We start from the raw sequence: 72,089 nt of genomic DNA, 5'->3' as shown, positions 1-72,089 counted from the left end.
GGTTAGACCCTGGATCAGAAAAAAATATTTTCTTCACTGTAAAGGACATTAATGTGGCAATTGGCAACATTTAAATAGGCTTTCAGGTTGGCTAATAGTGTTGTGTCATTTTAACTTCCTGATTTTGTCCATTGTATATGGCTATGTTTTTTAGGAATCACACAATTAAGTATTTGGGGAATGGGGCATCATATCTACAACTTACTCTCAAACAATTCAAGAAGAAAATAATACATACATATATAATATATAAACACATATACTATATATACACACATAGAGAATGAAATTATAGATAGAATATTTATTATATATATGATAAAACAAATGTGTTAAAATGTTTACATTTAGAAGACCAATGTGAACTCTTTGCACTATTTTTGTAACTTTTCTAAAAGTCTGAAATTAACCCAAAATTAAAGGTTTTAAAAATTAACAAAAGAGATGTAATAACAACACCTTGAGTCTGTGGCCTCCCCTACGTCCACCTTCTGTCTATGCCAGAAGAAAACTGACTCTATGCCTATCATTCATAAGACCATCTCAGCCACTGTTCCATTTTCTGTGGTTGATATAACATATTACCACAAAGTTAGTGGCTTAAAACAACACAAATTTATTATATTATAGTTCTGCAGGTCAGAAGTCCAAAAGGACTCATACTGGGCTACAACCAAGGTGTCAGCAGAGCTGTAGTCTTCCTTTCTGGAGGCTCTAGAAGATAATCTGCTTCCTTGACTTTTCCAGCTTCTAGAGGCTGCCTTCATTCCTTGGTTCATAGCTCTTACCTCCATCTTCAAAACCAGCAGCATAGCATCTTCAAATCTTTCTCTGACTCCCTCTTCTGTCTTCTTCTTCCACTTCAAAGTACCCTTATGATTTAAAATGAGGCTTACCAGGATAATCCAGAATAATTTCCCTACATTAAAGTCAGCTGATTAACAACCTTAAATTCATCTACAATCTAAATTCTTCCTTGCCATGCAACAATATACTCACTGGTTCCAAAAATTAGGATGTAGACATTTTTTTAGGGGCCATTTTTATCTGCCTATCACAGCTATCCTCTACCAGAAATGCCTGGAAATTATGCCCTATCCTAAAACCCAGATCCCTAAATCGTAACTCCTTTAGAAACAGGTCCCTAGGTAATTGACATTGTTGTGGTGATCGCTCCAGATGTAACTTCCTCAACTCCCCCATCCCCAATAAACTTTACAGATTTTAGTTATTTCTGTTTTTGTTTGTTTGCTTGTCAGTTGTACAGTCTTCCTTTCTTTGACTGTTACCATTGTCTGACTGAGCCTATAACTTGGAAGGCTGATGCAGACAAAACAAATCTCGCCGATAAGAAAACACTTCCTAATGTCTAACTTAAATCACCTTTGTTGAAATGTAACCATAGTTCTTCCTGTCCTTGCTTTGGAAGTAACAGTAAGCAACAAGTCAATATCAACCTAATAAAAACCTTTTAATTTAGAGTCTATCTTTCTAAGGCAACACACACACACACACACACACACAGATAATATGTCAACCAACCAGCCAATCCAGGATAAAGGCCAGTCAAGTTACTTCTTGAAGTGATGGAGTGATACAGTCAAGCCCTAAGATAAATAGCCATCCACAAACATGACCTATATGATACCTCCAGCTTTTCTCCCTTAGCCAACATAACCCTACTCAGTCCTTGCCTATTTCCTAAAGTGCTGAGAGTTTAGGTTACCCTCTCTTAGTTCTGATTCCTTCCTAAATCTCCTATGTAAGTTCAGCTTGGACCTGGAGCTTTTTCCTTCTCCAACTGGCAACATCTTTTTCATCTTTCAAGACTTCTCACATGATCCTTTCTCCCCCAAGAACAATTAGCCATGCTCTTCTTTGTGCTCCCACTGGAGGCGCTGGGGGTTCATACCTCCAATATAACACTTAACTTGTGGAACTGAAATTCTCTACATTACCATCAGTTTTGAACTCAAGTCTTGTTTCTGGACTATGGATTCCAAGGAAGCTGCTATTGTTACATTTTATTGCTCATTAAATGAGTCCAGGATTTCTTCCTACCTTTCTGGCTATTCCTTCTTCTATTTTCAGGTTAATTCTCCTTTATCTAGAAGAATTCCAACTCAATGCTAGAATCCTTCAATACTTGGTCTTTCGTCCTCTTCTCTTCTCAGTGTATATTCCTCCCCCTAGTTGACGGTTATCCACTTCCTTAGTTTCAATGACTACTTTTATGCAAATTACTCCCAAGGTGTATCCAGCCCAGAACTCTGCTCTGAGATTAAGTCCATGCATCCATCATCTCTTGAATGCCTTAAAAGCACCTCACACACATGCTCAAAACAGAAGTCAGGAACTTTCTCCCCGGTAATGAGCACTTTTGGTTACCTTCCCAGTACTCATTTCCCCCTCCTTACAGCAGTAATATCCTAATTTCCTTTAAGGACTTCACTGCTCCCACTGTTGACCAATCTGGTCTCCATGAGGCTGACCACACCCTCATCCCCAGTTCTAGGGATAGACAGTAATTAACCTAAACCAATCCACATATCCCATCCCTCCCATCATCCTGGGCGGCATGTCTCTTGGACTGTAGGCATATAATCCAATCAGAGCAACGGAGTCACAGTGATGCCTTAGCTGGGGCTCCTCAAGAGCAAATCCCTCTTCCTGTATGGTGGTATGAGTATGTGGTCATCTTGCTTCTCTAAGTGGCCAAAGGTACCCAAGACACTGATCCCTGTCACACTGTTTGGCCCCTAGACAAGCCATTCCTAAAGCCAGTTTACCCTTTTTTTTTTTAATATGAGTCAACTAATTCTTTCTGTTTAAGCAAGTCTGTATTGAGTTTTCTATCACTCGGATCACATAGACTGCTATGATGAGACTTCTCTGGGAAGCCCCAGGGCAGACATTGTTCTGTTTTTGTTTTTTAATATGTAATACCTGTAGACAGCAACTGAATTCCCCTAGAGAATAGTTGAGAAAGAGAGAGAAGTCATTAATGTACATAAGAAAGCTACATGGTGCACTAAGACAAGGATGCTATCTAAAACAAATGGGTAGAGGTTATTGACCACAAGAAGAATAAAATTCACTGGTATTTGAAAACAAACTCCCAGAATCACTCTGAGCTCTCCCTTTTAGCCAGCACCATCAGTTATGATTATTAAGTGCCTGCTCGGCTTCTGTGCAGTAGAAGAGGCAGGGAGGTTTGGTAGCTAGGCAACAGCCCGGAAACTCAAAGGGTAGGAATTGTGATTCTGGCTCCTCCATAAAAGTGATAAGTGGCCTTGGGTAAACTTCCCCTGCCTTGTCTCCTCCATCTGAAAAGTAGCGTCACCAGAAAGTCTGCACCAGCAATGCAAAAAGTCTGCCTTTCTGCACTGAGGGAAGAAAAACAGAGTGAACAGTACACTGCAATCGTAGAAAAGTGAGCTTATGGGGCCTAAGAAGTGAGGAACTCATCACGGGACCAACCTCTCAACTGAAATCACCACTTTATTACAATCACACTTTATTACATTTGAGCCTGAGTAATCTGTGCCTCAGTTTATCCATCTGGAATGATTCACAGATAACGGTCAGGTCCTGAGTTAAAATACTAATTAAAATATGTGATCTTTATTTTTACAGGATCTAGGGGAAAACTTGGGTGGAAGAATCTCTCCCCACTAAGTACCTTTGGAATTCCTCAAGTACCTCTAACCTGTAAGCACCTCAAAAGAAAGGTCACAGCTGCCTGATTCACCACACAAACTCCAGTACCTGGCCCAGTGTCTAGTACACAGTTAGTGCTCATTGTGTTTAATGAATGAGTACATTAATTATTTAAATAATATCACCTCTTTAAATGGGGAAAAGACAATATATAACCTCAAGTGAAGCATAACTAGTCTTGAAGGAAAAATGTCCACTGAACAACTCTGGAGGAAGTAACCTTGATCTATACTCTAGGGCAAAGTTAAGTCCATGCCAGGTCATGAATAGCCATGAAACAAGATTACACTTTGACTAATTCTCTTTTATTTATTTTTACTATTATTTAGAGTAGACCCAAATAATACAGTTACAGCTCAACAGCACTCCTCTTTCCAAATATAACTGTCATTTCTGTAGAGCAAGTTTCAGAAATGTTTATATATTATCAAAATTAAGTTTCAAAATGAGCTACAGCATCTGAAAAAAGGGGATAATAATACTTCACAGAAACTAATTGGAAACTTGTTTTGAAATAAAGTAGTTATTATTTCCATCATGGAGAGATGAAAGTACAGAGATTTCCTTTTATCTCACCAGCCTAGTATCTTACATTATTTATTCACACTAAAATTAAAACCTGGCCAAATCCTACTGAGGCACTGCATATCAGTTAGAGATTATTCTTCTGGAAATGAACTTTTGTTCACAAATTTCATTATGCAGTTACAAATGACTATTATTAAAATGTAACATATAAAACTAAATTGTGTTTTTTTCCTGGCCATGCACAAGGTTCAATTTCCTATGCAGTATTATTCTTTTCTTCTGGACTTAGTGGCATCCTGTCCCTCTGCCCATTGCTTCAGCATCCAGAGAATCTCACAACACCCACTCCACTCGCCTGGAGCCCCCACCAATGCCACTTTTTATTCCTCTATCCCTTGCATCCCAACGAACAGACACCAAAGGACATTCTCCACCTGGAGACCTTGCCAAGGCCCATTTTTATTTTTTCTGCAGACTCAAACCTCAGGCAAAGTGACCACCTACAAAAAGTACCTGGAGCATGATATTGACCCACTTGCAGCTTTCTGAGTGCCTAACTCTGAAGCTCTTTCTTGCCCATCCCCCAGGCCTTGCCACTTCCTACTCATTTTGCCTGGAATGCTCTTCCTTGATCACCTAATTCTGACTTGCCTTTTGGTCTCAGCTTAGAAGGAACTTTCTCCAGAAAGATTTTCCTGACCTACCTCCCAGCTACTGGATCAGGTACAGCCTCTGTGTTGCCATGGCACCCTGTACCACGTGGCACTTGCAACTTCTTAATTGACCCTACCTCTCACCAGATTGTAAGCTCCAAGACAGCAATAGTTAGGTCATGTTGTCTCACCATGTTTTTACCAGTTTCCGGCACGGTGATGGGCATATAGCAATTGATCAATAAATAGTGCGTGAATTTGGGATTTAGATTCAACTCTGGTATCTGGCCTCTAGGAAAACCAATCTCCCATTTGAATTCCAAAGAATGCTCACTATCTTTGGGCTTTCCTGCAATTAACTTTGTGGTTCACTGGAGTTCTCCTTGGTTCTCCACCTTGAGAACTCTAATTTTTCCTCTGCTCGTTTCCTTCCACTCCTGGAAGGTCCTGTATAGCACTTCTAGGGTTTGCTCTTCTGGTCAATCTGTTTGAAATGTGCTCATCAACTAGTTTTCAAAACTGGTCCTACTTCTTGGGTTCTTCACATCCATCCTATTTCCTGTACATCCAGGCTATCTTTTGCCTTATTTCCACTCTCTAGTCTACTCTTTAACTCTCTCTAGCTCAATAAGGATGAAGCTTGGTATGAACTTGTTAAGAGAGATTAAAAATGCATCTAGGCACTGCATGGATCTTTGTACAGACAACAATTTTAAGAAACTTCCAATCTTAGTTTTTGTGCATCTACACGACCTAGGTCCTTCATTCTGGTCAAACTTTACCTTTCCCCTGGGACACTGACACTCCACTACCTCCTATTCTAAAAAAAAAGCCTCCCACCCCAGCTCTGAAAGTCATTTTCCAATCAGCTCAATATAGCTTTTCCCTCTGCCTAGGTGCTGCCAATAGCTCCTTATTCATCACAGGTTTCTAGGTTTACTTGTTTGTCTGTCTGACCCTGATGAAAGGTAGAAATAAGGGCAGGTTTTCCCAGGGAAAAGTCAATCAGGTTATTTTTGCACAAGCTGCTTAAAGACAGTCTTGGTTCATATCTTGGTTACATTTGAAGAAAGGAGAGAATGAATATTGCTTATCTTCAGTCTTATTGTTTGCATCATTGGAGGTAAGAGAGGATCAATAAATAATATCAAGTTCTCAAGTTAAGAATATATTGAGACTTTCTGTTTGAATAAAAAAAAAGAACATATTGAGAAACAAGACAAGGAAGACAGACAAATAGAGATCAAAACATCAGCTTTATTATTATTACTGATAAAACTGATTTGAGAATTTGGCTTGATGTTTGGGCACAAATGGACTTGCTAACACTACTTCTCAACTAGGCAGATTTACCCACCAATCACAGGCATCGCTACACTACTGTAGAACCCTCCCCACCCAGGCAGAAGCTGCTTCTGTTAAGTTTCTAACATGTGTCAGTACCCTGTAGAATGGAGACCTCCAAGAAAGAAAGGTCTGAGTTAAGTAAGTTTAGTTCTTTCTCCTATCACAAAATGCCAGGAATGTTATGATTGTTATGACAAAGGAAATCCATCCGTCATGAAAACATAAAGGCAGAGGAATGGAGAGTCCCTTGCATACAGCAACCACTCAAATCTATCAAAGCTTCCACCAAAGTCCCTAGTATTGTCCCAAGATCTGATAGCTCTGGATTCCCTTGGTGATTGCAAGTTTACCTTTTCATATTGTTATGAAACAATATTTTAGGATTCCCATGAGGTGTTGTGGATCTGTTTGGCTTCATATGAGACTAAGATAAGTTTTCCTTTAGCATTCAAACTAAGCCAGAAGGCTTGGAAATGGGTGTACTGGTTACTTGAATTCCCTGATGAGGAAGAAAGTCCTTTTTTAAAAATTTCAAACCAGATTCAAATGACAGTCTTTAAAAAAATTCATCCATTTATTTTGCTGCTGCCATAAGCACACTAAATGTAATTTAATCTTTCTTTGATGATTCATGGTCTTTGAGAGCCTCACATCATCATTAATCCTATGAATTCTCACTGTTTGGTACTGGATACACAGAAACACAAGATACACAAATTGGATTGAATGGGCAAACTGTGGCTGACCAGAAAGCTCTCGGATGAGGTCAGACTCTTTAAATATATTTGAAAGATCACAAGAATGCATTAGAAATGATTATGGTGGTGCTGGTTGTGATAAGCACTTACTATGTACCAAACACTATTCTAAGCACTTTATGTGTATTAAATCATTGACTCTGAAGTCCTAGGAGGTAAGCATTATTACCTCCATTTTACAGGAGTGGTAAATCAGGTTCGGAGAGGTTAACTAACCTGCCCACGGTCTCACTGCTACAGGAAGTGGAACAGTCAGGATCTGCCCTTGGACTGTGTGGTTCCAGAGCCTTCCCTCATAACTAAATGCTAAAACAAGAGAAAATGTGCATAGGAGTGTTGAACTGAAAGAACAAGGTAGGAGAGTTAATCCCTCAATGCATTGTAGTGAATATGTTTATGTGAAATATGCTTAAGCCTTTCATCCACAAACTCAGAAACACACACACACCCCTTATCAGCTACAATCAAAGTAAAAAGGATGAATCTAAAAATCACACTCACTGCTTGGGGCACATGATACAACATTAACAAACAACAAAGAGAAAGTCATATATCTCAACTTCTGTTGTATTTCCATCTTCTTTATCAAGGAGAATGATCTTTAAACTCAGGAGGGTTGAATAAATGTAGTTTAGAAGGAATTGAAGTATGAGATAAGTAAGGTGATAGCAAGAGACCATCTTGCTGTTTTAAATGAGTTCAAGCCTCCGGGCCTAAACAAATTACATCCCAGAGTATGGAGAGACTTTGCAGATGTAATCTAAGCGTCACTGTCAGTAATCTTTACGGGATCATAGAGACTAGAAAAGGTACCAGGGCAATGGAGCTAGAAAAACAGTATTCCAATTTTTCAACATGAGAAGAACGGTGTATTCCGTGATGTACAGATCCACAAGCTTGACTTGGAAACTCGGTAATACTCTAAAATGTTTATATAGACAATTTGTGAGCCTTTAGAAAAGGAAGTGGTAATCACTAGGACTCAGGACGAATTCACTGGGGAAAAGTAATAAAGATCCTGCATTCCTCTTCTTTATAGGTTTAAGGACTGGTGAAAGTGGGGATGCCATCTACACCATAAGAGATGTGAGAGCTACCTGGCTGAGGCTCCTATAACTCTTTGGGTTACCAGGGTTGACTCAGATGATCTGGCTGGCTGATGGGGTCCCCTTTGCTTTACATTCCATGAAGTCGTACATCTTCTCAGAGAGAAACACCAGAGAGAGAAAAACCTTCATATGAACAAGGGAATACAAATCCTGTGCCTTCCCAAAACCCCCAAACAAGCTCAGATCCATCTGTGGTTTATATCAATTAGGGCAAGCATATTTACAAAGTCTCTTAATACTCTTGGCATCTGATGGGTAAGTAAGACACTGTTTTTAAGAAAATAAATGTCTGGTTGACCATTCATACCAAAAATGCTTGAATTTATAAATCAGTGTCCTTCTGACTAGAGCCTTTCTCTACAGAGAGTTGCATAGCTCTCATCCTCCCTCCAACAGGACTCTCCCCAATGTCTCCTCCTTAGAGAGGTCTTCTCTAATCATCTAAGATGATTGCCCCCTATCATACTCTGAGTACCTTGTTTTATTTGTCTACATAGTTCTTGCAATTAGCTAATGTCACGTTATGCATTCTAGCTCTTACTACCATCTGACATTGTATTATGTACACTGAGATGTGTGTGTGTGTATGTATGTATATATTTATGTATGTATGTATGTATGTCTCCTCCTTTTGCAGAGCCAACAAATTCTATGTGAATGATGTCCCTACGTTATATGGTAGCCCTGCCCTTTTGAATGTCAGCTCCATGAAGGCTGGGATTTTGCTGTCTTTTTTTTTTTTACCACTATACCCCTAATCACTAGAATAGTACTGAAGTATAGCTGTGCTCAATAAATATTTATTTCTCAATAATATTTGTCTAATTAACGGATATCAACCTAGAGAATGGTTTCTAGAGGCTCTACGGCTCTGTTCTTAGCCCTATCCAACATATTAAATTTGACTCAGATAAGGAGAAAGAAAATAAGAGAATTGATTCTGAGTCTATGTCACAAAAACATTTATTATTATTATTATTATTATTATTATTATTACCAAAACCATCACCTACTCAGCAACAGGTACTTATATTATTGTGAATGCTCACAACAAACCTAAAAGGTAGAAATTGTTATCACCTTCATTTTGATATGAGGAAACTGGGCTTGGGGAGTTTCAATAACATGTCAACATTAGACAGCAGGTACAGGAAGCTAGGATTAAAAACCAAGATTGTCTCACTGCAAAGTGCATGCTTTTTTTTACAATACTATGATAACACTTACAAAAACATGGAAAAACCTACTTAAATGTGCAGCTGACAGGAAAGCCAGTACATTAGATGAAGAATCAAGATTTTACAAGAGTTTGACAGATTTGAATGGCAGGTCAGAATTCCAAAAACATATATATTAGGTATAAAGGTAAAGACCCATATGCCAATTTTAAGAGTCAAATGCAGGTACATGGTGCGGGAAGGAAGAGATGGGGGAAATACTCATTTATTTGAAACAGACCAAGAGGCATCAATCGACCACAAGCTTAATATAAAACAACATTAAGATGTGGCTGTCAAATGAACTAAAATGATATTAAACTGTATTATTCAAGACTTTTTAAAGGGAGGGGGGATGCAGTTCTATTCTGCAGAAACTAGACTAGGAAAACCACATCCAAAGTAGAGTGTTAAGGCCACTAGAATGGTGAAAATATTGTTATGAACATAAGGCTTGGTGAAGCTTGGCCTGGAAGAGAAAAGACTCACAGGGATAAAATAACCATCTGCCTATCTGAAAAGGACCATCATGACAAACAAAAGGACATCCTCTGTTGATCCAGATGAAACAGGTTTGACTAAAGATACAAAGCTTACTAATAATTAGATGCCTTCTCCCCAGTCTATCAGGGAAGATATTCAAGCAGAGGCTACACGACAACCTGGCCCAGATACTTTAGTATCTCCCCAACGAGGTATGAAATTTAGTTGATTTTGTGTATTTTTGTTCAATCACCTCCTTCTACATACAGTGACATAATTTTCTGAACCCCAAACCAAGACCTGTGGTTCTAAACAGACTTTTGTGTTGCTTCTAGGTTCAAAAGACAGTCCAGCAGATACAGTGCTATGCTACCAGAATACTGAGTTTCTGGGAGATGTCAATGATTGAAATAATGGGGAAAATATTTGAAATTAGGACTTTCCTGGAAAAGGGAATTTGTAAAATCATTCTAGGGTAGGCATTTTTCTCTCCTTGAGTACTCATCTTTTACCCAAATAGGCAGAAACTTTTGGTTGGTGTTCACTCGGTTCTTTCCTAGTACAGCAAGTTTTCTTGAACTATGGCCCCTTCTTACAAAAGCTTAGAACGAAAATATAACTACTTCAATTCATTCATATTTAGAAAATCAAGCAGCCCTCAGAAAAGCTTCTTGGAGCATAGTAAAACTCCAAGGCCCTCCTACAGAAGCTATGCCAACAATTCCCTCATGATATCACTTCCACCTTTGTGGGGATACTCTAGCCTGTGCAGCTAATCAAGCTCCCAAACTATCCTGGTTCCTCCAGCCTCCAGACCAGAGTGCCTCCCAACCAACTCCCCACCTTGGGATTCTTGCTTCAGAGTCGGGTGGGGCAAAAGAACCCCCACCCCCACCCTTGGCCAAATCTGGGCTCTCTCTCCTTCTGGAATTACAGTTCCAGAACTGTTCCCTACTAGACACAATGTTCTTTTCAATAGACTACTTTGTTTCACACTGACAGTCATTTTTCACCCTGCATGGCAGAATTTCAAAGCCAAGAATCCTGTATTACACAGTAAACAATCAAAATTAGACTCAAAATTGCCTTTTTTTTTGACATCTTTATTGGAGTATAATTGCTTCACCATGTTGTGTTGGTTTCTGCTTTATAACAAAGTGAATCAACTATATGTATACATATACCCCCATATCTCCTCCCTCTTGCAGCTTCCTCCCACCCTCCCTATCCCAACCCTCTAGGTGGTCACAAAGCACCGAGCTGATCTCCTTGTGCTATGCGGCTGCTTCCCACTAGCTATCTGTTTTACATTTGGTAGTGTATATATGTCCATGCCACTCTCACATTTCGCCCCAGCTTACCCTGCCCCCTCCCCGTGTCCTCAAGTCCATTCTCTACATCTGCATCTTTAGTCCGGTCCTGCCCCTAGTTTCTTGAGAACTTTTTTTAAGATTCCATATATATGGATTTTTTTAATAAGATTCCATACAGTATTTGTTTTTCTCTTTCTGACTTATTTCACTCTATATGACAGTCTCTAGGTCCATCCACCTCACTACAGATAACTCAATTTCATTTCTTTTTATGGCTGAGTAATATTCCATTGTATATATGTGCCACATCTTTATCCATTCATCTGTCGATGGACACTTAGGTTGCTTCCATGTCCTGGCTATTGTAAATAGAGCTGCAATGAACACTGTGGTACATGACTCTTTTCGAATTATGGTTTTCTCAGGGTATATACCCAGTAGTGGGTTTGCTGGGTTATATGGTAGTTCTATTTTTCGTTTTTTAAGGAACCTCCATACTGTTCTCCATAGTGGCTGTATCAATTTACATTCCCACCAACAGTGAAAACGGCCTTTTCTGATTTTGATATATTAATCAACTCTTCATGAAAGCTTCTAAACATTTTCAATTACATCAAAAACAGGGTGGCAACATTTTCCAACTTCAAAAAAAAACAGGCTTAGTTAAAGGTTTGTTTTCTATTCCACGGATACTCTATATTACATATTTGCAACTGTTTCTGTTTTAGGACAGATGGATTAATAGCATCAGTTCTAAAATCCCAGCATGTCAGCAGGGGGAAAAGAAGTATTTCCATCTGTGATCTTTATTAACCAAGGCAGATACATCTATTCTGGTGTGTTTGTTTCTTCCTTCAGCTGTAGCTTTGGGTACCTGCATCTCTCTGAGACTATAGGCTTCATTGTTGCCATTAAATGCCAATTGTTGGTCAGTTGTGCACTCTCACAGATAGTAGGCAAATAATGGGTCAAATGAGCCCAGGGGAAAGAGCAGTCTTGATCCCCCAAAGACCCAGCCTCCCTCCTGTACTTTACGTCTTACTTGACTGGGCAAGAAAACTGGCATTTGAACTAACAATGAAAAGATCCTGAAAAACAAAACAGGAAGTAAGGTATAGTCAACAGGGATGTATAAAAGAAAATGTATATAGGACAATTATATACTTAATAGATTAGCAGCTAAAGTGCTTAAATTATATAAGTCTATTACTTTAAGAAGTGGAAATCACAGGCAGAATGCTACTAAGACTACTGAAATGTTTACACATCCTTCCCTAAATGTATTCCTTTAAAAAAGAGCTTAAGGCTGCTCCTGCTGTTAATTGCTAAAGTTTTTTGGTAACCTCTAAAGGACTATCTTATCTACTAGTTAAAACTGGCAAGTTATAAGGATTTACTGAATCCCTGCAGTTTGCAGTGTATCATGTGCAAGATACAAAAGAATTAGAATACAGAAGATTTGTTCACAAAAAGGCTTACATTATAGGATAGAAACTGGACAAAAACACTTGCAAAACATGTAAGAATACTCTGAAATGTGGAAATGAATGTGATCTATTATATAATTAGATGGGGCTTTATGTGACCCTACATTGGAATTTCACCTCCCTTAATTGAAATGAAACACAGAACTTAAAAGCTTTCAGCATTTGAAAAAGTTTCTCCCAGAGGACAGAGCGGCTAACAAGTGATCACTCCTCTGCCCTGTGATTTTTCACAGACACACACACACACACACACACACACACACACACAGAGTTTTCTTGGCACTCCTTAATACAAATGAGACACACTAAAATTTTCAAAAAGACTTTACTAATTCACTTTGTGTAAGATGCATAAAAAGCAGTCAAGCTTATGGAGTCCATCATAATAGCTACATAAACCCCTTGGTCCCAACAAATATTCACATTCTTATTCCCCAAAGGAGCTAGTGATTCAACACTAATCTGAGGCTGTGGGCCTCATGGACACCATTAAAGACAGAATTTTTACGGCCTGTCCTAATATTCTCCCAGATTATGGAAACCTCTCATCTCCAGCATAAACTGTACTTTAATTCTTTATATCAAGATGGGGTGGAAATTTCAGGATGCCAGAAGATTGAGACTCACATGATTTTTATTTCCTATCACATGAAATGCCAAATAATATCTCAATATTACTCATAGTACTTCCAGAAGTCTGCCTGAAAGTGAAAGAATTTTAATCATCCAAAGCTGGTATTGCTCAATTAGGGAGTGAAGCAGAAAATGAAAAGACATTTCACCCCTACAGGTGAGCTTCTATAGGGACTGAATTGGAGGAAGTTTTCCCAGAAAGTAGACAGAATCCTGAAAAAGGTTTTGACTTGTCTATGGACAGAAATCGAAAACCCACAGTGACATCCTTCACACCTTTGTTTTGACTTATATGGAACAGGAAAGAACAGTTTCTTCCCAGTCTCTCTCTACAGACATACCTACTAAAAGTGCTGGCAAGCAGGTGTTCTCAATTAACAGGATTTAAGCAGGTATTTCTTAAGCTTTATGCAGATATTTCTTTTCTTCCTCCTCATTCTAAATATACAGCAGCCTTTCTACCAGAAAGGGGAATAGCGCTGTTGTTCTTTGATTAAGAACAGTGATCATAATCTATTACTCTACTGAACACCAAGAAAAGAAGAAATCACTATATTGCAATGCCAAGGGCGTGGGTCCCACGTGAGTACTTTCCTAAGGGTCTCTCTGAACAGGCCCCATCTGTGCAGCTCACTCACAGTTTTCTTTGCCTAGATGACTGATAAAATACCTAAGGGTACACTGTCACCCTTAACTGAGACCCCCATCCTCTAAATTCGTGGTCTGGTTGCTAATGACAAATCTCTTCATGGAACCTCCTTAAAAGAAAGGTTACTCCCCCTTTACTATGAAACGGGGATACTACTCGGTCAGTAACTATACACAGTAAGAATGTGTAAAGAGATAGTAGCCAAAACGGAGTGTCTTATTCAGGAGTCAAATTAATTAAGGAAGATTTCCTAAAGGTGGTAAGGCCTCCTTATAGAGTTGATCATTATCCAACTGTATTTATTTTATAAGGCTCCTATAAATTGTAACCCTGGTGATTTACATGAATGAATTAACACCTATGTCTAGTAATCATCCAACAGAAAAATTAAATATATCTGAAATATATGTCAAGTTAATTTTTTGTTTCATTTGTCACAACATGAATCCCAATTCACATATGTCAGTCTTCTTAATCTACAGCTGCTAGTGCATGATTCTGTCCTCATGACTTTAAAAAAAAAGGAGGAAAGCTAATTTTAAGACACCTAAGACACATTTTTAAGACCTAAGACACATTTTAAGGCACATTTCCGTTAGGAAAACACTATGTCAATTCAAAGGCGATGGCTGTGCTAATGTAACAAAAGATCTCTAGCATTCCTTATACTGTCTGAAGTAATCCCCCATTCAGGTTGGCCCCAGAATGATGGTATCCAAAGAACTTAAGAGAGGAAACGAAATTGCAGCAAAATGGGACCCTATGAGATTAATAATTTTATAATTTAATATTTACATAATTGTACCTAAAACATTAACTCAAGGTATAAGGAAAGATAACTGGTTAATATAAGTTTAAATACTTACAGTTATCAAGACAGTGGTCATTGGCAAGTGAAACCACAAGAGAAGAGGCCCATGCTATGCCTGGTCCTGCTGAGCAATTTTCAGACTTCAGCTCATTCTGGCAACTACGATTAAAGAATACACAGAAACCAGAATTATAATTACATGACTTTACATTGTATCAATTAGCATGTTTCCATTGAAAATAGTAAAAGGCTGAGTAAAACTGGCTTAAACAATGACTTTTACTATATCACAAAACAGGACGTCCAGAGGTAGAATAGCTCCAGTGAGTTTACTGAGTAATTCAACAACATCAAGAAGGACCCAGGAGGGCGGAGCTTCAAGATGGCAGAAGAGTGAGACGTGGAGATCACCTTCCTCCCCACAAATACATCAGAAAAACATATACATGTGGAACAACTCCTACAGAATACCTACTGAACACTGGCAGAAGACCTCAGACCTCCCAAAAGGCAAGAAACTCCCCACGTACCTGGGTAGGGCAAAAGAAAAAACAGAGACAAAAGAATAGGAACAGTACCTACACCAGTGGGAGGGAGTTGTGAAGGAGGAAAGGTTTCCACACACTAGGAAGCCCCTTCGCGGGCAGAGACTGTGGGTGGCGGAGGGGGGAGCGTCGGAACCACGGAGGAGAGCGCAGCAACAGGGTACGGAGAGCAAAGCGCAGAGATCCCCGCACAGAGGATCGGTGCCGACCAGCACTCACCAGCCCGAGAGGCTTGTCTGCTCACCCGCCGGGGCGGGAGGGGACTGGGAGCTGAGGCTCGGGCTTCAGAGGTCAGATCCCAGGCTGAGGACGGGGGTTGGCTGCGTGAACACAGCCTGAAGGAGATAGAGGTCACAGCTACTGGGAGGGAGTCTGGGAAAAAGTCTGGAGCTGCCGAAGAGGCAAGAGACTCTTTCTTTCTTGCCTCTTTGTTTCCTAGTGCTCGAGGAGATGGGAGTTTAAGAGCGCCACTTAAAGGAGCTCCAGAGATGGGCACTACCCGAGGCTATCAGCGAGGACACCAGAGACGGGCATGAGATGCTAAGGCTGCTGCTGCCGCCACCAAGAAGCCTGTCTGCAAGCACAGGTCACTCTCCACACCTCCCCTCCCGGGACCCTGTGCAGCCCGCCACTGCCAGGGTCCCGTGATCCAGGGACAACTTCCCCGGGAGAACACACGGCACGCCTCAGGCTGGTGCAAAGTCACGCCGGCCTCTGCCGCTGCAGGCTCGCCCCAAACTCCGTACCCCTCCCTCCCCCCAGCCTGAGTGAGCCGGAGTCCCCTAATCAGCTGCTCCTTTAACCCCATCCTGTCTGAGCGAAGAACAGACACCCTTAGGTGACCTACATGCACAGGCAGGGCCAAATCCAAAGCTGAACCCCAGCATCTGTGCGAACAAAGAAGAGAAAGGGAAATCTCTCCCAGCAGCCGCAGAAGCAGCGGATTAAATCTCCACAGTCAACGTGATGTACCCTGCATCTGTGGAATACCTGAATAGAAAACGAATCATCCCAAATTGAGGAGGTGGACTTTGGGGAAAATAAGTTTTTTTTTCCCTTTTTCTCCTTTTGTGAGTGTGTATGTGTATGCTTCTGTGTGTGATTTTCTCTGTATAGCTTTGCTTTTACCATTTGTCCTAGGGTTCTGTCAGGGTTTTTTGTTTGTTTTTTTTTAGTATAGTTTTTAGCACTTGTTATCATTGGTGGATTTGTTTTTTGGTTTGGTTGCTCTCTTCTTTCTCTCCTTTTTTTTTTTTTTTTACTTTAAAAAGTTTTTTTAATAATTATTTTTTACTTTAATAACTTTATTTTATTTTACTTTATTTTATCTTCTTTCGTTCTTTCTTTTTTTTCTCCCTTTTATTCTGAGCCGTGTGGATGACAGGCTCTTGGTGCTCCAGCCAGGCGTCAGGGCTGTGCCTCTGAGGTAGGAGAGCCAAGTTCAGAACCCTGGTCCACAAGAGACCTCCCAGCTCCACATAATATCACATGGCAAAACTCTCCCAGAGATCTCCATCTCAACGCCAAGACCCAGCTCTGTTCAACAACGAGCAAGCTACAGTGCTGGACACCCTATGACAAACAACTAGCAAGACAGGAACACAACCCCATCCATTAGCAGAGAGGCTGCCTAAAATCTTAATTAGGCCACAAACACTGCAAAACACACCACCAGACATGTACCTGCCCACCAGAAAGACAAGATCCAGCCTCATCCACCAGAACACAGGCACTAGTCCCCTCCACCAGGAAGCCTACACGACCCACTGAACAAACCTTAGCCACTGGGGACAGACACCAAAAACAACGGGAACTACGAACCTGCACCTGCGAAAAGAAGACCCCAAACACAGTTAGTTAAGCAAAATGAGAAGACAGAGAAACACACAGCAGATGAAGGAGCAAGGCAAAAACCCACCAGACCTAACAAATGAAGAGGAAATAGGCAGTCTACCTGAAAAAGAATTCAGAATAATGATAGTAAACATGATCAAAAATCTTGGAAATAGAACGAAGAAACGACAAAAAACGTTTAAAAAGGACCTAGAAGAACTAAAGAGCAAACAAAAAGTGATGAACAACACAATAAATGAAACTAAAAATTCTCTAGAGTGGATCAATAGCAGAATAACTGAGGCAGAAGAACGGATAAGTGACCTGGAAGATAAAATAGTGGAAATAACTACTGCAGAGCAAAATAAAGAAAAAAGAATGAAAAGAATTGAGGACAGTGTCAGAGACCTCTGGGACAACATTAAACACACCAACATTCGAATTATAGGGGACCAGAGGAAGAAGAGGAAAAGAAAGGGACTGAGAAAATATTTCAAGAGATTATAGTTGAAAAATTCCCTAATATGGAAAAGGAAATAGTTAATCAAGTCTAGGAAGCACAGAGAGTGCCATACAGTATAAATCCAAGGACAAACACGCCAAGACACATATTAATCAAAATATCAAAAATTAAATACAAAGAAAAAATATTAAAAGCAGCAAGGGAAAAACAACAAATAGCACACAAGGGAATCCCCATAAGATTAACAGCTGATCTTTCAACAGAAACTCTGCAAGCCAGAAGGGAGTGGCAGGACATATTTAAAGTGATGAAACAGAAGAAGCTACAACCAAGATTACTCTACCCAGCAAGGATCTCATTCAGATTCTATGGAGAAATTAAAACACTTAGAGACAAGCTAAGAGAATTCAGCACCACCAAACCAGCTTTACAACAAATGCGAAAGGAACTTCTCTAGGCAGGAAACACAAGAGAAGGAAAAGACCTACAATGACAAACCCCAAACAATTAAGAAAATGGTAATAGAAACATACATATCGATAATTACCTTAAATGTAAATGGACTAAATGCTCCAACCAAAAGACATAGACTGCCTGAATGGATACAAAAACAAGACCCGTATATATGCTGTCTACAAGAGACCCACTTCAGACCTAGGGACACATACACACTGAAAGTGAGGGGATGGAAAAACATATTCCATGTGAATGGAAATCAAAAGAAAGCTGGAGTAGCCATTCTCATATCAGACAAAATAGACATTAAAATAAAGACTATTACAAAAGACAAAGAAGGACACTACATAATGATCAAGGGATCAATCCAAGAAGAAGATAAAACAATTGTAAATATTTATGCACCCAACATAGGAGCACCTCAATACATAAGGCAAATGCTAACAGCCATAAAAGGGGAAATGGACAGTAACACAATCATAGGAGGGGACTTTAACATCCCACTTTCACCAGTGGACAAATCATCCAAAATGAAAATAAATAAGGAAACACAAGCTTTAAATGAAACATTAAACAAGATGGACTTAATTGATATTTATAGGACATTCCATCCAAAAACAACAGAATACACATTCTTCTCAAGTGCTCATGGAACATTCTCCAGGATAGATCACACCTTGGGTCACAAATCAAGCCTTGGTAAATTTAAGAAAATTGAAATCTTATCAAGTATCTCTTAAAAACACAATGCTATGAGACTAGGTATCAATTACAGGAAAAGAATCTGTAAAAAATACAAACACATGGAGGCTAAACAATACATTACTTAATAACCAAGAGATCACTGAAGAAATCACACAGGAAATCAAAAAATACCTAGAAACAAATGACAATGAAAACACGATGACCCAAAACCTATGGGATGCAGCAAAAGCAATTCTAAGAGGGAAGTTTACAGCAATAAAATCCTACCTTAAGAAACAAGAAACATCTCAAACAAACAACCTAACCTTACACTTAAAGCAGTTAGAGAAAGAAGAACAAAAAACCCCCAAAGTTAGCGAAGGAAAAAAATCATAAAGATCAGATCACAAATAAATGAAAAAGAAATGAAGGAAACAATAGCAAAGATCAATAAAACTAAAAGCTGGTTCTTTGACAAGATAAACAAAATTGATAAACCATTAGCCAGACTCATCAAGAAAAAAAGGGAGAACACTCAAATCAATAGAATTGGAAATGAAAAAGGAGAAGTAACAACTGACACTGCAGAAATGCAAAGGATCATGAGAGATTACTAAAAGCAACTCTATGCCAATAAAATGGACAACCTGGAAGAAATGGACAAATTCTTAGAAATGCACAACCTTCCGAGACTGAACCAGGAAGAAATAGAAAATATGAACAGTCCAATCACAAGCACTGAAGTTGAAACTGTGATTAAAATCTTCCAACAAACAAAAGCCCAGGACCAGATGGATTCACAGGCGAATTCTATCAAACATTTAGAGAAGACCTAACACCTATCCTTCTCAAACTCTTCCACAATATAGCAGAGGGAGGAACACTCCCAAACTCATTCTATGAGGCCACCATCACCCTGATAACAAAACCAAAGATGTCACAAAGAAAGAAAACTACAGGCCAATATCTCTGATGAACATACATGCAAAAATCCTCAACAAAATACTAGCAAACAGAATCCAACAGCACATTAAAAGGATCATACACCATGACCAAATGGGGTTTATCCCAGGAATGCAAGGATTCTTCAATATACGCAAGTCAATCAACGTGATACACCATATTAACAAACTGAAGGAGAAAAACCATATGATCATCTCAATAGATGCCGAGAAAGCTTTTGACAAAATTCAACACCCATTTATGATAAAAACCCTCCAGAAAGTAGGCATAGAGGGAACTTTCCGCAACATAATAAAGGCCATATATGACAAACCCACAGCCAACATTGTCCTAAATGGTGAAAAACTGAAACCATTTCCACTAAGATCAGGAAGAAGACAAGGTTGCCCACTCTCACCACTATTATTCAACATAGTTTTGGAAGTTTTAGCCATAGCAATCAGAGAAGAAAAAGGAATAAAAGGAATTCATTTGGAAAAGAAGTAAAGCTGTCACTGTTTGCAGATGACATGATACTAGACATAGAGAATCCTAAAGATGCCACCAGAAAACTACTAGAGCTAATCAATGAATTTGGTAAAGTTGCAGGATATAAAATTAATGCACAGAAATCTCTTGCATTCCTATAAACTAATGATGAAAAATCTGAAAGCGAAATTAAGGAAACACTCCCATTTACCACTGTAACAAAAAGAATAAAATACCTAGGAATAAACCTACCTAGAGAAACAAAAGACCTGTATGCAGAAAACTATAAGACACTGATGAAAGAAATTAAAGATGATACCAACAGATGGAGACATATACCATGTTCTTGGATTGGAAGAATCAATATTGTAAAAATGACTACACTACCCAAAGCAATCTACAGACTCAATGCAATCCCTATCAAATTACCAATACCATTTTTTACAGAACTAGAACAAAAACTCTTAAAATTTGTATGGAATCACAAAAGACCGCAAATAGCCAAAGCAGTCTTGAGGGGGAAAAATCAGACTCCCTGACTTCAGACTATATTACAAAGCTACAGTAATCAAGACAATATGGTACTGGTACAAAAAGAGAACTATAGATCAATGGAACAGGATAGAAAGCCCAGAGATAAACCCATGCACCTATGGTCAACTAATCTGTGACAAAGGAGGCAAGGATATACAATGGAGAAAAGACAGTCTCTTCAATAAGTGGTGCTAGGAAAACTGGACAGCTACATGTAAAAGAATGAAATTAGAACACTCCCTAACACCATACACAAAAATAAACTCAAAATGGGTTAGAGACCTAAATGTAAGACCGTACACTCTAAAACTCTTAGAGGAAAACATAGGAAGAACACTCTTTGACATAAATCACAGCCAGATCTTTTTTGATCCACCTCCTAGAGTAATGGAAATAAAAACAAAATAAACAAATGGGACCTAATGACACTTAAAAGCTTTTGCAAAGCAAAGGAAACTACAAACAAGATGAAAAGACAACCCTCAGAATGGAAGAAAATATTTGCAAACGACTCAACGGACAAAGGATTAATCTCCAAAATATATAAACAGCTCATGCAGCTCAATATTAAAAAAACAAACAACCCAATCAAAAAATCGGCAGAAACCTAAGTAGACATTTCTCCAAAGAAGACATACAGATAGCCAAGAAGCACATGAAAAGCTGCTCAACATCACTAATTATTAGAGCAATGCAAATCAAAACTACAATGAGGAATCACCTCACACCAGTTCAAATGGGCATCATCAGAAAATCTACAAACAACAAATGCTGGAGAGGGTGTGGAGTTAAGGGAATGCTCTTGCACTGTTGGTGGGAATGTAAATTGATACAGCCACTATGGAGAACCGTATGGAGGTTCCTTAAAAAACTAAAAATAGAATTACCACATGACCCAGCATCCCACTACTGTGTGTATACCCAGAGAAAACCATAATTCAAAAAGATACATGCACTCCAATGTTCACTGCAGCATTATTTACAATAGGCAGGTTATGGAAGCAATCTAAATGCCCATCGACAGATAAATGGATAAAGAAGATGTGGTACATATATGCAATGGAATATTACTAAGCCAGAAAAAGGAACAAAGTTGAGTCATTTGTAGAGACGTGGTTGAATCTAGATACTGTCATACAGAGTGAAGTAAGTCAGAAAGAGAAAAACAAATATCGTATATTAACGCATATATGTGGAACCTAGAAAAATGGTACAGATGAACTGGTTTGCAGGCCAGAAACTGAGACACAGTTATAGAAAACAAATGTATGGACACCAAGGCGTGAAAGCAGCGGGGGGGTTGGGGGTGTGTGTGATGAATTGGGAGATTAGGATTGACATCTATATACTAATATGTATAAAATGGATAAATAATAAGAACCTTCTGTATAAAATAAAATAAAATTCAAAAAAAAGGAATAATAAAATACTATTTGAATATACTCAGACATACATCATTTAATTTTTTCATTTCATTCCAAATTCTTCATTTATTACATAGCCATCTCTCACACGGAAAAAAAAATAGTCATGATACTTGTTAAATATGTGTTCTTTTCTAAAATATTTTATCAATTCTAATGAGAAATAACACTAATGAAACATTTTTAATCCTATATCAAATATATTTAAGGGATGTCAGGAGAAACAACTATATGTGGCACAACTATAAAGCAATCAACTGAGAGGTAAGAAACATAAATTCTAATTCTAACAGCATTTATTCAGTACTCAATGTATACCAGGCACTGTGCTAAATGTTTAACTCATATTCATTTATTTAATCCTTATAATATCCCTGCAAACTATGTACTATGACTATCCTATTTTCAGATGTGGAAACTGAAGCACAGAGAGGTGATTTGACTTGCACAAGGTCACACAGCTAATAAGTGGCAGGGGGGCACTGTGGGACTTCAGAGCCAAAACACCTAGCCATGGTTCAACATGATCTCTCTAGCCCTGGAATTGCCACTAGCTGCTTAACTTTGTTGGAGCCACAGTTTCCTAATGAGTTAAAGAGTTGAGTAGAGATCTTTAAGAAAATTTCCAGTCCTAACACTTAAAATATCATGAAAATCATGACCTTACAGAATCTTCCTCTGCCAAATGCTTTATATTAAAGTTACATTTATCACACAACCAAACACCCATATCTGGACACTTACTTTCTAGCAACAACTGCAAGATAATCCAGAGGAAGAATTAACTAAAAAACCAATCATGGTATGTAAGTCACAGGAAAAATACGTCTCCTTGGAGGAATAAGGTTGCAGTTTATCAGTCCTAAACTCACGAATTTCCCCAGACACTGATGTGAGACCTACCTAGAGGGCAGGTTACAGAACTGAGTTTCCTACAATATGGTTTCTGAACTAACTAAAGAGCTTCCAAAGCATGTACATTTCCTGACATTAGGCGGCGGAAAATTTTTCCCCCTTCAGAGCAAAACGTCCCCCAGGACCTCCTAAAGGAGTTATAATTGATTTTAAACCATCTCACCAAACATAATTATAAGTACTTGTGTGCTCGCTTCGGCAGCACATATACTAAAATTGGAACGATACGGAGAAGATTAGCATGGTCCCTGTGCAAGGATGACATGCAAATTCGTGAAGCGTTCCATATTTTTATGTATATGTATAGCGGATTCACGTTGCTATAAAGCAGAAACTAACACACCATTATAAAGCAATTATACTCCAATAAAGATGTTTTTAAAAAAAAGTACTTGTAAGATTCCTCAAAATACCTCTTTGGAGTATCCATACAGAGACACAGAGTAGAGCTATACATTTGGAGAAGAATTAATATTAAATTTATTTCACCAAACACTGTGACCTACCCACTAGAGTGACCTACCATTCAGCTTACCTGAAGAGCAAAAATTTAAATCTAAATGACTAAAGTCTCAAATCTTATTTTAATAATACAAGCAGGATTGGACAGTACCTTCCTGCAGTGTGTGAAGTAGTTCATACTCGCTGTACTTTTTCACTGTGTGTAAAGAGGGACATCAAGTGGTCTAAGTTCTGGAAGACGGGCATTTTCTCAAAAATCTTTTAAGCTCCTATGGCTCCCTGACAGGATGGATAGAAAAAAGGAGTGCAAAGGATAGAAAGTTTCAAAACACTCACCTTTTAAAAAAATTACTTGAATAATTTCAGCCAATTTTTGTAAGGATCAATTTTCCTTAGTTAGAGACAGTTTTCTTTTGGATACTCAGTCATATCTCAATTATCCCTAGTAGGTAAGGGATATAATACTGTTTAGAATACATAAATAATTTATGTATCATAGTATGTGTGTATATAGGCATTTTGTTATATAGGCTATTTTGCTTTCCTATTGCATTTTTTATGTTACATAATAAAGTTAATTTGTTATTCCTGAACAACAGCAACAACAACAAAAAGACCTGAAAAAGCCCAAAGCATTGTGAATGCTAAGGTAAAGTTGTGAAAAATAAATTTGCTACAGTATGGAAGGACTAAACGATACAACTTTTTTTAAAAGATAGTTATAGCTTGTCTACATCTATGATTTGAAATGTATCCCAAATAAAAGTGCTGGGCACTTCTATTCCCATACACTTGTAATCCCTTTGTCCTGTTTATGGAACAGATAAATGAAGAAGAGCTTTATAACAATTTTCAGCAAGAAAGAAAAGTTAGGCTGCTGGATAACTGCACAGAAAGCCACTATTGACAAGAACCACCTGCCTACTATTATTTAAATGTTTCTCATCTCAGAAAAGCATGAAGTTCTTTTGAGGTTGTTTCTCCCCTTAGTCCTTCAGGCCAGATTCTACAGATAAGGGGGGAAATGAGAGGCATTACTACTTGGTCTTGCCTGAGCTATTGAGTTTATAGTAAAATAAAAAAAAATATAGTAAAATAAAAATTAAGGGCTTCCCTGGTGGCGCAGTGGTTTGAGAGTCCGCCTGCCGATGCAGGGTACGCGGGTTCGTGCCCGGTCTGGGAGGATCCCACATGCCGCGGAGCGGCTGGGCCCGTGAGCCATGGACGCTGAGCCTGTGCATCCGGAGCCTGTGCTCCGCAACGGGAGAGGCCACAGCAGTGAGAGGCCCGCGGACCGCAAAAAAAAAAAAAAAAAAAAAAAATTAAGCTAATGTGGACACTAAGCAACAAAAGAGTTAAACAAGTATAAATTGAAATAACAAAACTCATTCTATAACAGTGACACCTTCAGTTCTAAGTGAAGTGGAATGATCAATGAAGTACATGGGCAGGGGAGTCCCATCACCTCACTTCCAAGCCAGGTCAGCCTCTTCCAAACTCTAGCAAGCTATTTAACTGCTCTAGATCATGTTTCTTCCTATGTGAAATGCGAATACCTACCTTAACGGGTTATGGTGAGAAACAAATAATCAGATTGAAAGCATTTGTCAAAGTGTCTGGCACATAGCCAACACTCTGTACATGCTAGCTGCTACTCTTATTAACCCAGGAGTGAGATTATCCAACTGAAGGACAATATTTGGACAGGACATCCTGATCTGAGAATGTCTCTCATTTCTCATACTGACATAATTTAAGTTCTCCCTTTCATGAATTCTTTTTTGAAAACTTAATTCCAAAAGTAATACACATATTTTATAAATAAAAGCACTAAAGAATAGGTTCAAAGTGAGAGTCCTATACCCATCTCCAATACCAACTGTGATTATTCTTACTTTAAAAGTCACAACTGCTCTTGGTTTGAGAACCAGTTTTGTTCTTCATTTTATATGTGTCTATCCGTTTATATGTTTAAACAAAAACAGATGTAGTTATTTATAATCTTTTAAAATAGAAATTGAATCATGTTATAAAAATTATTCTAATATTTGCACTTTCACTTAACAACATATCCAGGATCTCCTTCAGTATATGTTAGTGTGTGAAGATTTATGCTGTTGACATAAATTTAATAGTAAATTTTAAATAAAGAGACAAGATAAGGACACAAAGTGTTCTTTCATCACTGTTTAACTTTTAAGAGCAATGACTGCGTTAAGATTATGTTGATTTTTTTAAGTCCTTTACCATTTAGAGATATCTACTGAAATATTTACAGATAAATTATATGATGCCTAGGATTGGCTTCAAAATAACTGGAAAAGGGATAGAGAGAAGGAAAATGAGGGGATAAAAATAAAACAAGATTGGCCATGAGTTAGTAATTAAGCTGGTTGGTGAGTATATGAGTGTTAGACTGTTCTCTTCTCTGTACTTTTAAATATTTCTGAAATTTTCCATATTAAAAAATTTTTAACATTTTCTATCCTTAAAATTTAGCTATTAAATTCCAAACAGCTATGCATTTAACTTACAGCAATTAATTTCTGATTAGTTTAATCAACAAAACCAATGGTTCCCAACACCCATCCCCTAAACAGCACAAACAAAAAACAACTTAGCTTCCTTGTCGTTTGAATGTTGCTATAAAAATCCAAATACAATAACCAGCCCAGAGAAGCAGTGTTCACTAATGTTATGGGGATATTTATCAACAGGTGTAAATTATAAACTATTATAATTATTGCTTTTTACAGTTAATGAAGAAGTGTTTTTTCTCTTATGTTGAAATTATAGCAGCTGGTTGAAAACAGAAAAACAGTTTAGTCTATGTACAGCCAAAAAAATCAAGAAGATAATGTTGTGTGCTTTATTCTCCCAGATAAAAAGACATACAATCTGGAGTGTACTCACCAAAACTCTGCCCTGCTGAAGCCAACAGGAGAACTTTGTTATGCCACTGGAGTAGAATAATTTTTTGAATCTTTGATTTGTATTTTGCTCTATGTACACCTCAATAGTTTCAAGGAGGCAGACAAACCCTTAATATCTTAAAGGGCACAGAACACAAGCTGCTTGGATTCTACAGCTCTTCCTGACTCTTGGCAATGTCTACACTCACTGAAGAGGTAGGTCCATGTGGGCTGAAGGCAGATGGGACAGCCAGAGTACCTTCTAGGGCAGCAAAAGGGAAAAGGAAAAGTTTTCTCAATATTGGAAAGAGGTCAGGATTCAGAAGGTGCAGTGAGACACAGAACCTGGCAAGACAAGAGGGTGTCTGTGTGGTGCACCCAGAGAGGCTGAATGGTTGACCCCCCAGTCCTTTCAAAGATTCCTAACACCAAGCATGAACTAGAAACAGTGGAGGAGCAGAGTCTAGTAGGACCAAGCTAGCTGGACAATGGCCATCTCCATATTATCCAGTGAGAGCCAATGATCAATGACAAGAGCTATGATCTTCACTATGGTTTGGCACCATTTAAGATCCTGAATCTTTGCACAATGTTTGGGACAAGAGAGCACTACACAAATATATAGACTTAATTACTGCCATCCCAGAAGTATGATGAGATTTTACCTAGATTTGGGTTTAAGTGACTTTAAAGAAAATAAACATGTGCAATAGTTTTTACAGATCTGGGTTTGTGTTTGTTAATTCACACAGATGACTCCATTTAAAAAGCAACCATGCCAATAAAAGTGGCTATAAAAGCAACCTGCATCCATGCTGTAATAATAACCATCTTTCACATCTGCACAGCTTTGTACATTTGGTAAGGTGTTTTCACATGTTATGTCATTTGATCCTCACAGAGTTAAGAGGGTTCAGTGGCTCTCAAGCTGTTGAGAGTAGATGGGCAAGAGCAAACAGCTTAATGGAAGAGAGGATTTTCTCCCAGGCATCTATCTGGTCACTAGATATTTCCTTTGCTTAGCTGCATTCTCATTCTCTGTCTCTCTCTTTCTCTCTGTCTCTGTCTGTCTCTGTCTCTCTCTCTCTCTGTCTCTCTCTGTCTCTCTCTGTCTCTCTTTCTCTCTTTCTCTATCAGAACAAGAGGAAAAATTTATTCAACTCTTCCTTTAAAAACATCTGTACAAAGTTGTCAGTTCTCAGATGAATTTCACAGAACCCAATGCCAAGGATGACTTGACTTCTTAAGGGGTTGTAATTTAGGCTGCCACCCAATGGTGGTAGTAAGTCATGGTGAAACCTTCTCATGAAACAGAAAAACAGAACAAAACAACGAAACAAATACTATTTGAGAAGGAAAAGAGATTATAACACTTTGCAATGCCTTCTTACTATCAGAAACAGATATCTTTCTTAAAACAACTCAACAGATGTAAAGTTTATTTAAAAAGTATTTTTCTATTGCAAACTTTTAAAGCCAAAGGATTTAATAGAAGTTGCCTCTGAGGAATGGGAGTTGGGGGAATGAAGCAGGTAAGACTTTCATTTCTCTACTTAGTACATTTCTATATTTTTGTATTGGTTACAATAAAATATATTACTTTTGTAATATGCTTAATTTGAAAACTAAAGAATTTTTTAATCAAAGGAATCTAATATCTAATTCAGTTCTTTTCCTCTTTATCACAAAACATCATTGCTAGTTCTCTTTTCCTTCTATACCTTACAGGGAATGAAAAAGAAAACCCTCGTTTCTTTAATTGTTCACTTTTGTCATGAATAACCCTGCCCTGGCTTGTCCATGTCCTCTAGCCAGGAATTTCCAACTGTGGCAAGAACACCAGAGAAGGACTCAGAACCAGCATCAGAATTAAAATTTCACTCTCCATCAACCTACACCATCTGGTGAGGGTACAAGGCTGAATGCATCTGTCATTGCTTTTTCAGGCATACTCAGAGCAAACAGGCAGTAATCTAGGAGAGCAAGTTTTTTTGTTTGTTTCTTTTGTAAAGTTGTAACAGGAAAAATTTCTCCAAAAGGCAAAATGCATTTTAACATCTGCAAAACTTACTACAAATAATAAAAAAAATAACAGAATAGCTACAAACATATAACTGTCCTTGTAAGAAAAAGAATGGGCTTTTTATTTTTGTAATGTGGGACTCATATTCTTAAGAGTGGTAGAGGGATATGAAACAGTGAAAGACACTGATTTGGCCTGGTTCAAAGTCCCAGCAGCCTCCTTTTCAACTACCGGCTTTGACTTCTATAAGTTTTCTTTGTACGTAAGAACTTGTCGTAGGTAAAAAGAAAACCATTCAGTCTCTCCAGCCCTCTGATTTAACTTTTCTTTTGTTCTTCCTTATTATTAGTAAACACACAATTTCCCCTAGAGGAAAATAAACATCCCTCTTAGCTGTGTCTTGACTTCCACAACCATAACATGTTCCCCTAACAATTCATTTCCACATTATTTTTCTTTCTGAGAACCCCCTCCATCCTTCAAAAATGTCTTCCAGGTTTAGACATGGTAGCTTCATTTGCATAAATTAATCATATTTTTAAATTTTTTCTCTTCACAATCCCCATAGCAACTGGCTTCTTTAAAAACTTCTACAGAGAGTCCAAAGATATCATATCTTTTAACTGAACAGAATATTTTGAATAGAATTAGTACAGGAAAATAAGATGGTTTCATTACCACGTCCTTGGCCTTTCATTCCTTTTATTTTTTTTTCTTTTGTAAAATAAAACTTTGTCAATTCCGCTATACAGAATTGGTTAGGTATTCTGGGGCTTATCAGTTATTTAAGAATATGTATTTTAAAAGATGCTATCTCACCCATTTTAAAGAGCAGTTTTTCAAGTATTCATTCCGTAAGTATTTGAGTATACTAAGAACCGCTTGAAGCTGTGATTCAGGCAACTATAAAACTCAGAACTGCCCTCCTGCACCTGCAATCATGTTAGGTGACAATAAAAAGCAGTGTATAATTAAACACTGAAACTGTAAAACAGCCCTATCAGCATTCAGGAAAAAAAAGGAAATCATCATTTTTGGTTGATGTAAGAGGAAGATGAAATTTGAATTGGGTTCTGAGAGATAGGCAGGATTTGAAAAGTTGAAAAAAGAAAACATTATTCCAGGCATCACTCCAGAAATAGAAGGCAGTATGAATATTTACATGCAGGGTAAATATGGAATGTTTGGAGGCACAACGAGTAGATTAGTTTGGCTAGAAGAGGATAAATTGAGGCATACAAGACAGGGCTAAAAAGCTAGGAGATAAGGCTAGAGGGCAGGTGTAGAAAGCCTTGACCATCAGCCTGGATTTTATCTCATAGGTGATAGGATGAACTAGTTAAAATAGGAAATTAAAAGAAATTAGGAAGAGTAATCTAAAAGAATGTTTGAGATTACTTGAGGGCCAGACTTTCTCCCTACCTTGTTTTTTTCTTCCTCCATTTCCCTACTCCACTTTCAGGCAGAGTAATTTTTTTAAATTCAGTCTCTAAACACTTTTTATTGAATTATAATTAGCATTAAATATCATATTAGTTTCAGCTGTACATGATTCGACATTTTTATTCATTATGAAATAACCACAATAAGACCAGTGACCATCCATCACCATACAGTTGTTACCATATTATTGACAATATTCTCTATGTGTACATTACATCCCCATGGCTTATTTATTTTATAGCTGGAAGTTTGTACCTATTAATCCTCCTTCACCTGTTTAGTCCATCCCCCGACCCCCTTTTCCCCCGGCAACTACTAGTTTGTCCTATCTATAACTCTGTTTCTGTTCTGTTTCATTTGTTCATTTTGCTTTTTAGATTCCACAAATAAGTGAAACCACATGGTATTTATTTTTCTCTGACTTATTTCACTTAGCATAATACCCACCAGGTCCTTCCTTGTGGCTGCAAATGACAAGACTTCATTCTTTACTATATATATATATAGAGAGAGAGAGAGAGAGGGGGGGGGGGGAGAGAGAGAGAGAGAGAGGGAGAGGGGGAGAGAGAGAGAGAGAGAGAGAGAGAGAGAGGGAAGGAAGGAAGGAAGGAAGAGACCACATCTTTATCCATTCATCTGTCAGTGGACACTTAGGTTGGTCCTATATGTTGGCTACTGTAAACAATGCTGCAATGAACACAGGGATACAAATATCTTTTCAAATTTGTATTTTCTCCAGATAAATACCTGCAAGTGGAGTTGCTGGATCATATGGTAGTTCTATTTTTAGTTTTTTGAGGAACCTCCAGTTTTCCATAGTGGCTGCACCAAGTTACATTCCCACCAACAGCGCACGAGGGTTCCCTTTTCTCCACATCCTCACCAACACTTGTTTCCTGTCTTTTTGATAACAGCCAATCTGACAGGTGTGAGCTATCTCATTGTGGTTTTGATTTGCATTTACCTGATGATTAGTGGTGTTTAGCACCACTCCACGTATTTTGACCATCTGTATGTCTTCTTTGGAAAAATGTCTATTCAGGTCCTCTGATTTTTTAATGGAGTTGTTTGGTTTTTTGGATATTGTGTTGTATTAGTTCTTTATATATCTTGGACATTAACCCTTTGTCAGATATATCATTTGCAAATATCTTCTCCCATTCCTTGGTTGCCTTTAGATCTGTTGGTGATCTCCTTCACTGTGCAAAAGGTTTTTAGTTTGATATAGTCCCATTTGTTTATTTTTGCTTGTTTCCCTTGCCCGAGGAGATTGCTAAGACCAATGTCAAAAAGGTGACTGCCCAGTTTTCTTCTAGGAGCTTTATGGTTACAGGTCTTACATTTAAGTCTTTAATCCATTTTGAGTTTATTTTTGTATATGGTGTAAGAAGTGGTCCAGTTTCATTCTTTTGCATGTAGCTGCCCTGTTTTCGCAACACCATTTATGGAAGACACTATCTTTTCCCCATTGTATATTCTTGTCTCCTTTGTCATAGATCAACTTACCATGTGAGCAGGGGTTTATTTCTGGACTCTCTATTCTGACCCATTTTTCTATGTGTACGCTTTTGTGCCAGTACTGTACTTTTGATTACTAGAACTTTGTAGCATGCTACACATGCTGAGTGTGTGATACTTTCAGCTTTGTCTTTCCTTCACAAGATTGCTTTTGCTATTTGGGGTCTTCTGTGGTCCCATACAAATGTTACCATTGTTCTAGTTCTGTGAAAAATGCTATGCATATTTTGAAAGGAATTGCACTGAATCTGTAGATTGATTTGTGTAGCACATACATTTTAAGGATATTGATTCTTCCAGTCCATGAGTACTGTGTATCTTTCCATTTATTTGTGTTGTTTTCAAATTCTGTCATCTATATGTTATAGTTTTCAAAAGTACAGGTCCTTCACCTCTTTGGTTTAATTTATTGCTAGGTATTTTTTTCTTTTGATGCAATTGTAAATGGGACTATTTTCTATGTTTCTCTTTCTCATAGTTTATCAGTGTATAAAAATGCAACAAATTTCTGCATATTAATTTTGTATCTTGCAACTCTACTGAATTCATCTATTAGTTCTAATAGTTTTTGGTTGTTGGTCAGAGTGATCTTAAGATTAACAATTCTGTTGTGCCGTTTTTTTGTTTTTTTAAATTTATTTTATTTTTGGCTGCATTGGGTCTTTGTTGCTGCACACGGGCTTTTTCTAGTTGCGGTGAGTGGGGGCTACTCTTCATTGTGGTGCGCAGGCTTCTCATTGAGGTGGCTCCTCTTATTGCAGAGCACAGACTCTAGGCACGCAGGCTTCAGTAGTTGTGGCACGCGGGCTCAGTAGTTGTGGCTCACGGGCTCTAGAGCGCAGCCCCAGTAGTTGTGGCGCACGGGCTTAGTTGCTCCGTGGTATGTGGGATCTTCCTAAACCAGGGCTCGAACCCGTGTCTTCTGCATTGGCAGGTGGATTCTTAACTACTGCACCACCAGGGAAGTCCCCATATTGTACAGTTTTTAAATGATGCCATTCTCCTGGTAAAACAGTTCAATAGCTTCACAGGAACTTTCAAAATCCTACCGACTTAACACATGGCCTTTAAGATCTGGCCCCAGGTTGCCTCTCCAGACTTGTCACTTACACAATAGCCATTGTTCAAACACCCTTCCATCTGAATTAAATTCTCCTTCATTACTCCTGCCCCTTTCCCTTTTTTGTCTGGTATATACTTAATTCATCTTGAGGTCTCAGCTTAGGTGTCACTTCCCCAAGGAAGGCTCTCCAAGCTCCTCAAATCCAGATTAGGTTTCCTGCCATAAGTCTTATCCCTGACAGCATTTAAGACCTATATCCTTGTCTGTGGCATACCATCAGGGAAGGGGTATTTTCCCCACCACCTACCAAAGGGCCAGGAACATAAGAAATGCTTAAAAATATTTGTTAAAGAATGAAAAAGGCAGAAGGCAGAAAAAATAGGAGTCTATGATTGTTAGTCATAAAGTAGTAAGATTTAGTAGTAAGAGGGAACACATTTTGTGAGAAAGGGAGATTTGATATTGTATGTCAGTTTCCCAACTGATGCTCCTTATTTGTCCTCCATGGCTGTGTCAACAGAACTCTCCTCCTTCCTGCCTTAAATAGACACTTAACCTTGGCTTTGATGGTTTGGCTTGTAAAATGATTATCTCTTCTTTGGTTATAGCACCCAATTTCTCTTTAAAGAATTACCCTCGGGCTTCCCTGGTGGTGCAGTGGTTGAAAGTCCGCCTGCTGATGCAGGGGACACGGGTTTGTGCCCTGGTCCGGGAAGATCCCACATGCCGCGGAGCGGCTGGACGCGTGAGCCATGGCCGCTGAGCCCGCGCGTCCAGAGCCTGTGCTCCGCAATGGGAGAAGCCACAACGGTGAGAGGCCCACGCACCGCAAAAAAAAAAAAAAAAAAGAATTACCCTCCCCCATTCTGTATAGTCCTAAAGGGACTATAAATCAGGTCTTGACCTCTTTTAGCTAAGACTCAATGAGATTCTCTCCTTGACTTTGAAAAATTGAGTGTCCTAAGAGCAATCACCTGATGCTCATCATTCCTACAGTGGCACTTAGTTCCTGCTTCCTAGATACCTGGGCTGCCCTGGTTTCTGTGCTTTTAACTTGTCCTTGTTCTCAAACCTTATTATGAACTAGTAGAAATGTCCTTCTAATAAATCACCATTTTATTCAATAAGCCATTGTCAATTTCTGGTACTTGCAAAAAACAAAAGAACAAAAGGTAACAGGAAAAGAGAAAAAGAAAGAAGAAAGGGGAAAGGGAGGGGGGAAGGGAGGGAGGGAAGAGAAAGAAGAAAAAGAAATGCAAGATATATATATAATTTTAAATTTTCTAGCAGCCTCATTAAAAAAAGAAACATGAAATTAATTGTAATGCTAGGTTTTATTTAGACCAATACATCCAAACTCAATATTTCAACATGTAGTCAATATGAAAACTATAAATATTTTACTTTTTTCAAGTCTTTGAAATGTGGTATATATTTTACACTTACAGCCCATCTCAATGCAAACAATAAATTTGCAAAGGCTAAAGTGAAATGCAGTCCTTTCAAAACAATGAAATGTGTATAACAGGAAAATATTTTACACTGCTATAGTTTTTAAATTTAACTAAATTTAAATATTCTGTTACTCAGTCACATTAGCCACCTTTCACGTGCTCAGGAGCAACATATGACTAGGCTTACTGTACTGGGCTGCACAGCCTTAGACATGATCAGCTCCAAGAGTAAAGACACTCAGGGGATGTGTTCTTGATGGATCTAGTAACTGGAAGGAATTGGAGGTTCTCACACTTCCAACAAATTCCATTATGAAAGGATTCAGAATTGTGTGAAGACCTATGAAAATATCTCTTCCCCCAAAATGATGTTTCCTTGGCTGTGTAACTAAAACAGGTTAACACATTATTGAGTGTGAAACCAATCCTCTGTATTCTACAATTCAACAGCATAGAGAGATCAAGGAGTTATCTTCCCTGTCTGGGAGTTTAATTCAAAGTTAAAATCACATTATTACTTTTAAATCACTTCTCATTTATTACATTTTGATGGGTAGAAAGAGACTTTGGGGACTAGCTTTAATTATAAGTATTTTCTATGTCAAATAAAAATGTAGAATTTTGAAGTTTGAAGAATTTGACCTTCATCCCTCAGACAATAATAGTCATTGTAAATTGTGGAGTAGGTCAGCGGCCATGATGAGGCCAATGTTTCAGGAAAAGGAATCAGAATCCAGTGTGAAAGTAGACTGGTAACAACAGAGGTCCAGAGGGAAGGTCTGGAGCTTCTAGCATCCTTAGCTGGTGTACATATGCTCTTACTTCTGTCAAGAATTGTTTTCCTCTTAAGCTGATAAGACATGTGCCTATCCTTCAAGATCATATTCATAGTCAGCTCTGTTTCCCAGATGCAGACTACAGAATGGATCCCTTCTTCATCTTTGCTCCCACAGAACCTCTTTCAAAATCCTGAACAGAAGTCAAATTCACAGAGGCAGGAAGTGGTATCGTGGTTACCAGGGGAGGAGGGAATGAGGAGTTATCGTTCAATGGGTAGAGTTTCAGTTTTGCAAGATGAAAAGTTTTCTGTGGATATATGGGAGTTACGGAGGCACAAAACTAAATGATTGGAAGGCCTTTCCCCAGGCTAACTCCTCCCCTTTCAGATCTCAACTTAAATGTCCCACTTTTAAGAGTCCTTCCCTTTTCCAGGCCAGAATGGTTTAGGTGCCCTTGCTATACTCTCTCATGAGCCCCATACTTTTCATGTAGGGCTCTTATTATAACTGTAATCAATACCTAATTTTGTGTCATATTAGTTTGCTAGGGCTCCCATAACAAAACAGTTATGACTAGGTGGCTTAAACCACAAAACTTTATTTTCTCACAGTTCTGGAGGCTGGAAGTTCAAGATGAAGGCATAGGCAGGTTTGGTTTCTTCTGAGGCCTCTCTCCTTGGCTTTCAAATGGCCACCTTCTCACTGTGTCTTTCCCCCTGTGCATGTGCATTCCTGGTATCTCCCTGTGTGTTCAAATTTCTTCTTATAAGGACACCAGTCAGATTACATTGGGACCCACTCTAAGGGCCTCACTTTAACTTAATCACCTCTTTACAGGTCCTGTTTCCAAATACAGCCACATTCTGAAACAAAATTCTGATGAATTTTGGAGGGACACAATTCAACCCATAACATGGGATCACCTCTATTGTTCCCACTTGGTAAACTCTATGACAACTCATCTCGTTCTCATTTCAGGACCTTTACAGTCGCTATTCCCTCTTCTTGGTACACTCTACCTCCAACCCTTCATCCAACAGGTTTTTCTCAGCTTTCAAGCCTTGGCAATATCATCTGACAAGAGCCATCCCAGATCACCTTAACTAATGAAACCCTACAAGTCACTCTATCACATCATCATTTTCTTTCTGCCATGGCACTCAGCAGAATGTCAGCTCCAGGAAAGGGAGGTCATGTGTTTTTACGCACTAGTGTAGCTCAGAGATTAGCCCAGTGTTTCACACGCACATGTGAATGAGTAAGTTTCTATAACCACTTACCACATTATCGTGACTTTCTGAGAAAACCTGCCAGGGCATGGCCATGTTTTATTCATGTGTCAGCTCTCTGGTCAACCTCAGCTCTAACACTTACTAGCTGTGTAAACTCTGGTACGTCCCTTAACCTCTCTGGGCCTCAGGTTCCCAAACGAATACCTTCTTCAGAGTTCTTATAAGGATTAAATAAAATAATACACGTGGGACACCCAGCATAAGAATTCGGCATACAGTGCACGCTATCAGCGGAAAAGCTACTAGGCTGGGTGTTTTCCAAAGTGTGGCAGCTGTGAACGGCGTGAGAACCGTCTTTAGGTGATACACGGAGCATTAAAAGTATCAACTTGGCAACGTTCTTTTAATTTCTCAGATTAAAACAAGGTCATGTTCTCATTCTCATATGTCTTTGACATCTACCTCTTCCTATTCTTCCTCGTTGACAGATCATTCAGGTTCAGAGACGCACACACCAGTTAACAGGTGGATTTAACACTGTTTGTAAGGGCCATTCTGCGGCCAGGCCGCCTGGGTTCATCCCCCACCTCCCTCCCTCTGGCTTTGGGCTAGTTCTGGAACCTGCCTGTACCTCAGTTTACTCAACTGTAACAAGGGGATAATGACCGCCCCATAGGATTATCGAGGATATAAAATGAACTTATGACACGTAAAGTGATGCAGAACATAGAAAGCCCGCCAGCCACGTTAGAAACACGTGAAAGAAATGGTCGGGGGGCGGGGGGGCGACGGCTGCTGTGGCAACTATCTCAAAGGTCTCACCAGGGTGACTGGGTCGGCGAGGCAGGACTGGGTCCGTGAGGCGGGCGGCGCTCAGCCGGTGCGCGGCCTGAGGGGCCCGGTCGAAGCCCTCGGGGAAGGCCGACAGCGGCCAGGACTCCGGCCTTCTGCGGCTGCGGCCTCTTTGGGGTCTCCCTCCCGGCGTCAAGTCGCTGTCACTCCTGCTTTGGCGGCCGCGCCTCTCCCCTGAGCTTCTTCACTAGGCGAGCGCTCCCTGAGGCGACGCGCGAAAAGCGCGGGCCAAGCTGAAGCGCGAAAAACGGGGGCGGAGCCACGGGGCGGCACGACGCGATGTACGTAAGCAGGCGCTGACGCGCACGCAGCATCGCGCATGCGCGGCGGACCTAGTGGCGGAGCGGGGCCGCAGCGGTGCTCAGTATGGCGGCCGAACGCAAAACTAAGTTGTCCAAGAACCTGCTGCGCATGAAGGTGCGGGGACGCGAGGGATGCGGGTCGGGCGGCGGGAGTACCCGGTCTTCCAGACCTGGCTCGAGCCGAGGCGGCGGGCGTATGGGGGCATTCGAGAGGCCCCGGAGGACCTCCAGCTCTCGCGGTCGTTCATTCACTTAGCGCCTGCTCTGAGTTAGGCACTGGGAACCGGATTATAAATCCGTCGGATTCTCTTTTAAAGCCCGCGGCCGGATAGGAGAGACGCCTAAGCAGGCAGTTTAGGATGCAGTGTACTAAGTGCAGTGATGCTAGAGTCGCCGGAAGCCCCTGGAACTTACTTGGGCTTCTGAGGGAAATGGCGTCTAGTAGAGAGTGAAGGGTAGGTGGGAGGGTTGGGTACATAGCGGCAGAGACTGTGGGGAAAGCGAGTTCAGAAGTCTGAGAGGCAAAACCCCAAAAAGCCGTTATTTCCAAGAACTAGAGGTCATTCAGTATGTCTGGAAGGCAAGTAGCAAGAAATGGGCCCGGAAAAGGAGACAGTAATCACAAGATGCAAGAAATTTTAGGCCAGGTTAAGGATTTTTTTCTTTGTCTTGTGAGCATTGGGAAGCAGTTGCGCACCGGGGAAAGTATCATGAGCTGTGCTTTTTACTTTTCACCGTTACTTTAACTGTCCAGTGGAGAATACATTGGTGAAAGAAAGACCCGACAAGGGACCAAACTGCAGTCATGACGACCAGCTAGAACTAATGATCTGGGTGAGGGGTTTCAGGTGATGGTGGGAATGAAGAGAATTTTAACAGTTGAGGTGAAAGTGAATTATGTCACCCAACTTGAAAGAAAAGTGATTTTCAGATTTGAAATTGAATCAGTTTAACCAAATAATTTCAGGGTTGTGTGGAGGAAGACAAGGGTGTATGAAATGAATACAGGAATTAAAACAAGAGAAACACCCAAGCCTTAAAACTTAATAGTAGTGGCAAACATACTATGTGGTAGACATTCAGTGCTTTGCATATTATAACGTGTGAAATCCACGTAATAACCCTTTGCGGTGGGCACGATTATTATCCCTCTCTTACAGCTGAGGCACCTGAAACAAGAAGTAGTTAACTTGCCCAAAGTTACACAGCAATAAAGAGTATTGGCAGGACTTAAACTCAGGCAGTCTGGCTTCAAAGCCCCTGCTCTCAATTACTATCTGTACTGCTTGTTGCTGAACACCACTCATAGATGCAGACTGTTAGCTGTCATGTTTACAGAATAATGGAATTTCCAGTGAAGGGAAGCAAGGCATGAGTAATGTTTTGAAAGACTGGAGAGTAAATGTTGCGTGTGCAAGACATGAATGGAGATGCGCTAGGGTGTAACTAGGGATGAATAGGGAGAGTGAGGGTGCAGGGTAAATCATAGCATAATTTATCATTTCTAAAGTACTTCTTTCAAGCATATTAGCAACATTTGAATCATTACTGAACAGAGTTTTTATTTTTGCTTATGGTTTGTAACATCATGTAAGTTTCAGAGAAGTGGACTGGCAAAGCAGACATTGAAAAGATTTTAGCAGTTGTTTTAGCTCTTGGAATAAGTCAAGTGAAGATGTGCTGGGTAATTAGGGCTCAGACCAACTATCTGACTCTTCAATTAGGAAGGAAGAAGTTAACTTAAAAAAATTATCCACCCCTACTTGAGTGATTGGGGAAGACACAACTGGACATTGGAAGCAAAAGAGAGAGAAAAAAATTACACAGGTTCTCTGTGGGTTAGCAACTTCAGTCATTGATGAGAAAGAACTTACTGGCAGGATACCAGCAGACACAGTGTATACAGATAGAGTGGGGTATCCTTTGAGAAGCAATGGAGCAGCTGCATTCGGTTTCCTTATCTAGCATAGCTGTTCAGCCAGAGCTAATTGTAGAGTAAGAATGAGAGAGTTGAGGATTTAATGTTGACTCATTTGTTTTCTAGCGTACTCGAATTCCTCTGTCTTGGTCAGCTATTGGGGGCTGGAGGGTGATCCTGAGCAGAAGTAGAAAGTAAAGGAGGTAGGTGGAAGGGCTGTCAGTATGATGGAACGGTTGTAGAGAGGGTACTTACTTGTGATTTTAGCTCTTTTGGACTCTTAAGACAGAAATTAGTGAATTTTTTCTGTAAAGAGACTTTAGTCTTGTGGGCCAAACGGCCACTGTTACAACTACTCAGCTCTTCCATTGTGGCTCAGAGGCAAATGAATATGACCTTGTTCTAGTAAAGCTTTATTTACAACAATATACATCCAGCCTAAGGACGGTACTAGTTTGTGAGACCTGCCGTAGGCCGTCAGTTGTGAGTAAAGTTAAATCACTATCTTTAGAGTATGTTCTTAGATGCTGTAGAGTCAGGAGAATTGGGCAGTTTCTTGATTCATATTCACAGGATGATCTGTCCTTTCCATGTGTACAGAATGTGTATATGTGTGTGTGTGTGTGTGTGTGTGTGTATTTTGTATACCATAAATAATATCTACCTGACTAAAATTAGGAGGTAAAAGGGCAGTTGAGCAGGACTGATGAGTTTCACCACCAAGAGTATAAGTGATGAAATGAAGCATCTAGGTTTAAAGAGAGCCATCCAAGAAAGGGAATCTGGAAAAATAAGACAAGTCTAGACTCACGTTCAGAGAAAATTTATTGAGTTCCTCTCAGGTACCAAGTACTGCCTGAGTACCAGTAATACAAGATGAACAAAAGACATGGTCTACTATTCATAATTTTAGTCTTTTGGGAGGCACAGAAAAAGCATAATGAGCCAGTGTTCATAAGGCTGTCTTAGAAGTAGGGAAAGGTATTCTTTTATGGGAACAGACCTGAGAAGAGCTTGGCCAGAAAAGTCAGGGAAGGCCCAAAGGACACATGCTCTGGGCCTTCCCAGAGAAATATTTTGCCAGGGAGAAAATTGAAGCATGATGTTGAGTAGCAGAGGCAGAGGAGTGGGAAGTACAGGGTATGCATTACAGAAATTGCCAATTCTTCTTTCCTATGGTGAGGCTATAGACACAGAGGTGAAAGGATGAGGACTACAAAACACTTTAGATAGATTGCAAACATTTCTTTTATGTTTATTTAAAATAATGATAGATTCACAAGAAGTTGCAAAAAATGTAGAGCGATGCCGTGCACACTTCACCTCCCTGTCTTATATTGCTAGAGTACAGTGCAAAGCCAGGAAATGGACAGTGGTACAATCCACAGAGCCTGCTCAGATTTCACTGTTTTACATGCACTCCTTCATGTGTGGGGGCAGGTGTATGTGAGCGTGTTTATCGTGTGTAGATTCATGTAACCATTACCACATTCAGGATACAGAATTGTTCCGTCACCACCAAGTTCCCTTGAGCGACCCCTTTGTAGCCACGCCCACTCCCTTCTATCATGCCTAACCTCTGACAACCACAGATCTGTTCCCCATTCCTATAATTGTGTGACTTCAAAGATGTTGTATAAATGTAATGATTACAATGTGTAACCTTTTGAGATTGACTTTTTTCACTCAGCGTAATTCACTTGAGATCCTTCTAGGTTATTGAGTCAATCAGTAGTTCCTTTTTATTGCTGAGTAATATTCTGTGCTATGGATGTACCATATACTTAACCATTCACCTCTTGAAGAGTATTTTGGTTGTTTCCAGTTTGGGGCTATTGCATATAGAGCTGCTGTGAATATTCTTGTATAACTTTTTGAGTGAATGTAAGTTTTCATTCCCTGGGATAAATGCCCAAGAGGACAGTTGCTGGGTTCTATGGTAAGTGGATGTTTACTTGTGTAAGAAATTGTCAAGCTATTTTCCACAGAGGTTATACCATTTTACTTTCCCACCAGCAGTGTAGGAGTGATCCAGTTTCTCTACGTCATCAACAGAACTTGATGTTATCACTGTATTTGTGAACATTTTTCAAGTCTTGTCATTTCATTTTGTAGCCATTGGTAAAGCCCTTATGCCTAAAAATGCTTGTGTTTCTGGAAGAGCTGGAGTAGAGGGGAAAGTAATATGGAGCCTGGATAAGGGAAATAAATGGGGATTAATGGAACCCTAGACCTAACTTCTGGGGTGCTCCTGGATGTTTTCTGAATGTATTTTTTCCCATATTGATACTTCATCATTTTGCTGCAGTTAACTTCTTGGTTTGTTCGTCTGTCTTCTGAGGAAATATAGTTATTGTTTGTGCTAGGAAGAGACTAACAGCAGGACTGGCCTGTTTTGAGTTGAGCTTCTGCAGATTTTAGAATAAAGTGCAGCCGTAGAGTTGATGAGCGTTTCAGAAGATAGATGTAAGTGAAGAGCAGTGAGGTTACAGATACAGCTTTGCGGCCATCTGTGTTCACAGAGCCCTTACAATGCATCATTCGTCATGCTGGTACTGATGGAGGTGATCCAAACACAGTCCTTGCCCTGAAGGTCTTCAGAAAAAACAGATACTCAAGAAATTAAAATGTCCTGAGACTAGTTGAAGCTGCCATGGGAAGCTTCTAGGAGAGAGATGCTGATTTCGCCTGCAGCTGTCAGGGACGATTTTACAGAGATAGAGTAGCCTTACCTATGTCAGAAGGGCTAGAAGTTGGCCAGGTGGAAGAATTTGAGAAGGGCATTACAAATCCAGGTCAGCAGGTGCAAAGGCCGATGGGCTTCCCAGGTCAGAGAGACGTTCGGATAGTACTGAGCATCCTCTCCTTTGTGCCCCCCTCACTTTCTGTCTCAACCTGCCTGTCCTGCTCTGTGGATCAGCCTTTTGTCTTAGCCCTTGCTCACTGGCTATTATGTAAAACTGAAATATTTAACATGATACTTATTGAATACAGTTGGGGTTTTTTGCCTGTTTTATTAAATTAGAAAAACTAAAATGTGGTAAAGCTCTTTTAAAGTCTTCTAAAGGAAGTACACATGTTGCTTTTTATGTGCTCTAGCAGGCTCCCTCCTGAAGTGGTGGTGTCAAGGGCAGGGCTAAGCTGCTTGGTCACCCCACCCCCACCCATGAGACAGGATTTCCAGAGAAATGAGGGAGGGCAGGTTGAGTTTTCCTCAACTGTAAGCTGGGAAAAATAGTTGCTGACACTGATTTTGTTTCGTTTTGACAGTTCATGCAAAGGGGACTGGACTCAGAAACCAAGAAACAACTAGAAGAGGAAGAAAAGAAAATCATTAGTGAAGAGCACTGGTACTTGGATTTGCCCGAGCTTAAAGAGAAAGAGTAGGTTTTTTATGACACTTTGGGCATTCAAAGGGAAATCCCTGTAAATGTGATTGATCATTGCATGACATAAAACCCATGAAATAGTATCTATTCAGTTTCTTGAACTAGACTTGCAAATTTTTTAAAATTATTAAGTCTGTAAGAGTTCTGGTTTGATTTATACATTTTTATTGGTCCTCGGCCATCATTTATAACATCCTTTTTTTTTTTTTACATTGAATAAAGGAATCCAGCCTGTATATCTCTGGTAATAACTGGAGACCTTTTATGAGAATCAGTAATGTGCTCTGTATCATATTAAGTTCTGAAGATTAGATGTGTTCTTCAAGCCTCTCCAGTTTTGTTTCAGTAACAGAGTTCTCCATTAGGCTGAGCTTTGTAAAGGCAGGTCAAGAATGTTTTGTTTATTTTCTTTTTTTTAATTTTTGCTATTAATACCAGTCATCTTAGCTAAGATGAATTGAGTCTATAGTGTGTTCTAGGAACTGGGCTAAGCACTTTACATCTCTTAATTATTTAATCCTCATAGCAAACTTGAGAGCTGGCTACTATCATTCCATCCATTTTATAGTTGATGAAACTGAAGCTTAAGGGAGGGTAACTAGGCCAGGGTCACCAGCTAGTCGTTACTGAAGCTTGATAACACACTAGATCATTTCTCTTCCACCTCTAAGCTTGGTTGATGCATGATAAATTTTGAATGAAGGAGTGAAGGATTCACATCGTCAATTAATTTTTCTAAATTCTTCTGGAAGCTACTTATCATTTCTCCTTGATGCTTTTCTTATCTGTGGTGTGGCAGTTTTATTCAAATTTTGTCCAATGACTGAAGATGCTGCTTATTGTCTCCAGGCCCATTTGTGTCTTTCCTTTCCATACCTTGTAATTTATTTTCTTTTCAACACATTGTTTTCCATGGTTCATTTGGTGGGCTTTTTCTGAATCTTTTCTGGAAGGTTAGACATGCTTCTCTAAAGATAGAAAGTACGTCCCACCAGGAGGGATGGAAGGAAGGTACTTTGTTTTCTCTGCTTGCTTCTCAACTTGCTTTTCTCTTGCTTCTCAGAGGAAGCAAGATGTTAGTGAGGAAGGCGAAGATGATGCTGAAGATGGTATGGATTTGGGAGCAGGGGCTGGTAGGAAGGGACCGTTACTGGTAAGGAGCTATGATTTAATTTTATGCCTTGGCTAAACTTGCTCGAAGTTTTGCCACATGTTTTGTTACTTGGCTTTTATTGAAAAGCAAGACAGTTTGTATCCTGTTTTCAGTATTGTTTTTTTTCCCCCAACACAGCATGTTGGTCCCAGAAAAATGACCTCTAGATTCCTTTCCTAGGGAGGTAGGTGTCTCAATCTGTTCAGGTACTATGACAAAATACCACAGGCTGGGAAGCTCATGAACAACAGAAATTTATTTCTCACAGTTCTGGAGGCTGGAATTTTAAGATCAGGATACCAGCATGGTCATGTTTTGATGATGGCCCTCTTCCTGGTTCATAGCCAGCGCCTTCTTGCTGTGTCCTCACCTGGTGGAAGTAGCTAGGTATCTCTGTGGGGTCTCTTACCTAAGGCCCTAAACCCTTCATGAAACCCCACGCTCATGACTTATGTACTTTCCAAAGGCCTCACTTCCTAGTACCATCATCTTTGAGGGTTAGGATTTTAACATATGAATTTGGGGGTGGGGGGGGACAAACATTCAGACCATAGCAGTAAATAATAACCTTTTGCCATCATTCAGTGTCCTATTTATGTATAGGAACGAATTACCAGTTTAGGATGTTGGCAGGAAGAGATGACACTGTCAAATTGGGTAGTTTGAGGAGTGTATAACAGAGACCACCGAAGTGTGAGCAGGTGTAGGGAAGCCACTGTGGACAGTGCATCACCTTGGTGGCTTGTATAGTAGAAATAATTTCCACTCCAGGCCTGGAGGATCAAGAGGAGGGAATGGTTACTGAATCTCAAGACAGACTGTGTTGGGAGAGCATCTTACAAGAGCTGCTACCTTTATTTGAGGGCACGGCCAGCCCAAGTAATCCCATAGGAAGGGAGCCAGCCGTTCCAGACAGCAAAGGAGCCCTTCCATGTATTACATTCAGATCAGCCTCCCAAGGCATTGATGGGGGGCGGGGAGAGTGGGGAATAGATCTGGAGGGGTAAATGGATGGTATGTCCCTGGGGTGTGTGTGTTTTAACACCCCAAATAGGGAGACAGTGGAATGGATTGGTTAATTAAGTGCATGGGCTCTGGAGACAGGCAGACCTGGGTTTGATGCCCATCTCTGCTACTTGCTTACTTGGGATCTTGGGCAAGTTATTGAACCTGTCTTGTCATTTGTATATTGGGTGTGATAATAGTATCTGTCACTTACATTATGAGAAGTAAATGAGATAATGTATGTGAAGCAGTGAGCACAGTGCCCGGCATAAAACACAAGAAATGTTAGCAGTATATGTGTTTCCTTATACTTGAATATTATGAAATTCACCCACTCTTTTTGCTCATTTGTGTCTGTGAATCTTTACTTGGTATTGTCATCTGAATTATTGCAGAGGGTTACTACTATCTGTGAAACTGGAGATTCCATTGTGCTCTGGGAGTCTAGAGGTTGCCATTCAGCTGCACTGGGCTATAACTCAGTGACTGTTAGGACTGTTCAGTGTTCATACCTCCCCTTATAGGACACCCCTGGCCAGTGACCAGGCTATGTAGGGGAATGAGGGTCTGGCTTCTTTGTGTCAGCTTGGAACAACTGCAGGGCTTCCTAGAGTTTCTTGTAGGGGCTGAGGTCTTGGCATAGCCACGTTGCAAGTCAGCTTTTCCCTCAGCCCAGTCTTGCAGTCTTCGTTTCCATAGAGGGGCATCTGCCACGCAGCACTCACCAATAAAACTTCTGCACATAACTCTGTCTCAGAGTCTGTTTCCAGGGAACCTGACATAAAATACTTAGGAATACTAGGAATAGAATTTACCAGATCCAAGTTTTGCTGTGTTGTGGCTATATGGTTTTTCTCGAAAGGATGTGCCGTGGTATAGAGGATGTGAGTATAGCCATTTTAATTACTCCTTTGCCATAGGATGTTGTTTAAAAAGTATTTTTGCCTCCTGTGCTTCTCGTGCTTGTGCATTGTGGCCTGGTGAACTTTAAGAACTGTGAGCTCTGAGATTGACCCTACTTAGCAAACTGACAAGTTAGCCTGCCACAGTTTCATGGATACTGGTGGAAGGTACGAGATTCCTGAGTCAGAGACAGAGGACTTTATTACTCACAGCACAGCAAGCAGCATGAGCATCACATTGGCATCATTTCCCCTAATGCCAGGGAGAATGATGTGGCACCCACGGTAGGTTTGCATCACAGCAAAGTCCTGAGCTTAGGAAACCTGAGTCTTTGATACTAGACTGCAAACAGACTTGCCCTTGGCTCCAATGGAGGCATTATCTTTATTATACTGGGCATTAAGCAAGTCTGCGCTTTGCTCCAGAGGAAGAATGAAGGCAAAGCTCTGCCTTTCAAAGCTGTTCACTGTGCATATATCCTTAAAAAGATATTTCGGAACAAAAGGGCATGTAGTGCCTCACTCACAAGGTGTGCGAAAATGAAAGAGTCCCATAGAGAATTCTTTCTCAGCAGTGAGTTTTTGCCCTGTTTTGCCGTGCATATTATTTGTGGCCTGAGGCAAGTTTGTTTATTTTTTTCTGAGCAGTAATTTCTCATCTGCAAAAATAGATGAATATTTCCCTTATTTGCTAACTGAATTAGTGTCGCTCATCATTGAAACTATCCTGTAGATAACAAACCACTTACGCTCCTTTCTATATTAATGTTACAGTTATTGGGCCAATAGAAACCCATGGGAAAGCCCTCTGAGGGGCCAGTGGCCCTACTATGAATCCTTTCCTGGCCTTTGGGTCCACCTCTTGACTTAAGTGAATGCTTAAATGCATATGTATGGTGCTTTCCTGAGGGAGATGATTTACTGGGGACATTCGTGATGTTTTATCACCTGTACTTCACAAGAAACAAGATCGGTTGAAAGGGAATCCCTAGATTATGGAAGAGGCTGGACAAAAAATTCAAGAGAACATGTGCCTAAATTTTTTGGTTACAGTCGGCGGGCTGGTTTGGTACCAGTTGCTCCCTTGTGGCCAGGAGTGGAATAACCTTCTTCATGTTTATCCATTGTATAAGTCTGTTATTTATTATCTGGCCCCCCTCTAGAATGTAACCTCCATGAGAGCAGAGCCTCTCAGTAATGGCTGTCTCCCCAGCTCTAGAACAGTGCCTGGCACACAGTTTGGTTTAACAAGGGTTTGCCGAGTGACTGAATGAATGAGCGCATCTTGACAAGAAGCAGGGCAGGATTGCTTGACAAGGAACAATCTGCCATAAAGGCCAAGTATTTGCTTTCCTGGCTTGCTTTATGGTTGATTGCTGGGCTGTAGTCGGATATGCTTACCTGGAATTGGGGTCATAAACTGGTGACTCACGGGAGAATCCCTTTTGGAGACTGAAACATTCACACTTGCATCACATTTCCAGGGCAACAGCGCCTCCTGGATGCCCTCTCAGCAGCAGTGTCATTTTTACCAGGGTGGTTTTGTAGCATGATTTTGGTTTGGAGTCAGCCACCTAGCTGCCCTGTTTCTGCCCATTTTCCAGTTCTGCTCATCCAGCTCTCCCATTGATTCTGTGAGATACCAGTATCCTTATAATAAATTACTTCTCTACTTAAGTCATCCAGGGCCAGTCGTTATTTACAGCTAAGAGCTCCAATTAAAACACTCTTTTAAAGCTACCTAGGACACTAATTTCTGCAGATTTAATAAAAACTTGGTGGAGGGTATAAACGTCAACGAACCTTTGCTTCACTTTTGGAAAATTCAGGTGCCCTGCCACTCTTGCCTCCTAATGCCTTTGTTGACCAAATTAATCAGTTTTTATTTCTAATCCTAGGTCAGAAATATTACTGTATTTTTTCTTGATTCCGCTGAGAACCATAAGATGTATTTTTCATTTGAGATCTTGACTTTTATTTGCTGTGCTTTGTTATAAGTAGTCATGGTATTAATACAGGTTTATTTTCTCGTCTAGGAGTTTCATAATAGAAGAGCAGAGTTTCTCGTTATGTGAAGATCTTCTCTACGGAAGAATGTCATTCAGAGGATTTAATCCTGAGGTTGAGGTATTAAATATAATTGCTTCACATTTAAGATTTTTCCAATTGAATTCTTTCTGCTTATAATTGGGTTTAGGTTTTTCCCAACCAGATACCATTTCTCCTCATTATATAGAAAATAACAAATCTTGAACTATTGCCATAGCTATTTAAAGAAATTATAGGCATTGCAGTCTAGTTTTATGATAGAATTGAGTAGATAATTTAATATAGCAGTATACAGTCCCGGACAGTGCCACTGTTAAGTGTTAGAATTTTACCTCAGTTCTTTTGCAGGAATTTCAGGATTTTATTCATATGATGCTATTACAAAAAATTATTTTCTGGCATCTATAAATGTATCTTTTCTAGTGGAAAAAATGTTACTTAAAATTTGAGTAATTTGACTTTTTAATGGACAGGTTTTAATCCAAGCTTGTAAATAGATTTTTAAATGAATCTTTGGAAAGTTTCTCTGAAAACGAAATATTCAGCTTATAACTGAGACGTTCATTTTAATTTTCCTGCCTCGGGGTTGTAGAGAAGCACAGACCTTCGTTTAACAAATAACTATTAGAACTCTGGCTTATATATTGAAAGCCATCTGTCAGGTACTTGACTGACCAAATGGAGGTTTGTGGTATAAAGCTTTAGTTTTGTAACTATCACTTGAAGCCAAGGTTTCTTAGCCCTGGCACTTTTGACAATTGAGGCCAGATTATTCTTTATGGTGGGGGCTTTCCGTGCACTGTAGGATGTTGAGCAGCATCCCTAGCTTCTACCCTCTACCCACTAGATACATATATACACCCCAGTTGTGACCCCCAAAAATGTGTCCAGATATTGCCAGAGGTCCCTTGGCAAGCAAAATCATACCCGGTTGAAAACCAGTTCTCTCAGGATGCTTATAGGAGCCACAGTTAACCAAACTAAATGCCAGAGTTTATTTAAAGATTGTAGGTTGGTTTCCTTTCTCTTCCTTTTTTGAGGGGATATGATAATTAAGGTGTTAAATTTACTTTACACAGAATCAACACAAAGTGTTTGTTTTTAATATATTTCCTTGTTTTGGCCTGCTTAAGCTTTAGATTAGGAAGACAAAGAGGACAATGGGGTAAAAGGGAAAAAAAGATAGCAAAGATTATGAGTGGATGATGCCCAGAGACTAGGGTATTGGGCAGGCAGGGACTCCAAAGTATGTCTGATACAGTGGGAAAAGGAGTTGATCTGGCCCTCCAAATTTGACGTGGGAAGTTATTAGAAAATGACTTTAATCACTGGCACTCTGTAACACTGAATATATTCTCTCTGGGAAAGGTTTTGAACTGTTTGGCTTGCAGGCCTGAGCTGTCATAAATTGTGAGAAAAGTTCAATGTACCTGGCTATAAAAAGAATGATACCAACTTGAGAGTACTTACTTTATTATAAGCAGGATGAACTTAGAACACATTTTTTAATATCTATGTGTTTCTAGTGATAAGAGGTAGTGTACTTTTTTTTTAAGTCTGTCAGAGGATAACTATCAAGAAAAGGTTAACGTGAGAAAAAGAAATGAAGGAGAGACCCATGACGCGTGGACATCATGTGGAAATCAGTGCGTTATCCACCCGCGTGTTCAGGGGTGAGGAAGGTCTCCCAATTATACCAGAGCCAGCCTTCCAGTTCTTCCAGCAGTTTGCTGCTCCCCTTCCTCAACCACCACCAAAAACTACATTTAAAATTACTCTTGACTGTAGTGTTTCTCCCATTTGGCTCAAAGTTGGGAAGTTCAAAAGGTATCTGAAAGTTTACTTCTTCTTTCCCCCAGTCACTAGAGTGTGTCAGCAGTGTGCCTGCTTTAGATACAAGTAACTAATAAATTTATGATCTAAAATACATTTAAATTCATTAACAGTAAGTCTAATCTAGTGGAACTTTGTCTTATTATTATTTTAATTCAGAGCTGGCTTCTATCTGCTTATTGTAGAATAAAGTATTATAGAGAATCCCTTATAAATTTTGGTTAGTCCTGTAGATTCTGTGGCTTCTGTGTCTCTACCTTCAAATACGTTTGACACCAGTTCCTTTAACAAGCTTTTTCCAGCCCTGCTAGTCCCCATTGTTGTATTTTTCAGAAATTAATGCTTCAGATGAATGCTAAGAACAAAGCAGAGGAAGTTGAAGAGGAAACAGTGGAGCTCGATGTGTCAGATGAAGAAATGGCTAGAAGGTAACTGTTACCTTGGACCAGCTTTATAATCTGAGCCCAGCATTCACTGGCTCTCACATGTGCACTCTTTCCGCATGGTGACTGGTCTACCGTACCTTTGAAGGGAGTACCCCAGCAGAAAGTCATCTTGGCTTAGTCATCTTCTAACACGGCCTGGGGTGGATTTATACCTGTCACAGGCTGACAAATTGAGGGCTTATTTCTAGTGCTGCTTCTAATACATATTTTAAAATATACATCTCAGTTTATTTAGGATAATGGAAAAACAAAAACAGAAGAATTTAATCGTTCATAGAGAAGTTCATAAATTTTAAATCAGATGGTTTCTTTTAATCAAAGTTTTGATTTTTCTTATTCTTTGTTACGTACTTGGTTTGATATTCTTGACAAGTCTTGGTTCCTACCTTTTTTATTTGAAACTAAACTTGTTCTGTATATCATCTTAACAGATACGAGACCTTGGTGGGGACAATTGGGAAAAAGTTTGCCAAAAAAAGAGACCGTGTCAATTATGAAGAAGATGAAAATGGAGACATAAAACCAATTAAAACAAAGAAGATGTTCTTAAAACCCCAAGATTAAAACTGATGGCTTAAGATATGGCTCAGGGATGCCTTGTGAGAATTAGCACATTTTAGAACTCATTCTGTTGGTTCCTCTATAGTTACTAATGCTGTAATGTTTATTTGTAAAGAAATGTATAATTTTGGAAACATGCTGTTTTTGGAACAGATGTGTGTTGGATGTTATACATCCTTTGCTTAATGGTATTCATCAAGAGTGGATTTTTAACCCTTGATCTTCAACTGTACATAGGTACGTGGTTGCTTCCTAAAAAATTTTTTATCTCAGATTTTTTTAATATAGTTCTCCAGTCACTGACCTTGAATTGACTCATGTAAACTGATACCAGTGTTTAAATTGCCCTTATGTTTATAATCATGTCAAGTCAGTTCATACATATATTTCGGAATCAAATGTCATGAGAATTTATTATATGTAAATTCATCAAGAACAAACATGCCTCTCCAGGCTGAAATATTTCCATGCTACCAAGTCAATGTCAGTGTGTGGAATTATGTTTTTTTGTTTAAAGCCTTTAATTAATTAAGAAAAAAGATTGTTCTGTAATAAATACCTGTTTTCATGTACTTTTTCATTCTCTTATACTTTCAAATAATAATTTTAGTCTAATTCAGTATTGGAGCTTTTGTCCAATTAGTAACTTTTAAAAAACAGCCATTAATTTAGAATATGGTGATGTATTAGGTTGAACCGTAAGAAATTGCCTTGGGCTTCCCTGGTGGCACAGTGGTTGAGAGTCCGCCTGCCGATGCAGGGGACACGGGTTCATGCCCCGGTCCGGGAAGATCCCACATGCCGCAGAGTGGCTAGGCCCGTGAGCCATGGCCGCTGAACCTGTGCATCCGGAGCCTGTGCTCCGCAACGGGAGAAGCCACAACAGTGAGAGGCCCGTGTACCGCAAAAAAAAAAAAAAGAAATTGCCTTTCATGGGTCAAAAACAATTATCGATTTTTGATAGTTCAGCCCAGTAGAATTTACCGCCAAGCAGACCATATCCTAATCTGAACCTTATTCCAAGTAGTAAATACAGAAGCCCATGGAATTAAGTGTGTAGATGTGTCTCTCCGTCTGGAGATATGTACCTAGGACATCTAAGAAATACTTATTTCATCTAATTATGTTCCCAGAAATTAAATGAGGTGCATTTCTCCTCTCTCTCTGAATCTCCTTAGATTCAGATTGCTCTGTGACCTCAGTTCTGAGTTATGAAAAGGTTGTGACTTTGAAGTTAATCTGACTCTAATTCATTGTGAAGGTGAGGACAGTGCACCTCCTGGCTCCCTACATCCTCGGGCAGAAGCTTGAAGTTTTTCACAGTGCTTCGCTGGCACCACAATCGTGGATTTGTGGAATCCCTCATGATATTCTGCACAGCCTTACTTCCAATAGCTGAACCCATTTCCCAATAGGAGAAGTGGAGCATTGGGCTTGTGCCTCTGGAATTCACTGGTCTTAGCACATACCCCAACACCCAGGAGCAGTGGGTGTAATAGGATGGTGGAATGGTCTACTGAAGATTCAGTCATGGCCCTAGGTGGGGTGCAACACTCCATCTTACAAAATGTAATCTATGTTTTGAACCACTGACCTCTCAGATGGGGCTGTTGCTCTCATCGTGGTCAGAATGTGTGGTCTGGAATCAACAGAGGCAGAGGGAGTGGCTCCTCTCACTGTTACACCCAATAACCCACTTAGGCATTTTGCTTCCTGTCCCTCAATTTTGACCTCCATTGTTTGGAGATCTGGGTTCCCAAGGAAGGTGTGCTCCCACCAGGGAGGACAACAGTGGTCCCATTAAGACTGAAATTGAAACAATCTGGTCATTTTACCAGTAAATCAGTGGGCAAAGAAGTTTACTCTCCTGGCTGGTGCATGTGATCTTGGGAACAAAGGGACATGTGTTTTGTTCCTACACAATGGGTGATGAAGAAGGATGTCAAACCCAGAGCATTCTCCAGGGCATCTTTCTTAGCACTTCCCTGTCCAATGACAAATTTTAATGAAAAACTACAACCTCAGAGGTGGGAACGATTTCAACCCTTTAGGTTATGAAGTCTTGGGTCACCCTAGCAGGTGTCAACCCTGAGCAGTTGAGATGCTGGCTGAGGAAAGAGGAAACATGGAGTGTGTAGGGAAAGAATGAAGTTTATTAACTTGCGACCCTTACAGCCTTGTGACCAATTACAGGAACAAATTACGGAGCAGCTTCACATCTTTTTTTCCTTGGTGTGTGTGTGTACTAACTTCTTTCTCCTCCGTCCTCTTATTATTGTGTACATTTTTTTAAAGAGGGTTAACTTTGCTCCTAGCCTTGAGATAATAGAATATTCAGATGGGTCTATGACTAAAGTCCAGGTGTAACTGACAGGAGATAAGATGAATGTGTAACTGTTTCCCAGAAACAGATACAATGTTTGCTGGGATTTTGGAGAACGAGTGCGAACATCTTTTGTACAAAGGATGTTTGCAATTTGTTAGGTAGAAATGGAGTTTTTCTTCTGGGAAGTTTAATCACGTTCAGAAGTGTGCGTGTGCGTGCATGTGTTCACGCGCACGTGTATGCTGAATGGCCCAAGGGACAGACTTGCAGATATTAACCTGTTGTTTCTCAGATTCAAACACTCTTCTATACTCAGCTTCTGATGCTGGGCTGGCACTAGGCAAACCCCGTTTCTCATTCGCCAGCTGCCTCCTTACTAGGATCAGCCGATGGAGCCCAGAAGTAGACAGCAAAGCTAGAGGGGGAAGAAAGGGCTTGGCCCTTCCTGTCTGCTTCCTCTTTGCTTCCTCTTCCTTTGCCCACCCCCCACCCCCCCAAACAATACCTCTTCACCCCAGCAAAGGATGGCGTTCCAGTCACAGTTGTTGATAACACTTGGTGCCCCTCAGATGTCTGCCTGGTACCCTGGCCCACAGGGCCCCCCACTCAGCTCAGAGACACTGGTTTTACGTGAGCAGCAGCTTTTTTAAGTTGTTTTTTTTTTTTTTAATGTGGACCATTTTTGAAGCCTTTATTGAATTTATTACAGTGTTGCTTTTGTTTTATGTTTTGGTTTTTTGGCCTCGGGGCATGTGGGATCTCAGCTCCCCACTAGGGATCAAACCCGCACCCCCTGAACTGGAAGGCAGAGTCAACCACTGGACCGTCAGGCGAGACCCTGAGCAGCAACTTCTTGTCAGAGGTCTTGAATTTCAGCTCTCCAGGGCCCTCCAAGCTTCTAAAATTGAACAATTTCAGCCTCTTCCCTAAGAGTGGCAGCTTCCTGCATGATAACCTTAAGCGTTCTCTTTTTGCCTTTTTAGCTTTTTAGTACCCCATTAACAATTATTTATATTAGATTTCCCCTGTTAAAATAAGGATGGCTTTTATCTCCTGACTAGATTTTGACAGATACAGACTCATCCTACAGCAGTAATATCTGAAATCATGGGCTCCGTACGGCTTGAAACCCTGCTTTTTCTAATCTGCATTCAAGTTTACAACTATTAAAGTAAAAACGTTCAACCCTTTCCACTTCCTGGAAGTTATCTCGTGTAACCAGAAGTTAGCAGACCACTTTTTGGAGAACACTGCCCAGCACAGTAATGCCCATCGGCTTGGTTGCTGAGTCATTCATGTTCATCCCCTTAGTTGTCAAGCTACTTACTGTCCTCTAGGGCAGGAACTATATCTTACCTTTTTTTTATTTACTCCTGCACCTAGCAAGGGATATGGCTCATATTAAAGGCTTTGATAAATGTTTCTTAAGTGAATGGATTTGGGAACCAGTTGGCCTACAGAGCATGTTTAAACCACACTGCTGTGGAAGTAATGACCAACCAAATGAGAAAAAACAAAGACTTTTTTCTGAGCTTGCTGTATAGCTAGGAAGTCAGCCACCATCACTTGTGCCTTAGCAGACTCAGGCAGGCAGACAGACAGTGGGAAAGCTTTACAGTGGGAAAAAGGGAAGGGTTAGGCGTGCCTTGATTGGAGGCTGTTGGCATGGGAAAGTTATAGACAGCCAACTAGCAGCAGGGCATCCTAAGTCATTGGTTAGGGTCTTGTATTTTACTTTCTCTAGTTGGTCCCAAATTGGAAATAGGGAGAAAAATTAAGCAAGTTGTCAGTTATTAAGCAAGTCCTGACCATTTGGGGCTGATTGTTACAAAGTTATTTTTTAGCTTCCTGGATTGTCCCTGGAGATAGCCATCTGACTTCCTGCCAAGTCTGGCTTGTAGCAGGCTGGCTTCCTGAGTTGTTTATTATAAAGGTTTGATTTCTTGGGCAGGTTGCTGCAGGTTATGAATCAAAATTCTGTTTTTATATGTGGTCTGGCCATTGTCCATTTGTGTATTCAGTCTCACAATGCTCAGGTTTATTTCTAATCGTACTATAAAATACAACCATTTGATCATGTCTCTGAGGAAGCCTGCACCCAATTTAAGAAGAGGATGCCACCAGTGGGATCAGGGATGTTTGTGCTCCAGCCATTAAGGGAGCTGTCTCTGCTGGAAGCAGACCCTTCAGTGGTTAATGCCACAGAGACAAAGCCACCAAATCAGGCGACTGAAACTTTTTGCCCTCCCAGATCTTGGGGAAGAAAACTGAATACCACTGGCTAATGGATACAAAATTCAATTTAAAAGATAATCATCATTTCACTCATATACAACCAGCCATTCGCTGACATTCAAGTTGGTTGACGAACTTTATCAAAGTGGGCTATTTGGGGAGGGAGAGAAGATATAGCTATAATAGTAATTGCAAGAAAATCTCCAGAGAACTTCCCATGTATAATGTCTTTTATGAAGATACCAGTGTCTCCACTTGCCTACCAAAACACTCTTACATTTTCCCAATCCTGGCTTCAGAGAACACATAGGTACCTTATCATTTGAGTCCAAGGTGTATTGGCAGCTTCTTAAAAGAGAGTCTGTGGTCTGACTTCCCCTCTCCCTGTAGGCAAAGCCTTCCATAAGCAGTTTACTAAAATTATTTGGTGTCTCTGTAAGTTTTTATAGAGCTATAAGCTTCTCACTACACGGTAAGTTCTAATTTTAATTTTAATCATCATGAAAGTCATTAATCCATAAATGGGCCCTGTTTAGCCCTCTTTGGACAAAGAAACTATTTACACAGAGAGGATACTACCTTCCAAGCCAGCAGCTCAATTTTATATCCTGGAGTTTCCCTTCAACATATTTAGCTTGTTTTCCATGTGGCCTGTGTTTTCACTTGCCCCAGGAAAAAAGATGCAAAATCACACTGTTCTCTGTAAGGCGTATTTAATCTGGTTGCTATCCCTTGCTAATTTCTCTTCCATCCGCATTGTCTGGATGGGAGAAAAGCCTGTCTGCCCATGAGTAGCAGAGGTAATCATGTGTTGTTGCAAAATTGCAGCAGGATCAAACAAGACAATCAGGTAATGAAGATGACAACCTGACAAATATTGGCAGATTATGATTCCCGGCGACTTGTCTTCCTCCTCTCCCACTCATGGCAAGCTCTCACACCCACGTCCCCATCTCCGACCTCTGCTCTGATCATTGTTCCTGATGTGGCTTTACCACATATGACACCCACGCCAAGTGGATGGGTCCTTGAACCTTTGCTACTCCCACCTCAGATTCTCATTTAACCTCATTGGGATGGGAACAACTTAAAAATGGATAATAACAAGCGTGCTGTTTGAGCCATAGACCAGATTCTGGAGTCCATGGTAACAGAAAACATGAGCTACCTCAGGAGTACAAAGCAGAAACCCACACTTGATCATCAGAAGCCCTAGCAGGTATTTAACCAAGAAGGGAGCTGGTAATGGAGGACCCAGATGTTACCTGGAGGAAAATGAAGCAAGGTAGAAGCAGTTACTCATACCACTGCAACAGGCATGCGAAGATTTGTCATTAAATGCCAGCCAAGTGCCGGGAATATTTCTGATATTATTCGACTGTTTGTTTGTTAAGCAAATGTTGAGTTCTGACGCTCAGCCAGCCACTGACTTGTGGACTGGAGATATAATTTATTGCCTCCATTTTATCCATGAAGAAACTGAGGTACAAAGACATTCTGTAACTCACCTGATGTCACACAGCTTTTAAGTGATAGAGCAGTATAGGAGCCCAGATTTACTGAACTGAAAGCCCACACTCTTTCTCTCGTGTCACACTACAGGGGAAAGCAAAAGACTAGAATTGGGAAACAGGCATAAAACAACCTAGCCCCATAAGACCCTAATTGTTCCCAAACAGAATCTCACAGAATTATATTGTACTACCTGGTATTTTTTTAATATTTCCTTTTTTCTAAATTTACTTTTTCCAGATGGTATGGGTTAAATTCACATTAATAATCTGTTTTCAACATAAACGATTAATTTCGTAAATAGGGTATTCTCTATATTAGTGATCCCGTATTAAGAAAGATTTCACATGTCAATCTATGGTAACAAAAAAATTGGAAAAGCAATTATTTGATGAGTGCTCACTTGGAGTATAACTGTGTCATCACATATTCATTTAGGTCATATTCTATGATATATTACCTAATTTCAAAGCAGGGATTATGCCTCACTGTTCTTTGGTTCCAAACCAAGTCCCTCATGTAGGGCTTTGTAAAGAAGTAGGTATTTAAAGATAATAGTGAATTGAATGGAAAAAAAGTTTTTTTTCTGTTTACCTAGCCTCACATAAATGTTTTTAGTGACTCTCTGTGAATTTATTTAATAAATATTGGCTCCTCAGAGATTTTGCATACTTCACTGTTTTGTGAGATAATTCTATCTGCAGGCATATATTCACAAATTCAAAGTCTTTAGTTGAAGTTTCAAGAGTAATGGAGTAGAATTTCAGTACCTTCCCCAGGAGGTTAGAATTATAAAATTCTTAGTTTGGGATTTACTTCTCCCTTCTGATTTATTCCAGGCACCAGATTCTACTCTCTCTGTCAAACAGAATATGCAAGCCATCTGAGGCTGATTCTTCCCGGAAATTAACTCCAGCGCCCACCCCATCTGGTAAGATCTGGCTGGGGAAATTCCCAGGTAGAAAGTTAAAAGCAACAAATGGCTTCTTCTGGCTGCCTGTGGTAAAATAGGTAAATATGGTTTTAAAAAGCCAGAGAGATGAACTACAGAAGGAACTGTTTAGTTTTGTAGCAGAATTTAGAGGAAATGTGAGGGACAAGGGTGGTCTTTCTAGCAAGCAAAAGGTCCTCAAAGTAAGAAAACGCAAAGATCAAATCTGGAGTGTTGTCAATAAAATTTGGTCTTAGAATAATTTTCAGGTAAATCGTCAAAAGTCAAGGATGCAGCTGTAGACCATTTTCTGATTTTGAGATGTCAGATTTAAAGGTATGTCTCCTAGATCTTCTTTGTTATGTAAGAGAGATTCCAAGAATCTTAAGGGGGGCACTTCGTTATGCAGCAATACCTAATGAAAATACCAACTTTAAAACGTTTGCCAATCTTACCTGTACAAGGCGTGGCACTTTGTTTCTTTCATCTGCATTTCCCCGGCTGCCAGTGAGTTCGGGAATCTTTTTTTTAAATTATTTATTATTTATTTATTTAGGCTGCTCCGGGTTTTAGTTGTGGCATGCAGGATCGTTAATTGAGGCATGCGGACTCTTAGTTGCGGCATGCATGCAGGATCTAGTTCCCTGACCAGGGATCGAACCCGGGCCTCCTGCATTGGGAGCGCAGAGTCTTACCCACTGGACCACCAGGGAAGTCCTGGGAATCTTTTTTTTTTTTTTAATTGAATTACAGTTGATTTACAATGTTGTGTTAGTTTCAGGTGTAGAGAAAAGTGATTCAATTATATATATTTTATATATTTCAATATATATATTCTTTTTCATTATAGGTTATTACAAGATATTGAATGTAGTTCCCTATGCTATATGGTAGGTTCTTGTTGTTTATCTGTTTTATATATAGTGGTATGCATCTGCTAATCCCTAACTCCTAATTTATCCTTCCCCCCACCCCTTTCCCCTTTGGTAGCCATAAGTATTTTTCCTATGTCTGTGAGTCTATTTCTGTTTTGTAAATAAGTTCATTTGTATCGTTTTTTTAGATTCCACGTGTAAGTGTTATCATATGTTATTTGTCTTTCTCTGTCTGACTTACTTCACTTAGTATGATAATCTCTAGGTCAGTGGTCCCAAACCTTTCTGTTACCAGGGACTGGTTGTGTGGAAGACAGTTTTTCCAGGGATGGGAGGGGGGATGGTTCAGGCAGTAATAGGAGCGATGGTTCAGGCAGTAATGCGAGTGATCGGGAACGATGGGGAGCAGATGAAGCGTCACTCGCTCGCCTGCGGCTCACCTTCTGCTGTGTGGCCCTGTTCCTAACAGGCCGTGGACCAGTACCGGTCCTCGGCCTAGGGATTGGGGACCCCTGCTCTAGGTCCATCCATGTTGCTGCAAATGGCATTAGTTCATTCTTTTTTACAGCTGGGTAGTATTCCATTGTATATAGGTACCATATCTTCTTTATCCATTCATTTGTCGATGGACATTTAGGTTGCTTCTCTATCTTGGCTATTGTAAATAGCGCTACCATACATGCATTGGGGTGCATGTATCTTTTCAAATTAGAGGTTTCATGTTTTCTGGATATATGCCCAGGAGTGGGATTGCTGAATCATATGGTAATTCTATTTTTAGTTTTTTAAGGAACCTCCACACTGTTCCTAATAGTGGCTGTATCAATTTACATTCCCACCAACAGTGTGAGAGGGTTGGGAATCTTTTCTTGAATCCCTGTAAATACCTCCTACCGCTGTAAATTGGATAATAAGGTTTGGAAAGGGAAAAAACATGTTTCTCCGAATTAGCCGGGAGAAATCAACTCTGTGGGATAAACTGCAGTGCAGATATTGCTCTAGAGAAATTTGAAGGGAAGCAAATAATCCCAGAATGTTAGGTTGCTGGCTGGCCAGTTATTACACAGGATGGTAGTTATTGCACAAGCTTGTGGTAAGACTGTAGCTGATTTCAGAACTGTTCAACAGATTATGGCCTCTATGCCCTTGATTCTGGGAAAGCTGGCATCTGGATTCTTAGACATTACAATCCATATGGCCAAATGTACAATTCTGAGGTGAATTCTAGCCTCTGTAGCAAAAGTAGCAGAAGCCCTAGAGCTTCCAGCAGGAATCGAGTAGGAAACCACTGGGCCAGAAGGCTCGCTGGTGAAAGAAAGTGAGGCTGAAACACGTGTCCTCATGATGAGGCAGACAGCTGGGTGGCGGCAGAGGGTTTCAAAACACCCTCCAGCATCCATGGATTGGCAGTCAGTAATTTTCAAATCAGAAACTGTATGTTTCCAAGTGTTTATAGCTGGGAGCAGAAGAGCAAAACTAAGAAATGCCTGAAGTCTCCCTGAGCTTACTTCTCCCAGATGAAGAGATTACACAAAAATGAGAAATAGATGCCAGTGATTCCAAAGGTGTGAGGAAGTAATAATTATGAAGCTAAGAAAAGCCGTCTCGTGAATGTGAATTATGCGTGTTGGAAGCTTATTGGCTTTAATACTTAAAAGTGTTAGAATTAGTACTGTCTTATTCCAGAAATTCTAATTCGTATTAAATCAACTCTGAATGTAAAAAATCGAATATAAATTCACTCTTCATTTCCTTGATGAGGAATAAATGCTTTCTTCCTTAGGAAGAAAATGAAGAGGTGGAGGAAGTATGGAAAGCTGTTTCTTCACTGAACTTCCCTGAGAAGGGGCCAAGGAAGAGATTGGCTTCAAGCTGAAGATTTTGAAAATAACTCTTTTAAAAGGTCAGGTCATTTTATATGTCTCTTTTATTTTGACACTCTTATCAACTGGTAAAGGGAATTTCTGTTTTTAGTCAACATTGAGGTATAATGTGTATGTGATAAGATGCAACCATTTTAAATCTATGGTTTGATGACTTTTGACAAAAGTATTCACCTGGGTAACCATCACCACAATGGAGATGTAGACTGCTTCCATCCACCCTAGAAATTCCCTCATTCCTCCCTGTGGTCAATTCCTGATCTCCTGTCTTAGGCAACCACTGATCTGTTTCTGCCACATTATGTTAGTTTTGCCTGTTCTAAAATTTCATATAAGTGGAATCTTATAGTACATATTTTTTTGTACCCAGGTTCTTTTGCTCAGCATAATGTTTTGAGATTTATCCATGTTGTTTGCACGTTTCCTGCACTTCCAAAATAAACTGCTTGCACTTGAACCTTCATTTCAGGGTCTGCTTCTGGGGGAACCCAAATTAAGACAGCAACTCTGAGTCAGACTTTGGAACAATTGTTATTGACAATGTATGGGTAGATTGGCAGGCAGACAGATAGATGATAGATAGGTAGATAGATAGATAGATAGATAGATAGATAATACATAAAATCAAGAAAAGAATGATTGGAAAGGAGAAGGATCACAGACTTTTATCTAGAAAATTTGTATTGATTACATTCATATTTCTTACTGAATGTTTAAAGATGGCAAATTTCTTTCAAAGATTTTTATTGCAGAATTTCAAATCTATACAAAAAAGTAGACTGAATAGTATCATAAGTTTCCATGTACCCATTTTCCAGCTTCAACAACTTACTTACAGCCATCTTGTTACATTTATACTTCCATCCACTTACCCCACTCTATGTTATTTTGAATGAAATATCATGTCATACCATTTCATCTGAAAATATTTTAGTATATATGTCTAAAAGATAAGGACTTTTAAAATAACTATTATCACATGTAAAGTAACATTTTCTTAATATCATAAAATATCCAATTCAACTATCTAACAAATGTCATATTTTTTTTTTACGGTTTGCTTAATTCAAGATCCAAATAAGTTCTCCACATAATCACTCATTGATATTTCTCTCAAGTGTCTTTTAATCTATAGTTTCCCTACTCCATCTCACTCTTTTTGTTGCACTGCATTTATTAAATAATTACTTGATATATTTTAATTTACTAAGATTTGGCTAAAACTAATGCAAATTGCATTTTTGCTTCCTTTGAGTCATGCAATTTATAACCCAGTATTAGTCCAGTTCTTTACCATGATTTCTTCTTTTCTGCAGACTAATGTTGGAAACTTTTATTTATATTTTGGAAGTCATTCTCAAAATGTAAATGCTTGGAGGCTGTGGAAACAGCCATATGTATATGAAAGTAAAATCAGGAGCTCTCAGAAGCTAGATAAGTAAAGAGAACGAGAAAGCCAGCAATAAATGCCAAATTACTTTTTAAATCTCGAAATCAATCATGTCACTTTCTCTACTTAAAATGTTTCTATGGTTTTCCACCACACTGGGAATAAACTCAAAACTCCTTACCCTGGCCCTGTGTGGTTCAGACCTGCCTTTGTAATCTCACCTTATTAGCTCTCAGTCTCTTATGACCATACAATCAGACGGCCTTCTCTCCAAACCTCTCTCCTCAGTAGGGTTTGTACACTTGCTTTGTCCTGTGTCTCGGTAGTGCTTGTTCCTGAGTGTAAACAAGTCTGCCCAAGATGGAGGACTAAACAGATACAGACGACTACGCCCCAAGTTTAAAAACATATAGCCAAACCTGAAAACAAAAGACAAAATGTTCCCGTGGCCGCCAGGGGAACTTAGCCCCAGCAACAAGCAGAAATCAGAACCGTGTGGCCCGGGAATGCAAAGTGGTGCAGCCACTTCGGAAAACAATTCGGCAGTTTCTTACAAAACTAAAATACATTCTTACCATCTGATCCAGCAATCACGCTCCTTGGTATTTACCCAAGGGTGTTGAAAATATGTCCACACAAAAACCTGCACACAGATGTTTACGGCAGCTTTATTCATGATTCCCCAAACTTGGCAGCAACCAAGATGTCCTTCAGTAGGTGAAGGGATAAATAAACTGGTCCATCCAGACAATGGAATGTTATTCAGTGCTAAGAAGAAATGAGCTATCAAGCCATGAAGAGATAGGGAGGAAACGTAAATGTACGTTACTGTGTGAAAGAAATCAATCTGAAAAGGCTACATACTGGATGATTCCAATTTTGTGACATTCTGGGAAAGGCAAAACTATGGAGACAGTCAAAAGATCAGTGGTTGCCAGGGGAGGGAGGAAGGGCGGATGAATAGGCAGGGCACAGAGGATTTTTAGGGCCGTGAAACTATCTGTACGATACTACAGTGGTGGATACATGTCATTACGCACTTATCCAAACCCGTAGAATGTATGACATCAGTAAAACCTGAGGCAAATTCTGTACTTTGGGTGATTATGACGAGTCAATGTAGGTTCATCATTTGTAACAAATGTACCACTGTGGTGGGACATATGGATAGTGGGGGAGGCTATGTATGTGTGGGGACAGTGGTTATATTACAAATCTCTGTACTCTCCCCTGAACTTTGCTATGAACCTAAAACTTCTTTCTAAAAAATTGTCTTAAAAAAAAGAAGAAAACAGCTGTGTGACTCATGTGAGGCTGTCTATAAGATAAATCCTTTGGGAACTAGACCTTGAACTCATGCCCAGAAATGGAATCACTCGTGATGATAGCTCATTTGAGCATAGAACTCTGGATTGAAATTCATTTTCAGAAACCCAGAGATCAAGAGCTATTATTCTTCACAGACCCTCCCTGAAAAAAGTATTAAAAAATGGAACTAGGAAAATAAAGACAGATGTTGTGTCATGTAAGAAGAATTAGTGAGGACAGAAATCAGCAAAAATTGATTGGACAGTCTACGTGTGCATTGATTGTAAGTTGTGTAATTATTTAAAATTTTTAAATATGCATTGATTGTAAATAGTCTAATTATCTGGTTTAAAAAATAACACCAGGGGCTTCCCTGGTGGCACAGTGGTTAAGAATCCGCCTGCCAATGCAGGGGACACGGGTTCAATCCCTGATCCTGGAAGATTCCATATGCCGTGGAGCAACTAAGCCCATGTGCCACAACTACTGAGCCTGTGCTCTAGAGCCCGCAAGCGACAACTACTAAGCCCACGTGCCACAACTGCTGAAACCCGCACACCTAGAGCCTGTGCTCCACAACAAGAGAAGCCACGGCAGTGAGAAGCCCGTGCACCACAACGAAGAGTAGCCCCCGCTTACCGCAACTAGAGAAAGACCGTGCGCAGCAACAAAGACCCAATGCAGCCAAAAATAAATAAATAAATTTATTAAAAAAAGAAAAAACCCTTAAGTGTACCTGTTAAAATTTTGAGTAACCACCAAAGGAATTGAAGTAGAATATAGTCAAGTTGAAAAAAGGAGGTCAAAAATAAAAGACAGAAAAAGAGGGGGAAAACAGAGAAAGCATATGGTATTGGCATAAGATAGACAAATATATCAATGGAATAGAGGAGAATCCAGAAATAGACCCATAACTGTATGACCGGTAAATTTTTTACAATGTATGACAGCAACTCAGTGAGGAAGGTAAAGTCTTTTCAACAAATGGTTCAGGAACACCTGGATGTCTGTATGGAAAAAAGTGAACGTTGATCTCTACTCCCACCAGCGTGGGCTACACAGCTCTATTCACTTCTCAAAACTCTTTGAGCCATGTGCTTAAGGGGTGTGTGTGTGTGTGTGTCTCTCATACATGAAATAATACTCAATTTAAAAAATCTCTGTTTGAAATGATAATGTCCACTAATTCCTCTCAACCTTTGCTCTTAGCCTAAATGTAACCTCCTCAGAGAGGTCCTCCATTACCACTCTAGACCTTCAGCCCCTTCAGCATTCTGGATTGTACTGACTTCAACCTGAGAAAAATAGAATGTTATCCAGCCAAGATTCCTCATCCCCCTGCTCTACAACCGACCTCCTTCCCCCCCACCCCCCGCTTACCCTCTCTTCTTTTTCTTGTTGCGCCCCTTCCCCTATATATTTGCCCCATTCCCTCCCACCACCTCCAGCCTCTGCTCCACCCATCATCTCCTTGCTTTCCCATCCCAGTCTCCTCATCTTCTTCCCCTAGAAATGCTTTCCAGGCTGCCTCCTCCAAGATGTTGAGGATCACAAAGTAAGAGGTAATAACAACACACCTGATTGTTAGTTTGGACTTTGAAACCCAAAACTTGCCCTGCCTTCTGGGTGTCCTATCAGAGTCTCTGTGGTTTTTCGGTACCTGTTCAGGATCCAGAATCATTTCTGGTGCCCCTAAAACTGAAGGCTTCGCCAGGGAAGTGGAATTGAAGCTGGATTACTACCTTTTGTTCTCTGATTGCTACTTGCTCATCCCCTTGGGTCTGATGCTAACTCTGTCCTTGCAAGGTGCATTTTTGTTTTGTTTTTTTTTGCGGTACGCGGGCCTCTCACTGCTGTGGCCTCTCCCGTTGCGGAGCACAGGCTCCGGATGCGCAGGCTCAGCGGCCATGGCTTCACGGGCCCAGCCACTCCGCGGCATGTGGGATCTTCCCGGACCGGGGCACAAACCCGTGTCCGCTGCATCGGCAGGCGGACTCTCAACCACTGCGGCACCAGGGAAGCCCCCAAGGTGCATATTTTAAGGAGGGATGATAGAAACTGTCCTTGGACATCATAAAGCTCAGCAAGGCTGACATGCACGGTTACACAGGTTGTACGTTTCACAGCACATCCTGCTAAGGCAGTAAGAGGGACCTGAAACCCAGCCTTCACTCCCCTTAACAAGCCATACATCCTTGGGACTGTGTCTGTCTAGTGGACAATTAGTAAAATTGTGTACTAATTTGCAAAAGGTACTAAAGAGTCTAGCATCCACCCTGAAACCTAGCCTGGGGAAGACAGGAAGGGAACTGACTTTGGCTGAATTCAGAAGCCCTGCAGCCATTCAGGGCCCTGATTTACAGGATTTTCTGAGAAGGTATGAAAGGAGCCGCCTAAAGGCATGAGCCAGTTTTCAATGAGGCCTGTTATCTGATGTTCAGCAAGTTACATGATGTAAAATCAGCCACAACCCCTGCCCGACAATTTCCATCCATCCACTCAGCTTTCGCTAGAGAGGCCCTTACTCCCTCATGGGACTCCGCCACCTGGCCTGTACCCAGGTGTTTCAAAATCAATTACCAGATCAAACTGATTCTGCAGTTTGTCACCTCAAGCCAGAACACAGGTTCCTCCTTGTGGCCCAGGGCCTGCAGACCTGGGTGCTGAGGCCCCACATTGGGGCTGACTTTACAATCAGCCCCCTGAGCGGAGCCAAGCGTTCCCCAGAGGTGTCGGATGGGGATGGTAGTCACTTCTCAAGAGTCTAGGAGCAGCAGACATCTGAGTTAGAGTTGACTTGAGCAGCCTGAAACATCAAGCAGTTATTCAAGAGAGGGCTGTCATCCTTCTTAACACCTCCTGGGGCTGATTGTCAAGGGTTTCATCCTCTACTGGCATCTTTTCAGAAGAGCCAGTGGTAATTGGCTTGGTGGTTGGAGCCCTGGTGGGAAACAGCTAAAATCAGGAACCCCTTGTCATAGGTCAGTAGAGCTCCCTGTGCACTCAAAAGTAATAGCAATGACCACACGTTTACCTCAGACTCTAGTCGCTGCATGTTTGTCTTCCTCGTTATACTGTCAATTCCCAGGAGAGCAGGGATCCATCTATCTTGTTCCCAGATGTACCTGGAGCAGCATGGGAACTCAAGAAAAACTTGTTGAGCAGGAGAAGGAGTTGGTAATGCAGTGGGTGAGAGATGAAAGCGAAAACCTAAGGTTCAGGGTTGAGGCAGAACTCCCTCCTTTTAACAGTGTAGGACGGATGGGCAAAGCGGACAGCCACGATCTGGCTTGACATTCACACCCCAGGGCAGATCAGAGAAGGCAGAGTGGCCAGGAGTCACAGAGCAGAAACATTTCGGCTCCAGTTGGGGTGTGCAGGATATAAAATGTATGAAACACTCTTTCCCTTAGAGTCTACTTTGTCTGGCATTGGTATAGCTATGCCAACTTTTTTTTGATTAGTATTTGCATGGTGTAATTAATCCTACCTACGATCTTAGGATGTTTCTCTTGTTCTCTTGTTCAATGTCCTTGTGGACGTTGACCCTGAGAAGGCTGATAGTCTTGGTATATTCCTGTCTCCTACATGGTGAGTTCTGGGAGGGCAGGGGCTGTCTTCTTTGCTTTGGACCCACCCCACCCTCCCATAGCTTCTCACCCAGTGCAGTTGCTTCATGGTCTACCAAAGTGGGGCTGTCTCCCATCTCTCAACAGGGTAGGAATTTCACTCATAATGAACAGTGAAGCAGAAGTCACAGGACACCAAGACACAGAGATGGGTCACATCTTCCACTTTCCCTTTACTACATAAAAATCACAATGCCAGGTATCACCTGCTCAGCTTCCAGCCTCTGCCTCCTTGTGCTGTTCTTCACCTGACCATTCACAGCTGTCCTGGGAGGGGAAATTTCCTGTCCCTTTTTATCATTTCACTCAGGACAGAAATGAAAGACCTATGATGACACTGAATTAGTGTCCTCTTACCTTATTTGAAACATTGATGAACCAACTTCTTCCCAATTTTGCATAGAAATATAAATGTCAAGTGTAATTTTCAAGCAGGAGTTTTTGTTGACAATTTAAACACTGTGTCATTATAAGAAAGAACACTCCAAGGAAGGACACTGACACAGTACTTAAGTCTTCCCTCTAGCTGCAAATAGACCAGAAGCACGTGAGCCTTGGTGTAGCTCACAAAGGAAATTTGTTCTATGGTAGCATCTCATGGTCTTTCTAGGGGAGAGACTCACTGACAGCTTCCAATGGACTTCAATAAAGCTTGGCACATAGTAGGTGCCAGGGGATGCCTTGGAATGAATGAAGGATGATTGCTTCTCCTCAGGGGCCTAATCTTCCCATTTCTCTTGATTACAACAAGTCCGTTGACTGGATGGATGGACCATACGCTCTGTAAGGTCATTAGCAGCACCCAGTGTAACTAAGAGCAAATTTCCCATCCCCCTTCCAAGCTCCTCACCCATTAACACACAACTCTCTACACTAGGAACAATCAAAGCATCCCATCAGCCTGACATAAATGGCTCTGAAGCCATGTAGCTTATCTATGAAATCCTGACTTTAGGAAGAGCAAGTGAACATTCATCTAGGATGAAAAAAAATAGTTTCCTTTGACCTCCCACTTCCTTTGGCCTCTCACCTTCTTTCACTGAGAGATGATGCTTGTTTAGGTCTTTCCTCGTGGCTAAGCCAGAGCTTTGACTGAGTCATTGGACTAGCCTCAGCCAGCTGTGGGAGAAGCTATCTGGAACTTCTAAACCAAGCCACGGTGGATGGCAAATCAATTTCGTCCCTTGCACTAGTTCCCATCAACTGGTAGTGGCTGCATGGAGCACAGTTCTGGAGAAGCATCTGAGGCCTTATCTAAGGCTTGGTGGAAAACAATTTCTGATTGCTCATCAATCCCTACCTTGGTTATTATTATGAAAATGTCACCCAAAACTTGGAAATAAGGCACAACGACATCTGTGATCTTTCTAGTATCAGGCCAGAGCATTGTCTAAAAGCCCTCTAAGAACCACCTGACCCTCCAAGGAAATGTGAACTTACATATTGACCAGGGACCCAGTTCTGCAATGGTAGATAGTAACTTGGAAAAAACTTGGAGGGTGCAAATTACAATATTTTTATGCAGTAGAGATGCAGATGATTTCTGATCAGCCGAGAATATAGACCCAAACAGTATGAACATATTGTTTGTAGAACCTTAACCAGTCTTGAAGTTTTGTATTGCATTTAGCAATCTAATTCTAGCATCCTTCTATTATTTTAAGAGCGCTATATTTTATATATCAGTTCTCATATCCTCTTTGAAGCCAGCTCTGCCATCCCACTGGTTCTCTCATTATGAGTTAAATAAAACTTTGGGGCATGCTCACTCTGCATTTGTTTGAGATTTTATATATATATAAACAACTCCCATTTTGTTCAGAGTCAGAACTCAGTTTCCATTGCTTACAAGCACAAGTATTTTAATTATCTCCTCCTCATCGCCACAGTGTTTTCAAAGGCCCACTCCCAAAACACAGCCCCACATTTTCATGGGTCCTCAGGGTGAATGGCTCCAGAAGGATGCACCCTCTACAAAGAGGGACAGAGTGTACCATCCCAAAAGCCCACTCCTCCTCTCGCTCTGTCTAGGACTCTGCCTCACCTGCAGGGACGCAGTAGCATGGGGACCCAGACAGGCCCTGGATGCCCATCTCTCCTTTTTTGGTTTCTACTGAGAAACAACTTCATAATCCCAAGTCATTAGGTGGCCTCCCCTGGACGGAAGGCTTCAGGCTATAATGTAAGGGGTGAGACTAAGATTTGACCTGGGCATGTTGGGAGAGGAAAGGGAGACTGGTGTTTGAGGGAACACTTTTCCAGGGAAGCTTATAAGAAGAACTGGGGAGACTCTACTAGTCTCTCCCATTTTAAGGTCAAAGGAGAACTCTCTCCTCCTCCTGCACAGTGGTTCGTTTTGTTTTGTGTTTTGAATTCTGGTTAATATTGCTCCAAACACGTCACACTCTTGGTAGCAAAGCAGCATGGTGGTATAATATGGGTATTTTGGAATTATTTTTAGAGAGTGTTATGAGCTGAATGCATCCCCTCCAAATTCATATGTTGAAAACCTACCCCACAATGTGACGGTATTAGGAGTGGAACTTTTGGGAGGTAATTAGTTCATGAGGGTAGACCCCTCATGATGGGATTAGTGCCCTTAGAAGACGAGAAAGGAAAGAGCTTGTTTTTCTCTCTCTCTGCCACGTGAAGATGCAAGAAGATGGCCATCTGCAAACCAGGAAGTGGGTCTTCTCCAGACACCATATCTGCTGGCACATTGATCTTGGACTTGCCACACTCCAGAACTGTGAGAAATAAATGTTTGTTGTTGAAGTGTGTCCTTGGTGTGTCCTTTCTAGGTTGAGGCTGGATGGTGGGACGGCTGATGATTGGCTAATGCTTCTTCCTCCCACAAGAGTACAAGGTAGTCTTTCATGGACAAACAATGAAGTTCACACCTCCTATTCTTCCTGATAAGAATCTTTACTGCCTTTATTTATTTATTTATTAAGCTAACGATCATTTCTGTCCTCCTATGTGCCAGGAACTCTGTTGGGCAATTTACTTGAATTAATGAATTTGATCCTTACAGCAACCCCATGATGCTCGTACTGTTATCATCTCCCTTTTTAGATAAGAAATCAGGCTTAGAAGGTTAATTTGCCCAAAGGCACACAGCTAGTATGTAGTAGAACTGAGTTCTTTAAAAATTGTGGTAAAATATATATACCATACGAATTTATCATTTTAACCACTTTTAAGTATGTAACGCAGTGGCATAAAAAGTACATTCACAGTGCTATGCAACTATAACGACTATCCGTCTCTGGAACTTTTTCATCATCCCAAGAGTTGAGCTTTTTAAGTTGAATTTGTGCAACTTATTCAACTCTTATTCAAGAGTTGAGCTTTGTAAGTTAAATTTGTGCAATTTGTGCAATCTCATATATATATATATATATATATATATATATATGAGATTCACTTAATCAAGGCAAGTCTGGAAGACTAGTTTTGAAAAATAGAATTGATGGGACCAAGTGCCTCCAAAGGGTCAAGAAACAGGAAACGCAACAACTATCATTTGTGGGAGACTTCCGTCATCACTCTTCATATCCCTCGGTCGACATTCCATATCCTAGGAAGGTCATACATTTGTTCACGATGCCCAAGTCCTAAAGGTTAAGATTCTGGGAGAGGCAGGCTTTAGATCTCTGGCTTCCGTAGTTGGAGGAAAAGAAAAGCGTTGCTTTCCACCAAGATCTCACACCTGGGGAATGACTTCCAAATAGGAAGGTAAGTGGATGCTGAACCACAGAACATCCCCCTTACCCCCACTCCAGCCAAAAAATTCCAGCCATTGCAATAGCAATGACATGTATTAATATCAGTAGCCCTTCTAGGATCTTTTCCAGTCCCAGTTTGCTTGAATACCATGAATATTCAAGACGAAAGTGTAACTTTTGTGATCATCCATGAAAATGTCTTGCGCAAACATTTGTCTTACCTAAAAATCATACCCAGTCTAAAAAGTAACATGTTTCCAGTTAAGACGTTCTCTATATGGAATGAGTTCATCTTGGATAGTTAGGAGAGAGAGCACAGGACAAAGTCAAAGAAAGAGGTTACATGATATCCAGCAGTGAATCATTACCTATTATCAAAATAGGAGGAAGAACAGAAAGTAGAGCTAAACAAAATTATCTCTCTGGTAAAATCCCCAGGGCAATTACCTGGTGGCCAGAACACTCTCACGTGGATGGAATAACCTGAGAAGAACAAATAATTTAGAACAAAAGTCTTGGGTTTCTTTGTTGATCTTCCTGCTTCCCATGGTAAGCTGGGATTCTCACTTTCGTCATCTTCATGTTTTGCAATATGGTAAATAAGTTTTGTGATGATCCAGGACAGGGTGTCTTACCACACTAGACTCACTGTACCTACCACTGTTCTTTTAGCCAAGTGCGATTTCAATAGTCTAGAATTGCCAGTGATCAGCTGAAATCTTTGATTTCCACCATGAGGCTCAGCAAGGATTTTGTGTCACCTTTTTCCAGAGGGACCATGCTCACAGACTTTGGGGATAAAACCCCAAAGGAAATTTTAACAGAAAAGTTGCTTTTCTATGGAAGAGGGCCACTAAACAGTAATATCACCCACCCTAACCTCTTTTATTTTTTTCTTTAGTCTCATCTTTCTTCCTCTACTAGGATATTGTGGCATTGCCTATTTTCTCCATCAAGCATTATTTTAGTTTTCATTCTTCACTGAATCCTTCCCTAAAGTGTATATTTGTCAGAAATTAATTCTGTTGCAAAAGATAGAAACCCAACTCAAAATAGTTTAAAGGAAATGTATCCGCTCACACAATCTGGAAATCAGTCCAAACAGTAGATCAGCAGGAATAGCTAGATCAAGGGACTCAAACTATTTCATCAAACTTTGGTTTTTCCTCATCATTCTGGCCCACTTTCCTCTATCCTGGCTTCATTCTCTACCAGGCTCTCCTCTTTGTGGGCTCTAGAGGCTTCAGTTTAACATGGACATTATAATGGAAAAGGATACCCTTTTTCTCCCAGAGCCCATTAGCAATCCTCCCACCATCGGGAGCCATGACTGGTTCTTCTTGGGTCATGTGCCCCCCCGCCCCGAACCAGTCACTGGAGCCAAGGGTATGAGTTGATTGGCCAGCCTGGGTCACATGCCCACCCCTATGATGGGGATGTAGAGTCCATTGAGTGACAGTCTCACTAAAATCCTCCCCCAAAGGAATGCTGGGCAGGCAAGAGTAAGCAACTTCAGACTACAAACATATCTTCAACCTTTACATTAGTTCCCAAACTCTCTCCCTTCCTTTTGCTTCTTATTTCTTGCTGTGGAATTCTGAGCTGGGTATTAAGCTGAGACTCTGAAACACCCACCTGGTCCTGCCATGGACACCACTACACGTGAGATCCCAGAGGGAAATATTGGCTTATAAGATAAATCAGTAGAGAAACATTATTTGGAGCCACTCCAGAGCAGGTGTTCAGGGGTCCTAGGTCCCTGAGTGGACGACTATGTGTGAGTTGGACTGGGAAATTTTACTGGGCAGGAGATACCAGCACCTCGTCAGAGCTGTTTGCATGGAATTACTCTTCCTCAGAATTACACCATCCAGAATGGCATTCCAAAACATGGTCTTTATCACCAGTGTAATGAAACTGATGAAATTTAATGTTCCATTCAATAGTATAGTAAAGTTTGTTTGTGGGCCTTTATCAGCTCCC

The 72,089-nt window shown here is 40.3% G+C and overlaps 1 protein-coding gene, 1 long non-coding RNA gene and 1 other non-coding gene across 3 annotated transcripts; all 3 read left to right on the top strand.

Moving 5' to 3' along the window:
* Window positions 1-23,179: 23,179 nt before the first annotated feature.
* LOC115857049 (U6 spliceosomal RNA) lies at window positions 23,180-23,286 on the top strand. The gene has a single exon (XR_004041095.1). It is a non-coding gene; the product is annotated as a U6 spliceosomal RNA (small nuclear RNA).
* A 13,745-nt stretch (window positions 23,287-37,031) lies between these two features.
* MPHOSPH6 (M-phase phosphoprotein 6) lies at window positions 37,032-50,861 on the top strand. The gene is made up of 5 exons (XM_030863236.2): window positions 37,032-37,148; window positions 42,222-42,334; window positions 47,437-47,527; window positions 49,616-49,710; window positions 50,160-50,861. Exons 1-5 carry the CDS (start codon window positions 37,098-37,100, stop codon window positions 50,290-50,292), a joined length of 483 nt encoding a protein of 160 aa, XP_030719096.1. The 5' UTR covers window positions 37,032-37,097; the 3' UTR covers window positions 50,293-50,861.
* Window positions 50,862-55,017: 4,156 nt separating this feature from the next.
* On the top strand, window positions 55,018-69,107 carry LOC115856759 (uncharacterized). Its single transcript, XR_004040985.2, has 4 exons — window positions 55,018-57,293; window positions 58,144-58,183; window positions 59,952-60,071; window positions 69,031-69,107. It is a non-coding gene; the product is annotated as an uncharacterized lncRNA (long non-coding RNA).
* Window positions 69,108-72,089: the final 2,982 nt, after the last annotated feature.

The sequence above is a fragment of the Globicephala melas genome, chromosome 19 (assembly GCF_963455315.2).
Source record: "Globicephala melas chromosome 19, mGloMel1.2, whole genome shotgun sequence".
Taxonomy (NCBI): Eukaryota; Metazoa; Chordata; class Mammalia; order Artiodactyla; family Delphinidae; genus Globicephala; species Globicephala melas.
Note: the sequence above shows the minus strand (reverse complement) of the source record. Positions and strands in the feature narration are given on the sequence as shown.

Excerpts from the sequence above, each read along its gene's own strand:
- MPHOSPH6 (XM_030863236.2), top strand. The coding sequence starts at position 37,098 with ATGGCGGCCGAACGCAAAACTAAGTTGTCCAAGAACCTGCTGCGCATG. Across the intron at positions 47,528-49,615 it reads GATTTAATCCTGAGGTTGAG|AAATTAATGCTTCAGATGAA; the intron begins GTATTAAATATA and ends TGTATTTTTCAG. Across the intron at positions 49,711-50,159 it reads GATGAAGAAATGGCTAGAAG|ATACGAGACCTTGGTGGGGA; the intron begins GTAACTGTTACC and ends TCATCTTAACAG.